The sequence below is a fragment of the Podarcis bocagei genome (assembly GCF_964188305.1).
Source record: "Podarcis bocagei genome assembly, chromosome: 1".
Lineage (NCBI taxonomy): Eukaryota > Metazoa > Chordata > Lepidosauria > Squamata > Lacertidae > Podarcis > Podarcis bocagei.
The window spans coordinates 85503306-85574537 of record NC_138125.1 but is presented as its reverse complement, the minus strand read 5'-3'; the positions used below and the strand labels follow the sequence as shown (position 1 = coordinate 85574537).

The 71232-nt window shown below is 43.1% G+C and overlaps 10 protein-coding genes across 12 annotated transcripts in view; 5 read left to right on the top strand and 5 right to left on the bottom strand.

The window, feature by feature from the left end:
• Positions 1-90, top strand: part of LOC308576308 (olfactory receptor 9G19-like) — a gene marked incomplete at both ends in the record, with an annotated part of 936 nt that extends 846 nt beyond the window's left edge. Inside the window, one exon of the mRNA XM_081175519.1 lies at positions 1-90. This exon is cut by the window's left edge and continues 846 nt beyond it. Within this exon, the coding sequence (XP_081031645.1) occupies positions 1-90 (90 nt within the window).
• Positions 91-2820: 2730 nt separating this feature from the next.
• LOC308573060 (olfactory receptor 5AR1-like) lies at positions 2821-3765 on the top strand (the record flags this gene model as incomplete). The annotated part of the gene is made up of 1 exon (XM_081169753.1): positions 2821-3765. The coding sequence occupies exon 1, from the start codon at positions 2827-2829 to the stop codon at positions 3763-3765; it is 939 nt and encodes a 312-aa protein (XP_081025879.1). The 5' UTR covers positions 2821-2826.
• Positions 3766-11598: 7833 nt separating this feature from the next.
• On the top strand, positions 11599-12971 carry LOC308573054 (olfactory receptor 5AR1-like; the record flags this gene model as incomplete). Its single annotated transcript, XM_081169738.1, has 1 exon — positions 11599-12971. The coding sequence occupies exon 1, from the start codon at positions 12033-12035 to the stop codon at positions 12969-12971; it is 939 nt and encodes a 312-aa protein (XP_081025864.1). The 5' UTR covers positions 11599-12032.
• Positions 12972-19042: 6071 nt separating this feature from the next.
• On the bottom strand, positions 19043-19969 carry LOC308573204 (olfactory receptor 5AP2-like; the record flags this gene model as incomplete). The annotated part of the gene is made up of 1 exon (XM_081169925.1): positions 19043-19969. The coding sequence occupies one exon, from the start codon at positions 19967-19969 to the stop codon at positions 19043-19045; it is 927 nt and encodes a 308-aa protein (XP_081026051.1).
• Positions 19970-25775: 5806 nt separating this feature from the next.
• Positions 25776-26699, bottom strand: LOC308573211 (olfactory receptor 5AP2-like; the record flags this gene model as incomplete). The annotated part of the gene is made up of 1 exon (XM_081169938.1): positions 25776-26699. One exon carries the CDS (start codon positions 26697-26699, stop codon positions 25776-25778), a length of 924 nt encoding a protein of 307 aa, XP_081026064.1.
• Positions 26700-33850: 7151 nt separating this feature from the next.
• On the bottom strand, positions 33851-34777 carry LOC308592759 (olfactory receptor 5AP2-like; the record flags this gene model as incomplete). The annotated part of the gene is made up of 1 exon (XM_081204503.1): positions 33851-34777. The coding sequence occupies one exon, from the start codon at positions 34775-34777 to the stop codon at positions 33851-33853; it is 927 nt and encodes a 308-aa protein (XP_081060629.1).
• A 6604-nt stretch (positions 34778-41381) lies between these two features.
• On the bottom strand, positions 41382-42338 carry LOC308576305 (olfactory receptor 5J3-like; the record flags this gene model as incomplete). Its single annotated transcript, XM_081175506.1, has 1 exon — positions 41382-42338. One exon carries the CDS (start codon positions 42336-42338, stop codon positions 41382-41384), a length of 957 nt encoding a protein of 318 aa, XP_081031632.1.
• Positions 42339-48231: 5893 nt separating this feature from the next.
• LOC308572862 (olfactory receptor 5J3-like) lies at positions 48232-54998 on the bottom strand (the record flags this gene model as incomplete). Of its 3 annotated transcripts, none has more annotated exons than XM_081169292.1 (2): positions 54869-54998; positions 48232-49581 (listed from the first exon to the last, which is right to left on the bottom strand). In XM_081169292.1, exon 2 carries the CDS (start codon positions 49569-49571, stop codon positions 48615-48617), a length of 957 nt encoding a protein of 318 aa, XP_081025418.1. In that variant the 5' UTR covers positions 49572-49581; positions 54869-54998. The 3 variants fall into 3 exon arrangements, 2 of the variants coding, with proteins under 2 accessions (XP_081025418.1, XP_081025417.1); XM_081169291.1 differs by lacking the exon at positions 48232-49581 and adding an exon at positions 51887-52886; XR_014001895.1 differs by lacking the exon at positions 48232-49581 and adding an exon at positions 53247-53300.
• A 6865-nt stretch (positions 54999-61863) lies between these two features.
• On the top strand, positions 61864-62973 carry LOC308572989 (olfactory receptor 5AP2-like; the record flags this gene model as incomplete). Its single annotated transcript, XM_081169611.1, has 1 exon — positions 61864-62973. One exon carries the CDS (start codon positions 61864-61866, stop codon positions 62809-62811), a length of 948 nt encoding a protein of 315 aa, XP_081025737.1. The 3' UTR covers positions 62812-62973.
• A 6744-nt stretch (positions 62974-69717) lies between these two features.
• On the top strand, positions 69718-70692 carry LOC308576295 (olfactory receptor 5G9-like; the record flags this gene model as incomplete). The annotated part of the gene is made up of 1 exon (XM_081175495.1): positions 69718-70692. The coding sequence occupies one exon, from the start codon at positions 69718-69720 to the stop codon at positions 70690-70692; it is 975 nt and encodes a 324-aa protein (XP_081031621.1).
• Between the last annotated feature and the right edge of the window lie 540 nt (positions 70693-71232).

Here is a 71232-nt window from a genome sequence, read left to right as displayed (position 1 = left end):
CCTATGCTTAATCCCCTCATCTACAGCCTCAGGAACAAGGATGTAAAACATGCTCTGAAGAAACTAGCAATGAAATGGAGGACAGCATGAATGAATATAACTGGAAGCATGCAGTTTTGTTTCTAGTAGCTTAGCATTATTATTCATTAGTAAGATCTTTTGTCATGTGTTTTTATGTAGATGTGTCCTCAGAACCTCATTTGTATAGTGCATTATTTGTGAGACACTATTTTTCATACTCATAAGACCCATTCATGTTGGACTAATTCCTTTTCTCCCTCTGCCCATTTTGAGGCTGACTATTGCTGCAGATAACAATTATTTTAGATCATTTCCCCCGATAAAGTATCTGAACCCTAGGCTGCCATCCTATACCCACTTACTGGGGCATCTCATTTAACTAAGGATGTATAAATCTGTCATTTTAAATGTGCCAGTTTTTTGGTTTACCAAACTTAGGTTCAGTTCTGCACTTAAGTCCTCACAAAAATTCATCAGCACTTTAGTGCCCATTTCCCCAAATACAATGCATTTTTACACATAATTTAGTTGGGGAACTGCATCACAAAATTCAGAGAAGTGCCGATTTCAAAGGATGGCTGCCTTTGGGCTTCTGGAAGAAAAAATTAGAGGCAGTTTCTCATTAATATGTTTATTGAACTTACCTCTGCATTTAACTCAATGAGACTTACTTTTGATAGAATCATAGAATCATAGAGTTGGAATGGACCACAAGGGCCATCAAGTCCAACCCCCTGCCAAGCAGGAAACACCATCAGAGCACTCCAGACATATGATTGTCAAGCCTCTGCTTAAAGACCTCCAAAGAAGGAGACTCCACCACACTCCTTGGCAGCAAATTCCACTGTCGAACAGCTCTTACTGTCAGGAAGTTCTTCCTAATGTTTAGGTGGAATCTTCTTTCTTGTAGTTTGGATCCATTGCTCCGTGTCCGCTTCTCTGGAGCAGCAGAAAACAACCTTTCTCCCTCCTCTATATGACATCCTTTTATATATTTGAACATGGCTATCATATCACCCCTTAACCTCCTCTGATAAGGCATGCTACATAGGATTGCAATATTAGCCACTTGTGTATATCCTAGATCAATATATTGCTCTCATAGAGAACATCTATGAACATAACAAAGTTCACTCCTCACTTATTTAGTTGAGATGCTATAATATAATTTGAAAATAAATATAAAGATAACAATTTCTTTTAAAATTGTATGTTTCCTGTTTAATAAAACAATGATAATAAATTAGAAAGTATATGATAAAACTGGCCTCTGTTATTGCAAAGGGTTATTTGTTCTGGGTGTTGGTGGCTATTACATCAGTGCTGTTGTGTGAAGAAACAGTAATTCAAAATCCAGTGGCCCTCTAGAGGTAGTTGGACTCCAGCCAAGATGATCAATGTGCAGGGACTATGGGAATTGTAGTCCAATAACATCCAGAGGGCCACAGGTTCCTCATCCCCATTCTAGATTAAAAAAATTCATTGCATGACACAATTGTTCCACAGAAGTGTGTGTGAGGAGAAGAGGAGGAGGAGGAGGAGTTTGGATTTGATATCCCGCTTTATCCAAAGGAGTCTCAAAGTGGCTAACATTCTCCTTTCCCTACCTCCCCCACAACAAACACTCTGTGAGGTGAGTGGGGCTGAGAGACTTCAGAGAAGTGTGACAAGCCCAAGGTCACCCAGCAGCTGCATATGGAGGAGCGGAGATGCGAACCCAGGTCCCCAGATTACGAGACTACCACTCTTAGCCACTACACCACACCCAAGGGAGCCAGCAACCATGAGTCAGGGACTTATGGAGCAGTTGCAGCAACAGGGAAACTCCCGCCTCCACCAGCTTATAGGTCCTCCCCTGATGGGTTGTGCTCCTGCAACCTGAGAATTCTAGCGACACAGAAGGTGCTGATTCTCTTCCCACTACAAGACCCTCCTGGTTCTAGGAGACAGCAGGCAGGGGAAGGTGGAAAGTCTACTGATCCATATGTTAGTTGAACTGCCTCTTCTTCTGCTGCCCCATCTGGTGTGCCTTCCTCCATCCCACTCTGTCCTGACTCTCCCCTGGCTCCTGCCTTGTAGGCAGTGTCAGGACCCATAAATCAATGGTCCCCTTGCCTGGGTAACTCCCCTAGCCCCCTGCCTTCGCTGCACACTCTTCAGAGTCCTGCCAGTCCTTGAGAGCGTTGGTGATGTCAGGTGCAGGAAGGAAAATGAGGGCCCCTGACAAATCACAATTAGTCCCATTGCCTGAGGAAACCCTGCCAGAAAGCAAGAGAAATGGGTGCCATGTATTTTCTTTTGCAAGAGGGGAGGGGAAATGACAGGGAACACAATGAGAAAGCAAATTGCATGGGATGCCTATACCCTTGACACCACCACAAAGATATGTCTCCTGATGAGGGAATCAGAGATCAGAAATCTTCTGGGGACAGAGCTCCCGGCCTCCGCCATTCCTACTTTAATTACCGCATCATTTTTCAGAGGAAGGAAATGCAATGCACAATAAATAGACACCCAGGAGTTTACAGGGTTCAGTAGGATGCTGACTTAACCAATGATCAAAACGTCAGAGTTCATCTCTCCCACCCGTAGAAAGGTTCAAGGAAAAGACAAAGGGGAGCATCACTCAGGAACTCTGGATCTTCTAGAAGAAGCCTTGGTGAGACGCAGCTATGTAATCATCAGCCTCGCAGAGCAACTGGGACCCAAGAAAACTTTGATATCTCATAGACTAATTAATATTTAAAACAACCCTGCCATCCACATTTCCTACATTTCTCCAGACCACTGTATCTTTTCCTTAAAATGGTGAATGAAAACAGTACCACCATCACCGAGTTCATTCTCCAGGGCATCTCAAATGATCCAGGTATGAAAATCTTATTATTTGTGGTATTCCTGATCATCTATCTGGTCAATGTTGTGGGAAACCTGGGCATGATCATCTTGATCACACTTGATTCCCACCTTCACAATCCTATGTACTACTTCCTCTGGCACCTGTCCTTCTGTGACATCTGCTACTCATCTACTATTGCCCCCAGAATGCTGTCTGACTTGTTATCTGAGAGCAGGAACATCTCCTTCCCTGAATGCACTGCCCAGTTCTACTTCTTTGCTGCCTTTGTGGGTGCCGAGTGCTACATTTTAGCAGTGATGGCCTATGACCGCTATGTGGCCATCTGCAACCCATTGCTCTATTCCACTGCCATGTCCAAGTCCCTCTGCATCTGGCTCCTACTTGGCTCATACATTGCTGGCACAACTAGTGCCATAATACACACAACAGCCACCTTCAGCCTGCAGTTCTGCAGTTCCAACCTCATCAACCATTTCTTCTGTGATGTCCCTCCATTGCTGGCAATCGCTTGTTCTGACACCCACATTAATGAGATTTTGCTTTTTGCATTTGCTGGATTTCTTGAGATGAGCTCCCTCTCCATCATCCTACTCTCTTACATCTTCATTTTAGCAGTTGTCCTGAGAATGCCCTCAGGGAGGCTCAAAGCCTTCTCCACCTGTGGGTCCCACTTCACAGGGGTCACTTTATTTTATGGGACTGTGATTTTCATGTATCTCCGGCCCACTTCTGTCTATGCCTTGGAACAAGACAAATGGGCTTCTGTGTTCTACACTGTAGTGATCCCCATGCTCAATCCTCTGATCTACAGCTTGAGGAACAAAAATGTTAAGGAAGCTTTCAGAAAACTCATTAACAAGAAGCTGAACTCTGTCATAAACTAAAATGCAATATTATTATGAATGGGGTTTTCTTTGTGAACTGGTTCCATAGGAACTTGACTTGTAGGTTTCAGAATGATTTCCTTTCCCTTATAGCTGATCATCAATTTCCAGAGAACCAAAAAACGAAGGAATTCAACCACAGAGTTGCTGTCTGACATTCATTGAGCTATGTCATTTGTACAAGTACAAGTTTATTAAATTTGTGAGGTCCATGCCTTTACACAAAATACCATAAAACATTATTAAAAGATAAACAATAAAATTATAAAAGTAAGCTAAAATTCATGCCATGCTGTCCCAGCAAGGAAACTACCCAATAAACCCCACCATTCAGGGAAGAAGATACAGCAACAGGTTAGGAGAGCAATGGGGGGGACCTCACCGTTTCATCCAGGAACCATACCCTAGTTTTCATAGCCTTCACCACAAAGACTGCTACCACGTGAGAAATCCGTGGATCAGCGTCCACCAGTAAAAACTTTACTTGGTCCTCAGAGTTGACTATTGATTTGGGAATAGTTTGTAACATCGCATCCCAGAAAGCCGAATAGATGGGACAATACAACATGTAATGTATGAGATCCTCTTTGGTTCTCATATAACAAGGACATATACGCTGCTCTACTGGGATTTTTGCATATCTGCCTGACAGATAGGCCGTAGGAATGGTTTGAAAACGGGCCATAGTAAAGGCTCTCCGAAGAGTGGGATTGATGATATTCGCCAAATAATTGGCGCAGATTTTGACTGCTTTCAGTCGGGGAAACCAGTGGGAGGACCCTAGGATCTGTATTTTTGTGATATCTAACAAAGCGTCTCTCTCCAGGATCCATTTCCGGACTTTGTCCGGGTTCCACAGTTTAAGGATATTAAACTCCGGTAGGGTGTATCTAACCAGGATCTCAGATAAGTTTTGGCGCCAAGTGGTGTTCTTTTGAAAAGATACAAAGGCTTGTTTGGCCAATAAGGTGTTTGAAGCGTTTGCAAGGTTGATGTAAAATCGTAGGAATCTTAAGTGGGCCCTGGCAGATACAGAGGGTAATCCAACCTCCACCCTCAAGAAAGCTGCTGGGGTTCCTTGAGGAAGGCCTAGAATCCTCTTGAGATAATAATTTTGCAAAATTTCAAGCTGTTCCAACAGCCTCTGGTTCCACCCCCAGAGTTCTATCCCATATAACATCTGGGGGATAGCTTTCCCAACAAAAGCTCTTAATGCCGGGATCACCAGTTGTCCCCCCCTGGAATGGAAGAAACTAAGCAAAACACCAATTGTTCTTCATGTTAGAATGGTTACAGCCTTAAAGTGGGCTAGCCAACTAGATGTAGCCTGGAATGTAACACCCAGATATTTTAAAAAAGGACACTGTTCAATCACATGTTCATCTAAAGACCATCTAAAGATGTGGCGAGCTCTAGTGAACACCACAATTTTTGTTTTGTCATAGTTTATCTTTAGTGAGTTATGGGAACAGTAGGCTGTGATCCCCTCCAGCATGCTGCGTAAGCCTCTTCGGGTGAGTGCCATTAAAGCCATGTCATCGGCATATATCAATATATTCAGGCGTTTACCTTCAAGGGCTGGAGCCGATGACTTGTACTTTGCCATGTACTGAACAATGTAATGTCATTTGTAATTTAAAAATCATTTGTTCTGAATGAGGTTGGCTGAAACTTCATGTGGACTCTGCAATTTAACAAGTGTGAAGGGTCACCTGAAAGCAGGCATTCCATCAGACCACCTCAGTGGGGGAGATGGGAAGTGTTGTGTTGGGATATAAGGAAGATATCAGAAGGAAGTGTCCTTTTATTTCTACAAGACAAGACTAAAATAAGAAATTCCCCTTGGAGTACTTAACCATGAAAAGCACAGGAGCTCAAGGGTCCAAAAAGCATTACATTCAAATACAGCACCTCCTAGCATACATAACAGGAAGATTCCACCATCTTCTTTAAAAATGTGTCATCATGACAACAGCTGGTTTGCTATTTTATAACACTAATTCTCATCATCAGGTTATATACAACTAGCTTATACCCAGAGTAGACCCACTGGAATTTAACACTTACAGCAGCTTTAACACTTACCCAGCTCCTCGGCCATGTCCTTGAAGGCCTGTAGCAAGACCAAGCAGTCATTTGCATTACTTGCCACCAAAATAAAGTCATCCAGGTAATGTCCCACCCCCTTGGAACCCGTTTTTAATTTCAGCGGCCATTCAATGAAGGTGCTGAAGGTTTCGAAAGCGGCACAGGCAATGGAGCACCCCATAGGCTTGGCCTTATCAATGAAATAAGCGCCCTGGAATTTAAAACCTAACCAGCGAAAGTCCTGTGGGTGAACTGGGAGAAGGCAAAATGCTGATTCAATGTCGCATTTTGCCAGAAAAGCGCCCCTACCATATCCTCGAACCAACTTCACCGCTTGATCAAAGGATGCATACTTCACTGTGCATAGCTCTTGGGGTATGGCGTCATTAACTGAGGCACCCTTAGGGTAGGAGAGGTTGTGTATCATCCTGAATTCCCCAGGGGCCTTTTTGGGGACAATGCCGAAGGGTGAAATGTGCAGCTGCTCAATGGGGGGTTCCGCAAATGGACCAGCCACCCTCCCAGCCAATATTTCTTTCTGAATCTTTTTCATAGTGATGTCCGGTCTCTCTAAAACTGACTTTTGGTTTAGGGGCAATTGGAATTGGGGGTGAAGGCAACTGGAATTCTGAATCCTTGGGGAAAGCCTTCCTCTAGCAGAAGGGCGGCTTGCTTGTTGGGATATAGTTTGAACAAAGATCTTAGGGGTTGGAGTTTAACAGGAGAGCGAGCTAGGTTGAGGGAAAAATTAGTAGCGATTCCCCGCTGCACTGCGGGAGGGTCCTGATGCGCCTGCGGGGGCACCCTGGTTTCCCTGATGTGGGTGACCCCTGCCGCTCTGAAAGGGCTGCTGCTTGTTCTTAAAGCAGGTCGTCGCCGGGTGACTGCCTAGACGCTTATCGCATTCGTGCAAGTACTTACAAGAGGTGCACTGGCAGCTCCCTCTATTGAAGTCCCAGCATTGCTTACGACGTTTTGTGTCTACCTTACCAGGTTTTGCTTGATCATGTGTTTTCTTTTCGATGTTAGGCCCCACGTGATCCATCCAGTAATTATTGTCCCTCTGATCCCAGTGCGTGGAGGACAAGAGCGAGGCGTTCCTACGGAAATCCTCGTCGTATGATATGGCAGCCACGTCTCCTGCTAATTCACGAGCCTTTCTCACGTGCACCAGATAAGATGCAAGGTGCAACCCACGTTTTGGATAACCCCCTAAGACTATCCCCATAAATACCTGGTAACCACTGAGCCAATTCTCAAATGTACGCTCCGCCTGTGGGGACCTGTATCTTTTCTTGCCATAATACCTCCTTTTCTCCCCTTTGCCTTTTATTTGCGTGGGCGGTAGCAAGGTGAACATATCTACGTAGTCCCCATTCAATATCTTATCCCTTTTCCTCTTAGAGAGGTGATTACCCAGAATAAAATCAGTCGATGAGTGAGTTGAGACTTTAACGTCTTCCACCAGCACCCCATCTTTCCACTCAAGAGTACCGTTAAATGTTTTCCTGTGTGAATTGGCCCGCCTCTCATAGACCCACAAGGGGACACCAGTCTCCTCCCCTTCTCCCCGGTATGTATCCATGGGTGCATCACTATCACCCTCAGAAGAAGAAGTACCTGTCTCATCCTCGGAGTCAGACGTGTCCCTTCTCTTGCTCTTCTTGGACACGTGCTTCCTCTTCGCTTTCCTTTTTCCTCCACGGGGGCCACTGTCCTGTGGTGGTGGGTCGACGGACGTTGAAGGTGCCTGCTGGGGAGGCAACTCCTCGTCGGAAGATGAGCCCTCGGAAGGACTGCGCTGAGCCGGAGCGTCCTGAAAAACACTAGGGACCCCAATTGTCTCCTGGCTTGCATTAAGGGGAGCAGACCGAGATGGTTTGGCCCTCTGCGCACCAGCCTTTGACTTCTTTGGACCAGGCTTGGGGTTCTGGGCACTAGACTTAGACTTCTGAGCACGTGTGGTTTGCAAACGTGTTTGGGGCCGATTGGGCGGTCCCATGCCATGCTGCGTTGCGCTAGACGTAGATGAAGAGGGTCCTGCTAGGCCCTGTTGGCTGGGGTGTGTGTCAGGAATACAACCTTGAGATAGTTCTACTATGGTAGAAGTCGAGGCAGCTGGAGGCCCACATTGCGCGTAAAAGTTTTGGATAGCTGAAAAGAGTTCAGCTAACGCTTCAGGGTTACCATGCGCAACGGGCGCTAGGGCACCACCCGACTGGGGTGTTTGAGCGTTGCCGCTGTTTGCCATTTTGACCACCCAAATACGAGTGAGTGTCTATATGTGTGAAGAGGATATATATAAAAAAATTATTTGTTTGTTTGTTTGTTTGTTTATTATCTGTTTGTTTATTTATTTATCTATCTATCTATCTATATATCTATTATTATTATTATTATTATTAATTATTATTAATTATTATTAATTATTGTTATTATTATTATTTTAAGTTATTTATTTATTTATTTATTTATTTATTGTGGGTATAATATTTTTATTTATTATTTATTATTTATTATTTATTATTTATTATTTATTATTTATTATTATTATTTATTATTTATTATTATTATTTATTTATTATTATTATTATATTATTATTATTATATTTACTTATTTATTTATGTAATTTGAATTTATCTATTTGTTTGTTTGTTTTCTTATTGTTATTATTTATTAATATACCTAATATTTATTCGTTCCCTTGATAAATGGTAATTTGGTAGTTAACCACCAAATCTACCAATCTCCCCGCTGTACTTGAGAGCAGTCACCGACACTGGTGTGCAAGTGACAAGCGGTTCAAAGTAAGGCACTGAGATGCGAGCAAGCCTTTTAAGACCTTGCAAGGACTTCCACCCTATAAACTTAAAAGCAATAGATAATGCTGGAATAAAATAAGAGACTTATAATGAACTAATCAACACGCGAATGCGGCTCCTTCTAAAATGAGCAATTGGACTAATGATATCAGGCAGCAAAATGAATTACTTGTGCCTGGCAGCGCAAATAATGAATTAAATTATTAGGCAGCGAAAGGATTAAATGCAGCTAGCAGGCCACCCCAATGAGCTAAAGTATATTCCGGAAAGCCAGGCTTGCTTGTGACCAACAAGTCCACTAAACCACCAGGAACTGCTGAAAACTGCAAGCTACAGAGCCACAATGTAACCTTCACTAGCGGGGAAATGAAGATATTAAGGGTGCAACTGTAACTCCTTTTGTAGGCTGCAAGTAAGCTGGCGGTAGGCCAGGGTATGCCTCACCCAAAATGGCTGCCGATGTGACCACGTGGTCCACACAAGATGGCACCTGCCTGCAGCCGGGTGGGTGCCTCACCTAAAATGGCCACCGCCCCGTGACCATGTAGTCCGAATCAAATGGCGACCGCCTCCCGTGCGTAGTCGGGGCAACCGCGGACGCTCTGCTAGTTTAAAGGGGTTCAGCGATAAGGCCACCCGTACTCAACCCACCCATGCTAAATAATCAGGAATTACGGAAATCCCCATTCTCAGTGTGCGCAGAGGGAAGCGGCTCCGCAGCGCCCAGGATCGCTTGATAATGAGCACAGAATACGCGGCAAACCCTCGCGCTCGCCGGTACAACTCCCACTAAACTAAAGCTAAGCTACAGGCAATCAAAGTGAGATGGAAAGCCTGCAATGCATGAAAGGCACTTCCTTCCTCTCCCCCACTGGGAGCTGTTTGGCCTCGGATGAATCCACACGCATTCCCCCCCTTCCCGAGAGGGACTCACAAAGGGATTCAAAGAAAAACCTCTGTGAGCGCTGAGGCAGCTCACGCCTGCGATCTGCCTCTGGGTTCCCGGCTGATGAACCGAAGACGCTCCTAGCAGATGAACCGGGAGCGTTCCTGTAGCGACCGTCACAGGGAGGAGGCGCACAATCCACGGAAGTTACTGCTTGTCAGCCGACTGCGCCTTGCCGTCCCCGAGGAAATCAGCGTGACACTGCTTGCAAATATAGCCTGAGGAGCAGGGTCCTGGGGTTGTGCCTAGATCCGCGAAAACAAATGTGGGGGGGGGGACGGCTGGAGGCGGCACAGCACAATCGCAAAGGCAGCTTTTGTGTTCCCGCCAGAGGAAGGGATAAACTCAAGAGAAACTGGAGAATAAGGATAGGTAAGCGATGAGAAAAATCAAAACGCAGCACCGTAAAAGGTAAGGAAGCAAACCACTGCTGCTGCAGAGAAGGAAAAGGGGCGAGCCAGGGCTGCCCCGACCTTAAGTGCACCTAGGTAAACCTGCCCCTACCGGCAGCTGATTGGCTGGCTCGGGGGCGATGAATATGGATGAGAGTGGGGAATCCCTGACTCCCGCGGTGCTGACGCCAGCCCCGCGAGATTGTAGACGGGGTCATGAGCCCGCAACACCCCCCCTCCTTATGTCGGGAGTGGCTTAGTATTTACACAATAGTTTCAGTCCGAGCACACCGCTCAGTCTTCCGCACTCAATGAGTCAGTTGCACCCACTGAAGGGTGGACTCTGCTAACAGGCTATCCTCCATCGGCTACCCCCTCCTACTGTTGGCCTGACGCCAAGCCTGGACTCTACCCTTCCTCCTAGTAACAGGAGACTATGGAGCCGCTTTCCCAGTTTGCCCCTCCTCCCCTGAGAATGTGTCTGAGATCTGCAGCTCCTCTACCTGCCTCACGCTGTCTTGGGACTTTACGACACGCATTCCAGGAAGGGAGGGACTCACCTCACCCCCCGTATGGGAAGAAGGCAAGCCTCTATCTCTTTCTGCCTGCCACCCCCCCCCTCGTCATCGGAGCCCCGCTGTTGCTCCTGGACGGAGCGTTCCTGACAGAACAGGAGTTGCAGAATTCTGCTGATCAGTTGCTTGCTGGTGCCTTCAAACCCTGTATCCTTTGCCCACAGGCTATGAAATCAAATGAAAGGGATCGGAGGGTTGCAAGCACTGCCAATCACCTGGTTGGCAGCATCTGCAAATTCTGTTTTCAACAGGAAGCTGCATATTTACCTGTCCCATAGCTGACATCACGGCCCATCCCAGATAAAGAAGACGCACATCTGATAGTTAATTCTTTATCGGCAAGATAAACACTTACAGCAGCTTCCACAGTGCTCTAGATACACAAACAAATATACTCCTCTAGCCTATAGGAACCTAAAGGTCTGGAGCCTATGGAGCAGTTGCAGCAACAATTAAATTCCACCTCTCCACTTGCTTATATGTCCTCCCCTGGTGGGTTGTGCTCCAGCAACCAGAGACCTCAACCGGTATGGAAGGTGCCACTGCCCTTCCCACTTCAAGCCCCTCCTGGATTTAGGAGACAGCGGGCAGAGGAAGGTGGGAAGTCTATTGAACCATCTGCCGACTGAATAGCCTCTGCTGCTGCTGCCCCGTCTGGTGTGCCTTCCTCCATCCCACTCTGACCTGACACTCGTCCCTTGGCTCCTGCCTTGTAGGCAGTGTCAGGACCCATAATTCAATGGTCTCCTTGCCTGGATAACTCCCCTGGTCCCTTGCCTCCGCTGAACATCCTTCAGAGTCCTGCCAGCCCTTGAGAGCATTGGTGATGTCAGGTCCAGGAAGGAAAATGAGGGCCCCTGACAAACCACAATTAGTCCCATTGCCTGAGAAACCCTGCCAGAAAGCAAGAGAAATGGGTGCCATGTATTTTATTGTGCAGGAGGGGAGGGGAAATGACAGGGAACACAATGAGAAAGCAAATTGCATGGGATGCCTATACCCTTGACACCTCCACAAAGATATGTCTCCTGATGAGGGAATCAGAGATCAGAAATCCTCTGGGGACAGAGCTCCCGGCTTCCGCCATTCCTACTCTTTAATTACCACATCGTTTTTCAGAGGAAGGAAACGCAATGCACAATAAATAGACATCCAGGAGTTTACAGGGATCAGTAAGATGCTGACTTAACCAATGATCAGAACCTCAGAGTTCATCTCTCCCACCCATAGAAAGGTTCAAGGAAAAGACAAAGGGGAGCATCACTCAGGAACTCTGGATCTTCTAGAAGAAGCCTTGGTGAGACGCAGCTATGTAATCATCAGCCTCGCAGAGCAACTGGGACCCAAGAAAACTTTGACATCTCATAGACTAATTAATATTTAAAACAACCCTGCCATCCACATTTCCTACATTTCTCCAGACCACTGTATCTTTTCCTTAAAATGGTGAATGAAAACAGTACCACCATCACCGAGTTCATTCTCCAGGGCATCTCAAACGATCCAGGTATGAAAATCTTATTATTTGTGGTATTCCTGTTCATCTATCTGGTCAATGTTGTGGGAAATCTGGGCATGATCTTCTTGATCACACTTGATTCCCACCTTCACAATCCTATGTACTTCTTCCTCTGGCACCTGTCCTTCTGTGACATCTGCTACTCATCTGCCATTGCCCCCAGAATGCTGTCTGACTTGTTATCTGAGAGCAGGACCATCTCCTTCCTTGAATGTACTGCCCAGTTCTACTTCACTGCTGCCTTTGGGGATGCCGAGTGCTACATTTTAGCAGTGATGGCCTATGACCGCTATGTGGCCATCTGCAACCCATTGCTCTATTCCACTGCCATGTCCAAGTCCCTCTGCATCAGGCTCCTACTTGGCTCATACATTGCTGGCACAACTAGTGCCATCATACACACAACAGCCACCTTCAGCCTGCAGTTCTGCAGTTCCAACCTCATCAACCATTTCTTCTGTGATGTCCCTCCACTGCTGGCAATCACTTGTTCTGACACCCACATTAATGAGATTTTGCTTTTTGCATTTGCTGGCTTTGTTGCGATGAGCTCCCTCTCCATCATCCTTCTCTCTTACATCTTCATTTTAGCAGCTGTCCTGAGAATGCCCTCAGGGAGTCTCAAAGCCTTCTCCACCTGTGGGTCCCACTTCACAGGGGTCGCTTTATTTTATGGGACTGTGATTTTCATGTATCTCCGGCCCACCTCTGTGTATGCCTTGGATCAAGACAAATGGGCTTCTGTGTTCTACACAGTAGTGATCCCCATGCTCAATCCTCTGATCTACAGCTTGAGGAACAAAGATGTTAAGGAAGCTTTCAGAAAACTCATTAACAAGAAGCTGAACTCTGTCTTAAACTAAAATGCAGTATTATTACTGATTATTATTTTTTTGTGAACTGGTTCCATAGGAACTTGACTTGTAGGTTTCAGAACGATTTCCTTTCCCTTATAGCTGATCAACAATATCCTACTAGCTAGAGAACCAGAAAGCAAAGGAATTCAACCACAGGGTTATTGTCTGACATTCATTGAGCAATGTCATTTGCAATTTCAAAATCATTTGTGCTGAATGAGGTTGACTGAAACTTCTTGTGGACTCTACAATTTAACAAGTTTGAGGGGTCACCTGAAAGCAGGCATTCCATCAGACCACCTCAATGGGAGAGATGGGAAGTGTTGTGTTGGGATATAAGGAAGATATCAGAAGGAAGTGTCCCTTTCTTTCTACAAGACAAGAGTAAAAGAAGAAATTCCCCCTTCGAGTACTGCACCATGAAAAGCACAGGAGCTCAAGGGTCCAAAAAGCATTACATTCAAATACAGCACCTCCTAGCATACATAACAGGAAGATTCCACCATCTTCTTTAAAAATGTGTCATCATGAAAACAGCTCTGATCTACAGCTTGAGGAACAAAGATGTTAAGGAAGCTTTCAGAAAACTCATCAACAAGAAGCTAAGTCCTGTCTTAAACTGAAATGCTATGTTATTACTGAATGGTTTTTTTCCCTTTCACTTATAGCTGATTCTCAATTTCCTACTAGCTAGAGAATCAGAAATATGCAGAATGAGGTTGGCTGAAACTCCTGGAATGACTCAATAGTAAGCGGTTGGAAAATTACAGCCTATCAGGTTCATTTCAAATAAATCCCTTTACAAAATGGCACAAGTCACAGCTCATACTACATGCAGTATTGATGCAGATACGTCCTCACATATGTATTAATAACAAGAAAACAGACCAGTTATCATCTACATTGCATCACTGTGCACATTTATTTACATGCAACATGCCACATGTGCAAAAACACTTTTGTTAAGCAATTATGTCATGAGTGGCAACCTGTTGCCCTATAAATTTTGCTGGATTCCAGTTTCCATCAGCCTCAACTGATATGGCCAAGGTCACAAATGACGGCAGTATCTAGAAGGACTACAGCAGTATCTAGAGGGCCACAGGTCCCCCAACCCCTGAATTATGTGATTCCTTTTTGCAATAATAATGTAATCTACTCACATTTGGGGCAGGGTAATAAAATCAATAACTATCAAATATATTGATTGGTTTGTGTCATCTGGTGTCTGGTGACTGAGGATGCTTTTCTATATATGAGGAAATGGGACCTGTGGCCTTCCAGGTGTCATTTATTCCAGCTCCAATCAGCCCCAGTCAAGGCTAATGGTCAGAGATTATGGGAATGTCATCCAACAACATCTAGAGGACAATAGGTTTCCCAGTTTTGCTGTATGCCTTAATTGGAGTAGAGACCCATTGACCTCAGTAGGACTTACTTCTGAGATGATATGTATAGGATTGCACTGTAAAGCTTGTTAACTTTACTTGAATGATTCATATATTGTATTTCTGCTTTCTGCTCTCTCTCTCTCTCTCTCTCTCTCTCTCTCTCTCTCTCTCTCTCTCTCTCTGTGTGTGTGTGTGTGTGTGTGTGTGTGTGTGAAAGTTCAGTCTTGCACTGGGCTTATTTTTGTAAAATATTTGTTCTCCATTTTATTCATTTGAAAGAAATGAGCTCAAGTCCACACATAAATATGTTACAGTACATTTTCTATCACTAAAACAGCACAACTTGGCAACTCCTCTAGAATATTATCCTTAAAGATTGTCTTTGATTTGATTTACTATACTTCTATGCTGCTTTTCCTTAAAATGAATCCCAAAGCAGCTTCTGAACAATAAATATTAACATGATAGAGCATAATAGAGTTTCACAAATACAGTATAAATTATGAAGAATGTAATTGTTTCACTGGTTATTTATCAATCAATCAATCAATCAATCTATAAAATACTATTAACAAAGCAACAAAGCAACAACTATAAAATAATCATTACAATCAAAAAAATCATATTATATGATTAAAAAACCAATACATCATTTATAATCTATAAATCAATCTTAACAACATTAACAAAGTAGCAAGCCAAAACAACAACTCAGCACTGTTATGTTATCTGATGGACAGGCATAAACATGACAGAGATTGTGCTGATGGGGTATCTTATTTTTTGCATGCCACAGAAACTTTTGTTGTTGTTGTAAAACAACACAGCTTTTTCTCTGATAAATGAATTGTGCCTCAAAGTGGACCCATTGAAATAAATGGGCCTAAGTAACTCATTACTAGCTAAAGTCCATTGATGTCAATTGGTTTACTCTGTGTTTTAGTCATACCATCCTATAAAACCATTGGGAACAGTGTAAAGAAAAGGAACAAATTGTCCCATCCCAGTATTCTGTGGGTATGGCTTCTAGAAGAGACATGACCAGGGGTCATGGGCAGAATAAACATTCTGTGAAATTCTGGCAGTGGACAAAGCTGCATTGTAACTTTTGAATAAATGTTTGGTTTTAAATAAATGAATGAATGAATGTTGAATAAACATATAGCCATATATCTATTTAGTTTCCAATTCATATTCTTCTCCAGTATTTTGGGGTTTCAAACACAGTGGGGTTTCAAAAAAACAAGGAAATATAAGTAACAATATTGCCTCTGTAAGTTGGCCAGTGTCTATTAGGATTCTTGCTCCATGTTTGCAGTCATGGGATTGTTGTTCTATCACATGACGGTGTATGTTTTCATTCCACAGTGTGGGAAGTGATGGAGACAGGATGTTTGTGTTACTGTGTTCTGGAAGTGGGACTATTCTCCTTTGTTCTTTGTTCTGAGAAAGAGGAAGGAGCTAAGTCAGAATGCTCCAAGTGTATTATATGTAACTAAACGTAGATTAGCCAAAATGCTGTGCTACTGAGTTCTGTTACACGAACTGCAAATACTCTGCAGGATCCCTAAGTGTGCTGATGCTTCTTGGTATCAGTCGCTGTGATGTTCAGGCTGGAGAAAGCTTTTGAAGCTCCTGAATGACCGACCTGGAGGGAGACAATGTGCCAGTTGGGCATGTGTCTCTGCCAGGGTCCTACACGCGAGTAGGATGATCCTAATAGTGTCACAATAATCATGTGTGTCCTGTTGTGGTTCCTGGCATGTGCTCTCCTCCTCCCCACCCCATGCCCAAGCACAGTACCACCTCATCCTGGCACTCCTTCAGAGAGCAATACAACAGAGTGATTTCAAAATGACAACAAAATACAAGCAACCAGAGTGTAGGAGGACTAGAGACAGGTGCGCTGTAGGGATAGACTAGTCATTGAGAGGAGTCAAAGTACTCTGATGCTGTTGAGGTTGTTCCAATTTAATAATCTGCCTTGGGTCTAGTTAAATGTAGTGGTTCCATGAGACCAATATGTCAACATTCTGCCCCCTCTTATTGTAGACAAATTCATTAAAGTCTAATTAGGACTCTGTGAGAAGATGAACACTTTCAAGAAACTATCCCAGTGAAAAACATCAGTCTGTCAAAATGGAGCAAGGTCCTGAACCCTGGCAAATGAGTAGCTCCATACTGAAACACCCTGGAGTTTGTAGCTTTTAAAATGTGTGGTGCTTGTATACACAAATAATGACCTGAGGCACATAAAGCCAACATTACTGCTTTCTTATAACAAATTTTTGGATGAGATGCCACTCCTATCCAAAAATCTGTCGTCATGAAACAACTGAATTTCTGTTTTAAGATGCTAATTGGTAATATAACAACAACCATGATGATGTTATCAGATCTTTGATTTGAAATCACCACCAGAATGCAATTTGTATGGTATGTTGTCAGTGATGCGAGGACTCTGCTCTCAAAAACTCAAAATCCTATTCGAAAGTAATCCAGATTCCACACCAAGAGAGCCAAGATTCTGTAGCCTGTGTGAATTAAGTTAGAATATACATGTTGTTTTGGTTTTAGTTTTGCTTTTTTGCGTAACTTACTCTGGTTTTTCTAGTCATTTACAGTAGAAAGGAACTATGCACAATACCTGAGCTATTTCTTATCACTAATGGACCTTCTCCAAAGCGTTGTTCTGGCTTTTGCAATTTCACAAGTGTGAGGAGTTACCTGAAAGCAGGCATTCCATCAGACCGCCTCATTGGGAGAGATGGGAAGTGTTGTGTTGGGGTATCAGGAAAGCATGTCAGAAGGAAGCAGGCCTCTCAAAGAACAAATGTCCTTTATTACTATAAGGCAAGACTAAAAGAAGAAACTCACCCTGGAGACTACAGGGGCTCAAGGGTCCAAAAAGCATTACATTCATACAGCACCCCCAGGCTTACATAGCAGGAAGCAGGGCTCACTTGCAGGCAGGAAGTGTCGTGTTTAAATGATTGTATGTAAGCCACTCTGGTAACCATTTTGGCTGAAGAGCAGGGTATGGGTAACAACAACAACAACACAGGCTGTACAGTGGGTGTTTTAAAGGTCAATCAATGCTATAACTTCATTCATTAGCTAAAAACACTGAAAGGTGGGGAAATGCTAGCTTCTTTAAAAAAACAAATGAGAATAGAGCCTGAACATTTTGCCTCGTATTTTTGGATCTAAAAATGTTTGTACAATTTCTTTTGAACAGGTTATACCTCAATTTCTACATTCCAGTAAAGAGTCCCATCCCACAAGTTTCAGTAATACCCATAAGGTTCCAATTCATCTTGCTTGTTACCCATACTCTGTGCAATCGTATGGAGACAACAGAAACCATGAGTCATTCCCTCCAGCTGCTTCCTTCTTGTAGTTGCTTGCTCTTTACCAAGTTTCTGTAGCACCACTTCAGTTTTCTGTGCAGCAAATGAAGCTATTATCCCCAGTACCAGGTGTTCACCTGTCATCTGTAATACTGTCTCCCTTCTCCTTAGGATTTAGTTTAAAGCACTCCTGATCAGGTTCAGGAGACTCTTAGCAAACATATTGTTGCCAACCACTGTGTGAGGTGCAACCCATCTCCTGCTAGAAGTCCTTCCTCAAGCAAATAACACCTGTGTTCAGAGATCTGCACTTGTTGCCAATCTGTGACAGGACCAGGTTCAAGGTGTTACTGTTAGTATTTAAACCCCTTAACAACCAGTCTACCTACGATATCGCCTTACCCCATGTATGTACACAATCGACAGAATTTGCATGTTTACAAATCAACAAAATACCTGCACCACATCTGTAAGAACATATCATTTGGTGTGCCAGCACTGACACTTTAGAACTCCCTGATTTTTTATATCGGACAGGTGCCTTCGCTGTATTCCTTGCTGTACCTGTTAAAGGCATTCTTATTCAGATAAACCTACCCATATGTTTAGAAATTTTGCAGGAGTTTTAATTGTTTTAGTCTATTTTACTGCTGTTGTAACATTCGGCATATTTTAAATTACAGTTGCAAAACTTTTTAGTGATACAGTGGTACCTCGGGTTATAGACACTTCAGGGTTCAGACACTTCCGGTTACAGACTCCGCTAACCCAGAAATAGTATCTCAGGTTAAGAACTTTGCTTCAGGATGAGAACAGAAATCGTGCTCCAGCGGCGTAGCGGCATCAGGAGGCCCTATTAGCTAAAGTGGTACCTCAGGCTAAGAACAATTTCAGGTTAAGAACAGACCTCCAGAATGAATTAAGTTCTTAACCTGAGGTACCACTGTACTGCTTTTCAACAAGTGTATAATCAAGAAGTTAATATATCTTTTCTTCTCTTCTTCAAAGAGGATATTTCTTGAGACTTGTAGACTTCACTGGACAGATGCTATCAATTACTCTTGGCTCTTTCAGAGGAATTGGCTATTGAAGATATCATGCAAGAGAGGAATCCTGGATATATTTCCGCAGTAGTCCAGTTTCTGACCCATTGCAAAATTTTCTTTCTTTCTTTCTTTGTTTCTTTCTTTCTTTCTTTCTTTCTTTTTTTTCTTATTTCCTCTCTCTCTTACTTTTTTATCTTCCAGTTAAACATCAGCCAAATGTCAGAGACACAGAGACAGAGATCTAGCAGTCTGTACCAAAAGTCCTATATCAATTATAAGCTTTAACATTGTCAGGCAACATACTTCTCCATCACATGTCTCAAAGCACTCTTCACTTCCTTATTCCTCAAGCTGTAGATGAGGGGGTTTAGCATGGGTATTACCACCGCATACAACAAAGAGGCCACTTTGCCTCCATTTCTTGATGTATTAGGTTGGAGATACATAAAGATAAAGCTTCCATAAAGGATAATAACAGCCATCAGGTGGGAAGAGCAGGTGGAGAAGGCTTTATGCCTGCCCTCAACTGAGCGGATTCTCAAAATAGTGGCAACAATGTAAGAGTAAGAGATAAGGACTGTCAAATGGGTGCTTATCAGGTTAAAGCTAGCAAATGAAAACATGACAAAGATATTGAGGCTTGTATCAGAACAGGAAAGTTGAAAGAGTGGGGGACCTTCACAGTAAAAATGATCAATGACATTAGGACCACAAAATGATAAACGAGTCATGCAACCTGTGTGTATCACAGCATTGACAGTTCCAGCAATGTATGAACCAGCCACCAGAAAAGCACAAACCTTCTGAGACATGGTGATTGTGTAGGTGAGTGGGTTGCAGATGGCCATGTACCGGTCATATGCCATAGCAGCCAGGAGGTAACACTCAGTGGTGGCAAAAGTTACATAAAAATAGAACTGAACTATACACTCATTGAAAGTAATCACTTTCTTTTCCCTTAGGAGGTCTTTCAGCAGCCTGGGACTGATGGTAGTTGAGTAGCAAATGTCTAAGAAGGACAAATTACTAAGGAAGAAATACATGGGGGTGTGAAATCGAGCATCAGCCCTGATTAACATAAGCATCCCAAGATTCCCTACAATTGTGATGAGATAATTGACTAGAAACAATGCAAACAAGATGGCAGCCAACTCTGGACTGTCAGTGAATCCCGTGAACACAAACTCCTTCACTCTACTGCTGTTCCTGTCAGGCATTTTTTCCCCCTGATGGAATCAAAGAGAAACAAAATGGTGGTGGGTGAGGAGTGGGAAGATTTGGAAATCAGTCACCATCAGAAATGAGGTAATCAGTCTTCACCGCTATATGTGCTTTTTTAAATAGAGAAATTGAGGTTTAAACCCCTGAATTATGGCTGGAATATAAAATTTAAAGGATCACCATTGGTGGAGAAAACCTTTAACATGTGAGGATGGTGTTTCCATATCTCCTCCTTCAGAATTTAAAGCAGTGGCACTCTATTACCTTGAAATAAGGCAGTATACATAGCTTGACACAGCATAAAGAGAGGGTGATGTAGTAGGGTGGCCATATGTCCAGAACTTCCCGGACATATACGGAATACTGCAGTCGTAAGCAGTGTCCAGCTATAAATCGACAAAAATGTATGGGACAATCCAGACACATGGCAATCCATGTTGGCAGTGTCATTTTGGGGTGATTCCAATAAAAAAGCTAAACAGCTTTAGGCAAAACTAAAAAAGGTAAACGACTTTGGCAAAAAACCCAAAAACCTTTTGTGTCCAGATTTTCACTTTTTGAAATACGGCAACCATATGATATAGGGAGGGCAGAGGGGGACTGAGCCCACATTCCGACATGTGAAGATTCCCCAGAAACACCTCTGTCTGCGGCCAACTTGCTGGTATTGAACACTAAGTGATTATTATCAGCAGTGAACTAGGCCTGTCTACAAAGGGTGACCAATATATGTGCACATCTCATTCTGTTAAAGAAAACACATTGAAAACATATGCTCTTAAATTACACTGCATTTTGCAGTTTAATTCTGAGACTATTTCAGCGGAGCCCTTTCACAAACATGCATGCGGAAACATTGAAATCTCCTTGCTTGCAGTATTTACGACACCATCTTCCTGTAATGTTTGTGTATGTGTGTGCGCTTTGCAAAAGTTACATGCATTTAAGAGAAAAATAGTTAATTGATTCTATTCAAAGTGTCCAAACACAAAATATTGGCACTATTATTTCATATCCTCCAACATTTCTATGATGAAAATAGGGACGTTCCATTCCATAATGATGATTTTACTATTTATACCCCACACATCTTACTGGGTCACCCTAGCCCAGGGGTCTGCAACCTTTAAGACAAAAAGAGCCACTTGGACCCGTTTCTGAAGAAAAAAACAACTGGGAGCCGCAAAACCGGGAAGGTGACGTCGGGACGGTGCATGACTAACGCACGCACTGCCCCATGCGACGTCACAGCCAGTACAGCGCCTGCCACAGTGGGGAGTGTCGGGGCGCACAATGCGCCTCCTCCCCTCACTAGTATCCGCCCCGGAGCCGCGGCAAAGGTGTAAAAGAGCCACATGCGGCTCCGGAGCCGCGGGTTGCAGACCCCTGCCCTAGCCACTCTGGGCAGCTTCCAACATATATAAAAACATAATAAAACATTAAACATTTTTTTAAAAAAACCTTCCCTGTACAGGATTGTCTTCAGGCGGCTTGGGGATCGAATAACTCCATACCCTCCAACATTTAACCAATGAAAATAGGGACATCCTTAGGGAAAGTGGGACATTCTGGGATCAAACCAGAAACTGGGATGACTTATCTAAATCAGGGACATCCCTGGAAAATAGGGACACTTGGAGTGTCTGTTATTTGCTAACAGCAATCATAAGTTAAATGTGCAGTTTAATTTTTTTCAAGAGAAGGGATTCAATTGGAACTTCTTTTTAACCCACTGTAGATATGAGGCTATCTCACATGTTTTGACCTTTAGAACTGTAATCTCCAGGTTGAAATTCCTGAATCAGGCCATATTTAAAGCAGTCAATAGCCTTTTGATGAACTTCAAATTCTTGGGCTCCAAGACTCCTCAGATCTTTGGCTCCTCGCATCATTTAGGCTGCACTCTCTTCTCTGCCCTCCTATCAGACCAGACAGGCTTTGCCCACCAGCTCCTTTCACCTTCCTCAATAAGGGGTGTCTGCCTTCTTTGACCCTCTCTTTTTCCATGACTTACTATAGTGCTTATAAGCCATCAGGAGGAGTCTGGAGGCTTGGAAATTCTTATCCTCACCTTTACCCACCTGTAACCTATCGTGGTCAGCATGGTTAGGAGCAATGGGCTGGTCTAGCAGCTTCTATCCTACCATCAGGAAGTTACCTGGGATATCATTCTTTCCTTTCCTTGTGTCCTCCAGTGGAAGCAGCTACTGGATCATTTGCTCTTTCATAGATCCAAGAGTGGAATCTGTATTCCTCCAAGGTCCTCTAAGATTCAAACAACTGTTTGATAGGCAAGCATACTCTTGACTAAGATTGCTACAGATATTAGTGAAAGGCCTGCAGTTGCTGCATTGATTGAAAAAGTTCAGCATGTGCAACATAACATAGACCATAAAACTCTACAGTAGGGGTAGTCAACCTTTTTATACCTACCACCCACTAATGCATCTTTCTTGATGGTAACATTTCCTTACAGCTCACCAGTGCTCTACGGAAGGAGGATTCAGCTTGTGCAGTACAATCCCCTACCACCCACCTAGAATCCTGAAACGCCCACTAGTGGGTGGTAGGAACCAGGTTGACAACCCCTGCTCTACAGCATCAAATAGTTAATGGTCTCTTGTTTACTGCTCTAAGGTTGTTGACTTCCAGTTTAATAATCTGCCTTGCATCAAAGTTAAATGCAGTGGCACCATGAGACCAACATGCCAACAATAGCCCCACCCCCCTTGTGTACCAACTCCTTATGGGTTAATTAGTGCACTGTTCCTGTAAAAATAGCCGACCTTTCAAAATGGAGCAAGGCCCTCAACTCAGGCAGTTGCGTAACTCCATACACACAATGAACATCCTGGAGTTCATAGGCTTCTGAATGTGTGGTGCTTGTTACGTGCATGTATATACAAATGCACACCTGAGATACATGAAGCCAAAGTCACTGCTTTCATGTGACAATTTTTTAAATAAGATTCCACCAACTTATTAAAAAATGTGTCATCATGAAAACAGCTGGTTTGCTGTTTTATAACACTATTTGCCATTATCGGGTTTTATCCAATTTATATACAGAGTTGACCCACTGAAATTTATCAGCTATGTTAGTCATATCCGTTGATATTCTGAGCAGAATTAGTTCCCCATGGTTTTTATTGTTGTGTTGTAGTTTAATGAATTGTTTGTGTGCTGCCTGGGTACCTTTGGGTTGAAGGGTGGATTATAAATACAACAACAATAAGGAGAAGCATGATGATGTTATCAGATCTTTTTAATGGAAATCTCCACTAGAAAGCAATCTGCATGGTACATTGTCAGTGTTGTTAGGACTCTGCTCTCAAAAAAACAAAATATTATACTAAGTAACCCAAGAGAACCAGGGTTATGTGGCCTCCTCCAAAACTTCCCTGCAGCTTCAACAGTTTCACAAGTATGAGGCACCAACTAGGCTACCACTGACTTCTGCTCTGTACTCTGGGCAGCCCAACCGGAAGTAAACACAAGTATATGGAGGTTACCAGATGGGCAAAAGCTGCTCGACTCTAACTTTCCCTTCCTCCAGCAAAATGATTTTAACAACAATGGGTATAATGATGGACTTTATCTGATTGGTATTAGAAGAGTGCATTTTTTTATGTTTACATACCCAGTAGGGTAGGAATCACCTTTTTAATGTATGAAAGAAGACCTAAATTAGAAAGCTCATGAACTCCAGTCATTGTAGCTACCTGTTGTTCTTAAGTTGGCACACAGTATACCATCTCCAATCCCAGCTACAATAAAATTTTAAAAACCAGTTTGTTTGTTTTCTGTGGAGCATCAACTACTTCTCCAACAAAGAAGACCAGAAGAAAGGCTTAATAAAAACAAAACAAGAAGTTCCTTCTCTAGAGTCTAGACAATGGGTCCTTAAAAGGTGAAGCAATGCTATAACCTCATTCCTTGGCTACTGAAAGGTGGCAGCAAGACAAAAGAAATGAGAGTAGTGTCTAGAAACTGGGATGTTGCAGACGCTAGAAACTGGGACATTGCAGACTAATGCTCATCCAGGGGAGGAGCAACTGCTACTTTTGCAACCCTTCCCCATGGAATCCCATGTCTTTTATACAGCGTCCACTAGAACACCCTGACTCTGTAATCACAACATTACAAAACCCTCAGCAGTATGGACTGATGTAATACTAATAGCAGACTGTGTGGCCTTCATCAATCCATGCTCAATCAGCCTCAATGCGACTATTTAAAACATTATTTAAGTGCCTTGTTGAATCAGTTGAAGGCTCATCTAGCTCACCATCTTGTCACCAACATGAGCCAGTCAGAAGCTTCTGCATGCAGGGAGTTTTGGTGCTGACCATCTTCCTGTTGCTTGTCCCAGATATATGCTTCTTTTATCCAAAGAGGTTTCCATTAGCAATTCTGACTAGAAGCCATTGAGGTATCTATCCAATATAAATATGCCTAATAAGATAATTCTCCATGAAATCACACTTCAAAACGACCTTGACAGATTAGAGAACTGGGCCAAAACAAACAAGATGAACTTTAACAGGGAGAAATGTAAAGTATTGCACTTGGGCAAAAAAAATGAGAGGCACAAATACAAGATGGGTGACACGTGGCTTGAGAGCAGTACATGTGAAAAGGATCTAGGAGTCTTGGTTGACCACAAACTTGACATGAGCCAACAGTGTGACGCGGCAGCTAAAAAAGCCAATGCAATTCTGGGCTGCATCAATAGGAGTATAGCATCTAGATCAAGGGAAGCAATAGTGCCACTGTATTCTGCTCTGGTCAGACCTCACCTGGAGTACTGTGTCCAGTTCTGGGCACCACAGTTCAAGAAGGACACTGACAAACTGGAACGTGTCCAGAGGAGGGCAACCAAAATGGTCAAAGGCCTGGAAACGATGCCTTATGAGGAACGGCTAAGGGAGCTGGGCATGTTTAGCCTGGAGAAGAGGAGGTTAAGGGGTGATATGATAGCCATGTTCAAATATATAAAAAGATGTCATATAGAGGAGGGAGAAAGGTTGTTTTCTGCTGCTCCAGAGAAGCGGACACGGAGCTATGGATCCAAGCTACAAGAAAGGAGATTCCACCTAAACAGTAGGAAGAACTTCCTGACAGTAAGAGCTGTTCGACAGTGGAATTTGCTGCCAAGGAGTGTGGTGGAGTCTCCTACTTTGGAGGTCTTTAAGCAGAGGCTTGACAACCATATGTCAGGAGTGCTCTGATGGAGTTTCCTGCTTGGCAGGGGGTTCGACTCGATGGCCCTTGTGGTCTCTTCCAACTCTATGATTCTATGATTCTATGATTCTAAGGACTATAATATGAGCTTACCTTACAGGGGTTTGGTAAGATGCCAGAGAGAATGTATGTAAAGTGCTTCAAACATTTAGTTATTTGCTTTTATTTGATCAGAATATGTATCTATATACATAGCTTTTCAACATCTGGACTCAAAGTAGTTCATACAGTAAAGCTGAGCAACAACTTGAAACACCATAAAGTATATTTCACTTCTATCTTCTGCTCTCTTAGTCAAAAAGGATATTCATTGAGTCTTCAAGGCTTCACTGGGAAGTTGCTATCAACTTCTTTTGGTTCTCTAAGAGAGGCAGCTATTGGAGAAGTCCTATTGGAAAATAGTCCTTGAAATATTTCCACAAGGCCCAGTTTCTGCCACAAAATTACTTATTCTTTTTAAATATTCCAGTCAAATATCAGCCAAATCCCAAATAAACAGCTGCTATCCTCCAGCAGTCTTCACAGAGCATTCCATATCAACACTAAACCTTAACATTGTCAGGCAATACGCTTCTCTATCACCCGTGTCAAAGCACTCTTGACTTCCTTGTTCCTCAAGCTGTAAATGAGAGGGTTTAGCATGGGAATTACCACCGCATACAACAAAGAGGTCACTTTGCCTCCATTTGTTGAATTAGGTTGGAGGTAGATAAAGATCAAGCTTCCATAAAGGATGATGACAGCCAGCAGGTGAGAGGAGCAGGTGGAGAAGGCTTTGTGCCTGCCCTCAGCTGAGCGAATTCTCAAAATAGTGACAAAGATGTAAGTGTAAGAGATAAGGACGGTGAAATGGGTGCTTATCAGGTTAAAGCCAGCAAAAGCAAACATCACATACAAATTGATGCTGGTATCAGAACATGAAAGTTGAAAGAGTGGAGGACCTTCACAAAAAAAATGATCAATGACATTAGGACCACAAAAGGATAAATGAGTCAAACATCCTGTGTGTATCATAGAATTGACTGTTCCAGCAATATATGAACCAGCCACCAGACAAACACAAACTTTCTGAGACATGGTGATTGTGTAGGTGAGTGGGTTGCAGATGGCCATGTACCGATCATATGCCATAGCAGCCAGGAGGTAACACTCAGTGGTGGCAAAAGTTACATAGAAATAGAATTGAACTAGACACTCATTGAAAGTAATCACTTTCTTTTCCCTTAAAAGGTCCATCAGCAGCCTTGGACTGATGGTGGTTGAATAGCAAATATCTAAGAAGGACAAATTACTAAGGAAGAAATACATGGGGGTGTGAAGTCGAGCATCAACCCTGATTAACATAAGAATCCCAAAATTCCCCACAATTGTGATGAGATAATTGACTAGAAACAATGCAAACAAGATGGCAGCCAACTCTGGACTGTCAGTGAATCCCAGGAAGACAAACTCCTTCACTCTACTGCTGTTCCTGTCAGGCATTTTTCCCCCTGATGGAATCGAAGAGAAACAAAATGGGAAAACTGCTTAGTAGTTTTCTGTCTGAAATGAGGTAAGAAATCTCCACAGTTATATGGGTTTTTAATCCCTAGAAGACGACAGCATTGTCATTAAAGGATGGTAATCGGTGGAGAACAGAACTTCATGTAGATGAGTAGTGTAGAATTTCCATCTCTCAGCTTCAGAAATAAAACAGAGTCACTACAATACTTGACATAGCATTGCAATAAATAGCCTTACACAACATAAAAGCTTGTAACTTTAGGAAGGGCAAAGTGGGACTCAGCCACAACCACACCCTAACCCACGTGTAGCCAACTTGGCTGATGACTGATCAACCTGCTTCTGAGCAAAAGGTTGCTCTAGCAGCTTCTACCCAGCCATCAAGAAATTACCTGGGATATCGTTATTTTCTTTCTCCAGTGGAAGTTTCTACTGGTGCAACTGCCTCACTTAGGTTCAAGAGTGGACTCTGTATTCCTCCAAGAACCTATAAAATGCATCTTACACTGTTTGATAAGGAGCTTGAATTGCTACAAAGTGGAAGACCTGAAGTTGCTGCACTGACAGAAAAAGTTCAGCATGTACAGCATGACATAGTCCATACAGCTCAACATCATCCAATACAAAATGGTCTAAGATGGTTAACTTCCAGTGTAATAATTTGCATTGGGTCTAGTTATATACGATGGTGCCATGAGACCAAGATGCCAACAACTGTTTCCCCTTCAGGTAAACAACCCCCTTAAGGGCTAATTAGGATTAGGCAAGAAGAGGAAAACTCTCAAGGTCTTGCACCTGGTAAAAATATCAGGCCTATCAAGTTGGAACAAGGCACTCAAGTGAGGACCCTGACCTCCCTGCCAATTTGGATACAATAACAGAACTGGAGGCCCCTCGACTGTCCTTGGGTCCAGTATTGGGCCACTTTGGCCGGATATCCCCAGCCGATGTAGACAGAGTCCTCTGAGCTGGAAAGCCCACCATCTACCCTCTGGACCCATGCCCATCCTGGCTGATTAGAGCATGTCCAGACAAGGTGCGGGGGCCCCTCAGTGAGATCATCAATTTGTCCCTTGGCACCGGGACATTCCCAGGGGAATTGAAGGAGGCAGTGGTGCACCCGCTCTTAAAGAAAACATCATTAGATCCTTTAGATCTATCCAATTACCACCCGGTTTCGAATCTTTTGTTCCCGGGTAAGGTGATTGAGAGTGCGGTTGCTGAACAGATTGGTGGGTTTCTGGATGAAACATCGGCTCTGGATCCATTCCAATCCATCTTCCAGTTTGGACCGCCTCTCCTGGTATGTCCCACGGAGGACCTTATGGAGGACAATATAAGAGTAAGAGATAAGGACTGTCAAATGAGTGACCACCAGGTTAAAGCCCACAAATGCAAACATTGCATACAAATTTACACTTGTATCAGAACAGGAAAATTCAAAAACCGGGGGACCTTCACACAAAAAATGATCAATGACATTAGGACCACAAAAGGATAAACGAGTCAAACATCCTGTGTGTATCATAGCATTCAGTGATCCAGCAATGTATGAACCAGCCACCAGAAAAGCACAAACCTTCTGAGACATGGTGATTGTATAGGTGAGTGGGTTGCAGATGGCCATGTACCGATCATATGCCATAGCAGCCAGGAGGTAACACTCAGTGGTGGCAAAAGTTCCATAGAAATAGAATTGAACTAGACACGCAGGATACGTAATCACTTTCCTTTCCCTTAAGAGGTCAGTCAGCAGCCTGGGACTGATGGTGGTTGAATAGCAAATGTCTAAGAAGGACAAATTACTAAGGAAGAAATACATGGGGGTGTGAAGGCAAGCATCGGCCCTAATTAACAAAAGCATCCCGAGATTCCCCACAATTGTAATGCAATAGTTCATGAGAAACAATGCAAACAAGGTAGCAGCCAACTCTGGACGATCAGTGAATCCCGTGAACACAAACTCCTTGACTCTACTGCCATTCCTGTCAGCCATCTTCCCCCCCCCCCGACAGAATCAAAGAGAAACAAATGAGGATGACTGAGGAATGGGACAATTCTTAATAGTTTGTTATCAGAAATAAGAGAGAGGGGGGGAGAGAGAGAGAGAGAGAGAGAGAGAGAGAGAGAGAGAGAGAGAGAGGGGAAGAGGAGACTTTAACCCATGGAAGATGTCTATGAGACTATGAGATTTAATGGATTGCCATTGGTGGTGAACAGAACTTAATGAATTATAGGAGGGTGGTATTGAATTTCCATCTTTCCAGCTTCAGAATTCAAAGCACTGCCACTACATTACTTAACAGAGTGTTGTAATACACAACATTAAAAGGTGGTTGATGGAGGGAGTGCAGAGGTTTCCTCAGAAACACCTGTATCTGTGGACAACTTGTTGGTTTACCAACCCTGAGTCATTATTACACACAACAAACTAAACCCGTCTATAAGGTGTGGTCACCATAGGTGCAGATCTTATTCCTTTAAAAATAGCTTCTGTTCGAAATATATTGATAGCACTTTATTTTTGAGAATAGGTAAGTCCAAGCATTTGCATGCACATTCATGAGCACACACTGAAATGTCTTTGCTGACACATTCCCAATATGCAGGTCTGAGCATGATGTTGTCCTACAATGTATTTCTGTTTTGTAAATAGGTGTGTGTATCTACAGAAAAAACATTCTGATTGTTTTGGTTATAGTGGCTAGACAGAAAATATTACCACTATTAATTGCCAATTGTAAGTTAAGTTTGAGCTTTCTGCCCTTAATCAAGAAGGAGAATAAATTATCAGCTTCTTTTTAGCACACTGTAGGTATGAGTATGTTGTATGTCTTGTGACCTTTGGGGTATACAGTGGTACCTCTAGTTGCGGACTTAATCCGTTTTGGGGTGCCATTCGCACCCCAAAAAGTCTGCAACTAGAGCGCCTCTCCTGCGCATGTGCATGGCGCGATTGAGCGCTTCTGCGCATGCATGGGCGGCGAACCTAGAAGTAAACACTTCTGAGTTTGCCGAGTTCATAAGCTGAAAGTCCATAACAAGAGTGGAACGCAACATGAGGTATGACTGTACTGTTCTGTGAGAACTCCTAGATGGAGAGCCATTTGGTGAGCTTTAGAGACCTGGGATCCCAGAACCTACAGACCTTAGGGTAGCTGCCCCATGCAACCTTTAGACTGCACTCCATTCTTTGTCCTTCTATCAGACGGGAGCAGCCCTGCTCATCATGAGGAAAAGTAGATAACCCAGCCCACCACCTCAACTTCAAACCCAAACCCCACTGGCCCCTTTCTCCTCTATCAAGAAATGGCCACAGTCTTCTTCCACACTCTCTTTTTCCCTGACTTCCATTCAGGCTTCGAAGCCATTGGGAGAAGACTGAAAGTTTAGAGACTCTTAGCCCCAGACCCACCTTACCCAACTGCAGCCCATATTGACTGATTACTAGTCAAGCTACTCGTGTACAAGTTGCCAGTCTAGAATCTTCTACTCAGCAATTAAGTTACCTGTCATATCATTTTTCCTTTACTTGTAGCATCCAGTAGAAGTGCCTACTGGTGAATCTGCTGGGGTTTTTTGGTTCAAGAGTCTTCCTCCAAGGTCCTCTAAAATGCACCTTGCACTGTTTTATATCCAAGCACACTGTTAGCTCAAATAGCTGCACACAAAGTGAAACATCTGCAGTTGTTGCATCAGTGGAATTAGTTCCATAGGCACAGCATGGCATAGTGCATAGAGCTCTACATCATCCAATAAGAAATGGTCTCTTGTGTACTTCTGGTGCCTTATATCTCTGAGATCTGTCTGCTGACATCTCGAGAGACCACCAGGTAGGCTATAAACAATTACATGGGTGGCAATAACTACACAGTTTTCTATGATAAACATGTTTTCCTTAAAACAGAAGTAACAACCTAGTCCCAGAGGATCAATCCATATCTGCCCACACTTCTTAGCTACATGCAACAATCTAGCATACCCTTTGGTTGGTTACACTATCAGATCATAAACATGTTTGTTGAGAAATAGGACTTAGAATGCACATTCTGCTTCCACCTCCTCTGGATGCCATTATGTCGGAGGAGAACATGAGAATTTATTTACCCTCTAGCCTGTAGTCTAGTCTTTTACAGACTCTGTCCCATAGCTTCCAGCCTGTAAAGAAGTTGTGGAATTGTTTACACAACACGTGAGTCAATGGTGTGTCTTTGGACAGAGAGATGGTCACCCTTGGATCTGGACCACTGGACCAAAGTGGTTCCCCATCCTTTTCTTAAAGTACAACATTTGGAGAAGTTATATGAATAGCAGGTGTTTTGGAAGCAGGTGCCTTTATCTGTTTCAAAAACAGCTTTTGTAAAACACAATATTTATTTATTCCCAGAAGGCACTTTTGACCTCCTGGTTCTTCAGGCCTATAAAAGTGAAGCAAGTTCTTCAACTGACACAACTTACTAGCTCCACACTGGAGTTTGTAGCTTTCTGAATGTGTGAGGCTTCATACATGCATGCATATACAAATGCTCACCTGAGGCATAGGAGGCCAAAGCCGCTGATTTCTTGTGACAATTTTTTGGATGCCACCATGTTATCCTAAAATGTGTCCGAATAAAAACAGCTGGATTACTGTTTTATAATGTTAATTGCTATTATGGGGTTGTTTCCAACTATCCTATACCCAGAGTAGATCCACTGAAATGTATGGGCCTAAGTTAGTCATGCCCATTGATTTCAATGGGTTTGCTTTGAGTTGGCCTGACATGGGATACAGCCCCTGGTTTTTATGTCATTTTCTTAGTTATATTTTTATGATTTTTGTGTATTGCCCTGGGTTCCTTTGCATTGAAGGGTGGGTCATAAACACAACAACTATGATGACGTTTTTCTATTGTTATGAGTTGGGGGGATGTGTTGCGTAGTATGCCTGACTCCGCTTCTAATTCCTGGATGGATTCAATTTCTGGAATAGCCAGGTTAACTTTCTGGAAAGGTAATTGCCCACTAGGTATGGACCATTAAGGTAACAAAGGAAGTGGTTTTGTGCCAGACAGAAAATGGGTGGGGCCCCCTCCCTCAATGGTTGGGTGTGTGAGTTAGAAGGTAGAAGCTGGCAGGCTGGGCAGCTGGGAGACAGAACCATGCCTGATTTCTGCTGGAGTTCAAGGCTCTGGCTATGGAAGAAGCAAGACCATCTTGGGGTGTTAATGCTGTGTACCCCTCCATCATAGGTTCAGATTGTGTGTGTATACACACACACACACATATATATATATACACACCATATATCATAAAGACACTACAGTCCCCAATGTCGATCATTCTGAAGGAAACCAAACACTGAGTAAGTGCCTGGAGGCCCTGGAATCAGAGATTGGGGTGGCATGAAACAGTATCTTTTATTGGAAATCACCATAACAATGCAATTTCCAGGACATATTGTCAGTGTTGTGCAGACTCTGCTGTCAAAAGCATCGAAAGCCTATCCCAAAGTAACTCAGTTTCCATACCAAGAGAATAAGGATTCTGCAGCCTCCTCCAATTCTCTCCAGTGGCGTTTGTAATTTCACAAGACTAAGGGGTTAAGCTAAGTTGGCACTGATATCTGCTGTGAACTGTGGCCAGAACAACTGGATGTAAACATAGGAAAGGGTGGACACTGAGTTATGTAGTGGCGGCTGGCTCTCTCACCCCACAGCTAAAGAAGCTTAAAGACTCTCCTCCCTGCAAGAGAGGGGAGTGGTTGTGGGCGGGAGCCCGGACTCCGCCCTGGCAGGGGCTTTAGCCCCTGCCCCTCCTTACCTTCTCCTCCCCCTCAGTCCTCATTGTCCTGCAGCGAGTGGTATTGGTGGGTAGGTTAGGCATTGGATTCATGTGTTGTGCTGTGTCAAGGGCTAGGTGTGGCCATCGCCTATGCTATCTACCGTGGGTTATTCCATTAAAGGAATCTGGCGGTCGTGTATTCTGTCCGATGCCTGCTTGGCGGGAGGCCATGGCACGACCCTCGGTGACATCAGGGGGTGAGCCTATAGTTGGATGAGCATCAACAGGCTCCACCTACTGTTGAAAAAACCCACCACCTATAGTCATCCAATGCCTAAGCCAATACCTTTTCACTGCTGTAATCAATAAAGTTGTGGCCTTTTCTTGCCCATTAACCTTATACCACGTGTCCATGTGTATTTATTTCACTTAGCGGGGTCGGGGCCCTCGATCCACAATAAATTCTGCATTGGCATAAGGAGAGTAGTTTTATCACAGTTATCTATTAAGCCTTATTCCAGAGAAAAGTGAACCCTCCTTGCTCTCACCTAGCTGTTTCCTCCTCTTCCCCCAGCCTCCCACGCAGAGAGATCCTTTCTATGCTGCCTCTCACACAGCTTACTTCATCTTCCATAGTTTTTTTTCTTAATGTTTGCTAACCTGAAAGTGTGGAGTTGTCACCCTTTTCCTGTGTGAGAGAAGCCATGAACTAGAAAGCTCAAGAAGCTCAAGTCTTTGGTGCTTCCTTTAGTTCTTGAGTTGACGCACTCTACTCCCCACTCATGGCCCCAGGAAACGTCTTCTCCAAGATATCGACTGCTTTTGAACAAAGGGGTTTCATTTATGGTATTTTTCCGTGTATAAGGCTATGTTTCTTTCCTTAAAAATAATGTCAAAAATTAGGGGGCATCTTATACACAGATACATCTTCTCCATTTTCTTAAATCTGAGTCCCGCAAAATAGGGGGCATCTTATATATGGGGGAGTCTTATAGATGGAAAAATACGGTAGTTATCCTGGTAAAAAGTCACTGGCAGATCTGTCCAAGATAAATGTGCCCAATCAAATTTTCATCATGGATTTCTCCAGCGTTACTAGCTTACGTTACTAGCTTGTTGTATACCAGAGAGAATGTACGTGTAGTACTATGAGCATTTATTTAGAATATGTATATGTTTCTTTTCCATTATAAATGTACTCAAAGTAATTTACACAGTAAAATTGAACAAATGTTTTAAACATCTTAAAGCATTCTTCTCTACTATATTTGGTTCCCTTTCTCAACTAGAATGTTCCTTTCCTTCAGTCTTGTAGGCTTCTCTGGGTAGATGCAGGGAGTTTTATATAAATATTAAGTGTTAAATTGTTACGTAATATATTTCTCTATCACCCGTCTCAAAGCACTCTTCACTTCCTTATTCCTCAAGCTGTAGATGAGAGGATTTAGCATGGGGATTACCACCGCATACAACAAAGAGGCCACTTTGCCTCCGTTTGTTGATGTATTAGGTTGGAGATACATAAAAATCAAGCTGCCATAAAGGATGATGACAGCCAGTAGGTGAGAGGAGCAGGTGGAGAAGGTTTTGTGCCGGCCCTCAGATGAGCGGATTCTCAAAATAGTGGCAACAATATAAGAGTAAGAGATAAGAACTGTCAAATGGGTGCTTATCAAGTTAAAGCTAACAACTACAAACATCACAAAGATATTGAGGCTGGTATCAGAACAGGAAAGTTGAAAGATTGGTGGACCATCACAGTAAAAATGATCAATGACATTAGGACCACAGAATGATAAACGAGTCATACAACCTGTGTGTATCATAGCATTCAGTGATCCGGCAATGTATGAACCAACCACCAGACAAATACAAACCTTCTGAGACATGATAATTGTGTAGATGAGCGGGTTGCAGATGGCCATGTACCGATCATATGCCATAGCAGCCAGGAGGAAACACTCAGTGGTGGCAAAAGTTGCATAGAAATAGAATTGAACTAGACATTCAGTAAAAGAAATCACTTTCCTTTCCCTTAAGAGGTCTATCAGCAGCCTGGGACTGATGGTAGTTGAGTAGCAAATGTCCAAGAAAGACAAATTACTAAGGAAGAAATACATGGGGGTGTGAAGTCGAGCATCAAACCTGATTAGCATAAGAATCCCAAGATTCCCTACAATAGTGATGAGATAGTTCACTAGAAACCATACAAACAAGGGGGCAGCCAATTCTGGACGGTCAGTGAATCCCAAGAGCACAAATTCCTTCATTCTACTGCTGTTCCTGTCAGCCATCTTTTCTCTCCCTGATGGAATCAAAGAGAAACAAGATGGAGATGGGTGAGGAATAAGTAGGTTCTTAATAGTTTGCCAAAAGAAACCATAGAAATTTGGTAATCAGTCTTCACAGCTGTGTTTTAAAAAACAATAGATTTTAACCTCTTGAATATGGCAGGTCAGCGAGTTTTAAAAGATTTTTAAGAGGATGGTGTTGAATTTTCATCTCTTCAGCTTCAGAATTCAAAGCACTGTCACTTGCCATCATATTGTGATAAATAGCCTTCTGCAACATAAAAGGGGGGATCATGTAGTGGGAGCAGAGTGGGATTGGACCCCCATTCAGACCACACAAGAAGATTCCCAAGAAACACTTGCATCCATGACCTACTTGTTTGTATTCATCACTTGGTGATTATCAACAATAAACTACACTTGTCTGCAAGGTGTGTTCACCATAGGTGCATTTCTCATTCCATTAAAGTGGGTTCCGCTTGACATATAGTGATAGTATGACTAGGGATATTATGATATACAAAAGAATAGGGGGGAAACACCTGGACAACCTATGCTCATATATTACACTAATTTTTTTTAGTTCAATTTTGAGAATATTTCAATTCAGGCATTACCACACATATACATTCACAAACAATAAAAAAAATTCCTGACTCTTATTGAAATATGATACCCTGACCTGCAGTTCTGAGCAGAACATCTTCTTAAAATGTATATATGTGTTGTACTTAGTTGCATTTATTTAAAAAATATTACTAGTCATTAGGTTTAAAGTGTCCATACAGGAAATATTATGACAATTTATTGCTATTCATCATTGAAGGTTAAGTGTGGGCATCCTCTTCTTTTTCAAGCACACCTACATGACAGGGCAATCCGATCATATATGGTAGAAACTGCCCCACCAGTTGCAATTTCTCTTTTGATTGGTTTTAACAGGGGAGAAATGGAAAGTTATTCTGAGCATCATCTCTCTAATGTGAGGTGAAATTTCAACTTCTATTTAATGTACTGTAGGTATGAGTATGTTGCACATATTGTGACCTTTGGGCTATTCTGTTCTGTGATAACTCCTAGGCTGAGAATTCTCAAATTAGCCCATATTTAAAGCCCTGTATCAGCCTCACAGTCCTGGGACCTGAGAACCTTCAGAGCTTAGGGTAGATGTTCCTTGCTATCTTCTCCATCTTCCTGTTAGACCAAACAAGCCCTGATGATAGTGTTAGAAGGTAGATAACCCATCCCACCACCAGCAGTTCCTTTCTCTCCCCCCAATAAATGACCTCTGCCTTCTTCCAGCCACTCCTTTGCCATGACTTTCTTTGGGCTCATAAGCCATCAGGAGGAATCTGAAGTCTTGGAGACTCTTAGCAACCCCAGGCCCTCCTTACCTACCTGCATCCGCTCCTGACTGATTAATGGTCAGGCTACTTGTGAACATGTGGCCAGTCTAGCACATTCTACTCCACAATCAAGAAGTTACCTGGAATATCATTCTGTTCTTTACTTGTGCCCTCCCGTCCGTGTGTCCTCTGAGGCATCTGCTCTTTCTTAGGTTCAAGAGTGGAACCTGTATTTATTCAAGGTCCTCTACAATGCATCTTACACAGTTTGATAAGCAAACATACCATTAGCTTGAATAGCTACAGACGTAGTGAAAGATCTGCAGTTGCTTCATCAATGGAATTAGTTCAGCGTGTACAGCGTGACATAGTGCATAGAGCTCTACATTATCCAATAAGAAATGGTCTCTTGTGTACTTCTGGTGCCTTATATTTCTGATAATTCTCTGCTAACATCTCCAGAGACTGGCAGCAGACTATAAACAATTATACTTGTTGATTAATTACTTTGCAGTAACTGCAAAGCTTTCTATGAAAAGGGTTCCTTTTGCTCAAAACAACAGTAGCAGCCTTGTCCCAGAGGATCCTTGACTCAGAGGAGTCCATGCACTGCAGAAGCTTTTGATGCATTACTGTATTTTAATATTGTGTTGGAAGCCGCCCAGAGTGGCTGGGGAAACCCAGCCAGATGGGCGGGGTATAAATAATAAATTGTTGTTGTTGTTATTTTGAGGGAAACAACTGCTCACAATTCTTATCTACATGGATCCATCCACCTTTCTATTTAGGTGGCTTTACTGTCTGATTGAAAATGTGTTCGTTTAGTAGAATAAGCTGGAATGCAAATTGTGCTTGCCACCTCTTCTGGATGCCACTGTAAAGGAGAGGGATGAAAAATTACCCTCTAGCCTACAGCATTTCACAGACTGTGTCCCACAGCTTCCAGCCTATAAAGTGTGGGGTCACTAGCCCATATAACCAACATGCTTAACGCATGAATGGGGATAAAACCATAGAGTATGCTGTCTGCAAGACTTAGCTGACATTGGGAAGGACTAGGTATTCAAGCCTTTATTTCCCTCCAGTCTACCTCAGAAGCTCGACATGTGAAGTGACTCAGTTGGTTGCTACAGCTTAGCCTCCATAGCTCTAACAAGTCTCTCCTGAGTTCCTATACCATTAATTTAGAAATGTTCATCACTGTAACTAAACCAAATTTTACTACCTGCACAACTTTTTCTGAGTACTGTATGAAAAAGCACATGAATCTGACCTTTGGGAAGATTGTAAGTAAACCATTTTTAACTTACAAAACATGTGGTCTTCTTCTATGCTAGGGAAAGATGTACATTTTGGAACTCACGGGGGCATATTTTAAAGGTCTAACAACCTATATTTCTATTCTTTACTTAGCTGCATGTTTTGTTTTAATTCTTTGCTAGGGTTCTCTCACCAAAGCATACCTGCCCCCAACCTTGATATTGGTATCTTTCCTTGAAGCAACATAAAGAAGTTGTGGAATTCTTTAGAACAGTCCCAAAATAACCCAGGGAATATGAACCCTGCCAGTAGCACTCCTACAACACCTGTGGTCCCCTAATACTGAGGCAGGAGAAACACAGGCTGCTTCTGAACATCCTTGAGATTCACAGAGACTATAGACAAGCAGTCCACTCACTGTCTTTTGAGCCCCAAGCTCACAGGTTACTCAGCAATGTATGATCTAGCAGCTAAATGCCAGATATGCAGCCAAAGCTTATTGCAAGAAGCCATATCAGGATAAATGCAAATACTTTATTTTTTATTTTTTGTAATAATTTTAATTAAATTTTCTGTTTTACAATTTCAAATAAACATTTTACAAACTTTAGAATATCCAATGACTTCCGTTCTTCTCTTTCCATGGTTCATTTTACATATCATACATCTCTGCATATTTTACTATAACAATTCAAATCAATTTTCCACTTTTACATACATCAAAAATTATTTACTCTGTTGAATTTATCTTAATGCTGCCAGCATTTTCAGTTGTATAGAGTTTTTTGCAATCTTCTTTAAAAATATGTTCTTCTTGCCCCCTTTTCTATATGTTAAAGGTAAAGGGTAAAATCGGAAAGTTAAATCTGCAAGTTGTGCATATTCTGTCAACTTCAGTTGCCAATCCTCTTTAGTTGGGATCTCGCTCACTTTCCATTTTGAGGCTAACAAAACATGGACCGCAGTTGTTGCATACATAAATAACTTTTTCTGACACCTGGGAATTTCAGTCTGGGTTATCCCCAACAAAAAGGACCTGCTTTTTTTTGAAAAGTAGTTTTGAACATTTTTTCCAATTCATTATAAATCATTCCCCGATACTCTTTTTTTTAAAAAAAATGATATTTATTAAAAGTTTAACAATTACAGAAAAAAGAGAAAAAAGAAAACAACACAAAATTTAACAAGACATACATTACAATACATGAAAAGGAAACCATAAAAAACAATACAACAATATAACAAAAAAGAACAATAACACTAAAAATCCAATATTCCATATCTTTATCTTTCATTTACTTGTTTCATCGACCTCCTCACACCTCCCTTTTTGTATTCTAGTTCAATTAATTGTTTCAGCAAATTCTTTCCATCTTTCTCAATTTTTGTTCTATAATTTATCGTAACAGTCTAACCTATTTATTAACTCAGCAAATCCTTTCCATCTTTAACTGTATTCTGTCATTAAATTACCTTAATTTATTTTAACCTTATCTTACCATAAAAAGCCTTAAAACTTAAAACTTAATACTTATTTATATATAACTCCTTATATCATTCCTACTAAAGCCAAGTAGTTTCATTCTAACATTTTTCCTAACACTCATTAATTTTACACTAATTCTCAAAATGAATTTTAAAAAACTTTCTTCCAATCTTCATCCAACGTCTCTTCTTCCTGGTCTCGGGTTATGTCAGTCCTTTCTATCCATTCCATCTAGTCCATCAACCTGGTGATCTTCTGTCCGAGGCTCTTAAGTCTTTTCCATGTCCCTTCTGCAGATCTTCTTCTTGTTTATACCTGCACTTTACTTTGTCTTTTGCTGATCTTATTCTTAATTTCCTTCCTTTCTCATTGAGGAGTAGGTCTCGGGGAGACTCCAACCTAACCATGTCTCCATCCCCCCTCGGCAGGTCAGCCCATTCTCCACAGTCAGCACTGTAATCCAAAAAGTATTTATAGGCATGTTTCAAAGTCCCTCCAAAGTTAAGAACCCCCACAACTCCAGACTCCCCCTGGCCCAAAACCATATCCCAAAAGCCGAGACATCCATGCATAGGGGGGTCCATCCAACTTCCCATCTCCAAACCAAACAGTACTCCATCTCTCCAAATCTGACTTTCTCCAGATTCAGTCGTCAAAGACAGCAGCTTATGTTCTGACAAGGCCTCGGGTCTCTCCATTTGTGTTACTTGAGGTTCAACAACAACCTCCTCCATTATCTTCTGCACTTGCCCTGTCAAAGCAGATTCCTGGGTTGGTTCCTGAGTGGTTTCTATATGAGTATTCACTGTTTGTCCAAAATTACTGACTGCAACAGTCATCAAATCCATCTTCTCATGCAGCTGCTCCAACAAAGCACTTGTCTTGCAAAAAGCAAGCACCAAAACTTCTTCTAAGCACATTCTTATCCAAGGTCAAAGTCTGGTCTCACAATCCTTAATCTCCACAGCTGTGGAATTCCCCAGATCGACTCCAGCAACAGTTTAACAAGCTCCCTCTAGAGGAGACAATTTCTATTTGTATCCATCTTTTGAAAGCAGGTCCAGCAAGGGGGAAAAAATTACTTTCGTTTTTAAAATATTTTGTTTCTTTTAAATGCAAAAGGCAACATTGGAATCAATATGTTTCTCTTTTTTAACTATCTGTCAAAATACATTTCATTCACAGTCGATGAACTTCCCCAAAACGTCTGTCTCTGACACCCCGTTCCCAGGTTCGAGACGGTGGAAATTTATCTTTCTTTACTCTCTCTCCTGCAGGTTTAAACAATCTAAGATTCCCCCCCCCCTTCTCCTGCTTCCAAGAGGGGTTTTGGTAATTTTAACTGAGGGAAATTTAGTCCTTTATATACGACTTTCCAGACTTTAGCTTGCAAAATTTTTGCTTCAGTCTATTTACAAAAGCGGAAGGCGGACTTCCTGTTTAGAACCTTCCCACTTCGGTGCCAAATTAAAATGTTTCGTAGTCCAATTTTCTGTTCTACTCACGGGTAGTTGTTTAGAGTCCAATTGTCCACAGGAAAAAGTCAGCGCTCTCCGGCAATGGCTGTGCAGCTTCACTCCGTAAAAGTAGCAGTCGATTCAAAACACCACGCCACTCACCCCACTTCGCTTCGGATCCCCTAAAAAGGGTTTCCCCGCGAGTAGGGGAGGCGCTCTTGGTGTCAGCCGAATCCCACATTCCCAGGCTTCCTCCGCCTGGGATTTTTGAAGGGTCTCTGCCTTCGCCGCCGCGGCAAGACCCGATTTTCACGGAGCGGGTTCCTCTCGGTCAGAGGAACTCCGCCATTGCTGATGGCGCTAACCCGGAAGTCCCCCCAATACTCTCTTACCTTTCTTCATCTCCACCACATGTGGAAGAACGTTCCCTCCACTTTTTACACTTCCAACACTCAACTTGAATCTGTTTTATAAATCTTATCCAACCTACTCAGAGTTAAGTACCATCTATGAATCATTTTAAATAGTTCTCTTTCAATGAATAGCATGCTGTAAATTTCAGGTCGCTTTTCCTGAGTTTCTCCCAGAGGTTAAGATCTATATTGTGTGCTATATCTATTGCCCAGTGTGTCATTGAAGTTTTAAGAAGCTCATGTTTTGTTTCCCATTCTAATAGAAGATTATACATATTAGACAAAGGTTTATCCCTATTTTGCAATAGTTCTTTTTAAAAAGGTGAGCTTTAATCGAAAAATCCATTCTTTCTATCTAATTTAAACATAATGTTTAACCGATGATATTGCAACCAATCCACAAATTGGCTCCTTAGGTTTTCCATTAGTTTCAGTTTGGGTCCATCGTCCCACCGCCCCCGCCCCCCGCACCTGTGGAATCCATGAGTTCCCAGTAAGTCGCTTACTGTCTGTCCATATTAACTCTCTTAATTATAATTGCTTTGATGGGAGATAGCATATTCCGGCCGAAAGTGGCTCCCCATCCCTTTCTTAAGTTACAGGTGTTGTAAGGAAAGCAAAAGTCCTGGAAGCAGGTGGCAGAATCTATTTTATAAAAAAGCTTTTGTAAAATGTAAGATTTCTTCCCAGGACTTTTCGGAAGGCACTCCTGACTTCCTGGTTCCTCAGACTGTAGATCAAAGGGTTCAGCATGGGAGTCACCACTACATAGAACATGGAGGCTATTTTGTCAAGGTGGTGGGTTTGCCTAGAACTAGGTCTTATATACATGAGGCCACCAAATCCATAAAAAATAGTGACAACCATGAGGTGAGATGTGCAGGTGGAAAAGGCTTTCTTTCGGCTCCTAGCACAGTGGGTCTTTAAAACAGTGACCAGAACATAAGTGTAAGAAAAGAGAATAGTCGAAGTGGTTGCTATAATATTGAACCCAACAAAGACGAACATCAAAATTTCATTGAGACTAATGTCTGAGCAGGACAGCTGCAGAATGGGAGGAATTTCACAGTAAAAATTCTGAATGATGTTTGGACCACAAAAGGATAGTCTTGATGCAGCAACGGTGTGCACCAAAGCATTTATTGTTCCAGCTGCATAGGAAAGAGCAACTAACTCAATGCACTTTCTTTGGGACATGGTGATTAAGTAGAGCAGTGGGTTGCAGATAGCCACATAGCGGTCATAGGCCATCACTGCCAGCAGGTAACACTCAGTGGTGGCAAATACAGCATAAAAGAAAAGCTGAGTAAAACAATCAGCAAAAGAAATTTCTTTCTTCTCCTTTAAGAGATTGCTTAGGAACTTTGGGGTAACAGATGAGGAGTAACAGATGTCCAAGATAGACAGGTTGCCAAGTAAGAAGTACATTGGGGTGTGAAGTTGTGAGGTGGACCTGATTAAGAGAATCATGCCCAAATTCCCCACCAGGGTGGTGGCATAGACAGCACAGAAGATCACAAAGAGGGCAATTTCCACCTGAGGAAGGTCTGTTAGCCCTGTGAGTATGAAGCTGTCCACCAACGTGATGTTTACCGTTTGCATCACAGTGACGCTGTGGAGAGGGGAAGAACACAGAAGTCAGCATTGATTGTTCTTTTAGACTCCCATGGATTAAAAGACTGACACAAGCATAGTGGGGAAGGTGCCTCTTCTGGTGCTTTCTTAAAAAAGCAAAAGATATGAGAACAATGTTTTGAATGGGTTATGGTTTTCAGCCAAGTAAACTGAAGTGAAAAATAACTGAAGATAATTTTCAGCAAGGTTTTTATAGGCAGGTAGGAGTGTTATACAAAGCACAGTGATATACAATGAAGGACCCAATGTCTATATCATAGGTGTCTCAGAGCATATCAGTGGCTACCAGAATGGAGGCGTAGCAGAGCAGCCAACTTCCCCGAAGGAGACAAGTACCCAAGCATAATCTACACAAAGTCTTAAAGAAGAAACTCCAGGATTATGACACCTGTATTCTCCTGACTCTGACCATGTAATATAGAGCTCTCATAACCACATGCCTCCAAATATTGTTGGGCTACAGCTACAATTAGTTTCAGCCATTGTGTTCGATTATCAGGGATGATGGGAGCTGTACTCTTAAGACAGTGGATGAGTAGCAACTTGGGGAAAACTGCCCTATAACTTTCTTTTGTTGAGAATTAATTCCAGGTGCTTTTCTACACCATCATGCATGTTGTATCTGCAGAGGGTACATCAATTAATGCTTCTCTAAGGATCCAATTGGTTCACCCTTTCTTATTTCCCCAAACACAAAACTTGTTGCTAGTGAAACATTTTGTATGGCTAAAGCATATTCCAGCAATACTAATATGCAGTGGCAGCAAAACAGTTGTGCTAGTGTCACAATGGCCTCTCACAGGACTGAAAAAATACGTCTGAACTTACTGTCTTCCTCAAAGTTCAGTTTTGTCATCAATAGCTTGAAGCTTTCTGACTCTTTCAAGCTGAGTCTTCGGTGCCGGTGAACCTCTGACTTGTGAAACCAATAGCAAAATGCTTCTAGTGATGTGAACAAAGCCAGATCTATTTGTGTTCTATATGACTCTAGGGCTTTTTATTGTCACAGCAAACAATGATGTTGCCTTCGCTTTCTTTGGGATCATTGGGGAAATCTTAATGCTCCCTGAAGTACCTCACGTCCCAACAACATACAAGAAAATATCTAAAATTGACCTCATAGTCATGTAGTGAAACTAATGGGAGCCAATATAAAATCCCTCACACATTTTAAAGACCGTTTGAGAAATTGTCCATTTTGATATGTAAGGTTATAATAATTCATATAGCACTAGGTCCCTCACCCAATCTAATTCTCAAAGGTGGTGGGAAGTCTGTTTAAGAATGGTCTGAATACCTCCTTCCTTTCATCCTGGGCAAGCTGGCCTCCATCTCCCAAAGTAGGGGATGAGAGACAAAATTATCCATCCCCTGCTAGAGGAAGGGGAGTAGGAATACCCATCCTTTGTTGTGATGGCTTGGGAATCTGATTCAGAGGCTGAACCTGAGGAATCCCAGCCTGCACAGGAGTCCCCACCTCCAGGGCCGGCTGAGCCAGGGCAGGGGCTTGAACCGGAAGGACCCTCACCTGTGCCGGATCCTCAGGAGCAGACACCAGCTGAATCTACTCTGGCTCCGGAGGTGATCGAGGACCCATTGCCTGCAGGTGCTCCTCTCCCAGCCCTGTCAGGGGAAGGTGAGGTTGCCTCTGGGTCCAGTAACCCTCCAGCCTCTCCTGAGCTGCAGAGGCTCAGGGCAGAGAGGCGGAGGGAACTAAGTTCTCGCAGGAGGAGTGCTCACCTCCAGGCCAGGAGAGGCGAGTCACCTGTGGACCAGGGCCACCCTATGCCTCAGAGGAAATAAAGGCCAGCCCGCCCAGTCCCAGGTTGTGGGAGCAACATCGTTGGTAACCTGTTCCTGCTGGCACCCTGACCTGCTCTCCTGCCAGAGTTCCTGACCATGCCCGACTCCTCGCTTTGGACCTCACTTCGCCCCTGATGGACAGCCTCCATACCCTCGACCTAGGACCGGACTTAGACCACGCAGCACGGTAACACACACCCCACCCCCGGACCAGCACAGTTTGCTCCCATCACACCCGCACTCCCCCTTCGTTGGGGTGCATTTGGGATGAACTAGAAGCCATGGCTGACCAGGCGGCTGCGCTGTGGGCATTGGCCAAGGAAAACCAGGCCTTGTCCCACACTGTGCAGCAGCTTAGCAACGCAGTTACGGCGCTTCAGCAGCGTTTGGATGCCTTACCAGCTCCTGCTGCCGAGGCCCCAGTTTCTGGCAAGTACCCAGTAGCGCTGCCAGAGAAATTTGATGGGTCCCCGACCAGCTTTCCCATGTTCCTTGCCCAGGCCAAGCTGTACATTCTGGGGTGAGCCCGGAATTTTCCTGACAATCGCACCAAGGTGCACTTCTTGATCAGCTTGCTGAAGGACCAGGCGGCCAAGTGGGCTTTGCCGCTGCTCCGGCAAGACTCTCCTTTGCTGACTCACTATGTGGGGTTTTGTAACCACTTGGAGACTGTGTTTGGCAACCCTCTGAAGGGGAGGCAAGCCAATCGGGCAATTCGTCAGTTGAAACAGGACAAGTCCACAGCTGCCGCCTACACCACAGAATTTCGGCTGTTGGCGCAGGACTTGTCCTGGAATGACGCTGCACTTTGGGACCAGTATCTCGAGGGGCTTTCGGACAAGATACTGGACCACCTGGCCACGATGGATCGTCCCACCACTCTGGACACCCTCATTCAGCAGAGCCTGCAGATAGACGATCGGTTGGAGGACCATCGCCAGGCCCGGGACCGGCAGAACTCCCGGCTTCTGGCTCCAGTCCTTCCCAGCAGGTCCACGGCCACAGCCAAGTTGCCGGACGAGCCAACGCAGCTCGGGGCAGCACGGCCTCACCTCTCCCCCTCGGACAAGACGCGGCATCAGGAGGGGAACCTGTGTCAACTGGGGTGGAAGTGGACATTATACCCGATCCTGTCCCGAGAAGATGCCGGCTGCAGGGAAACCGCCAACCCGGTAGCCGAAGGCCCTGGCCACTTGGTGTCCCAAACCATGCAAAGGGGGTCCTCAGCAGTGGAATTGTGACACCTCATTGTTCTGGTGCTCCTATACCCCCCTGGCGGGCCCTGGATTCTCACCCATGCTCTGGTGGATTCAGGGGCAAACTGCTTGTATATGGACTCTGCCTTTGCCGCCCATCATCAGGTGCCACTCCAGGATAAGTCGGAACTGGTACAGGTGGAGGCAATTGACAGAAGGCTCCTGCGCTCGGGCGCCGTTACTCAGGAGACCCAGTCCTTGGTTCTGTGTCACCAGCAGCACCGGGAGGTGCGAACTTTGGACATTGCTACCATGCCCCGGTTTCCCCTGGTGCTCAGGATGGACTGGCTGAGTCTCACAGTGTTCAGATCGACTGGATCAGTCAGACTGTGCACTTCCCAGACCCGTGTCCCCATGTTCGGTCCGAGATACTAGCGCGCCCCCCCAGGGAGGCTGCGTCAATGCTCCCTGCTGTTTACTAGGACTACCAAGATGTGTTTGAGGAATGGGAGGCAGACCAGCTGCCACCCCATCAGTCTTTCGACTGCAGCATAGACCTCCAGCCCGGGGCGCCCCTGCCTGTGAGTCGCCTATACTCTTACAAAGCGGGAGCATGAAACTTTGCAGAACTTCCTTCGCAAGAACCTGGAGCATCAACCACGTGTTCCAGGACTTGCTAGACAAATTCGTGGTGGTGTACCTAGATGACATTCTGATTTTCTCCTGCGACCCGGCTCGCCATGAGGGGCATGTCTCGACAGTGCTGCAGCGCTTGCGGGAGCACCACCTGTATGCTAAGCTTAGCAAGTGCGAGTTCCATCAGTGGTCGGTAGACTTCCTTGGTCACCGACTCTCTCCAGATGGGGTGCAAATGGATCCTGGGAAGGTGGCTGCAGTTCAGGAGTGGGCGGCACCCCGGAACCGCAAGGACCTACAGCAGTTCCTGGGGTTCACCAACTATTACCGGACCTTCATTGCAGGCTATACTCATCGCACCACCCCGTTGACTCGACTGCTGTCGCCCAAGACGCCATTTTCCTGGGACAAGGAGTCTGAGGAGGCGTTTCAGGGGTTGAAAGCCTGTTTCCAGAGGGCGCCAATTCTGCAGCATCCTGATCCCTCTCGACCCTTCATGGTGGAGACCGACACCTCCAGCACAGCACTTGGTGCCGTCTTGTCCCAGCAGCACGGACCGGATGCACCACTGTTACCATGCACCTACTATTCCCGCCAGCTCCTTCCGGTGGAACGTAACTATACCATGTGGGAGCGGGAACTACTGACCATCAAGGTGGCCTTTGACGTCTGGCACCATCATCTTGAGGGGGCATGACATCTGGTGGAAGTGAGAACCGACTACCAGAACCTGGAGTACCTGCAAACCACCCGCAAGTTGAGTCAAAGGCAGATCCGGTGGGCGCTGTTCTTCTCTTGGTTCCAGTTCCGGATCTGCTACATCCCTAGCTCCCAAAACCAGAAGGCAGATACCCTGTCCTGGAAACCCGAAGATGTCGCAGACATGGTACAGTAAGCAGTTCCAACCACGTTTTACCACCGGCCGCGTTCCTGGCCACTCAGGAGGCTGAGCCACTGTGGGCTCAGGTGCGGGAACAGCAACGGGTCGACACTTGGGCTCAAAAACGACTACGGGAACTGGCCGAAGGGTCATGCCCTCAGTATCTGGGGCTGGTTGTGCACCACGGTCGCCTGTACATCTCACCAGGACCACTGCGGGCTGAGGTTCTCCAGATGACCCATGACGCCCCAGCAGCGGGGCACTTCGGGCGGTATCGGACCACCCATCTGGTAAGCCGGGGGTTTTGGTGGTGGGAACACCATTATCTGATTATAATGCACAGAAAGGCCATTTGGGTGAGATTTCTAAATCACAGGATTCACTGAAATTGTATTTACATCGTAGAAGTTGAAATGTATCGGAATTCATATATATGGTTCTAATAAATAAAGGGTGATATATATTTATTTCATTTTAAAGTTCATATTCCACCTTAAATTTCACAAATGGCACCTCAATCTTGCAATGTACAATATGAAACACCAAACAAGGCACACATAACAACCAATCATCATCATCATCATCATCATCCCATAGCTGCAGCATTGTAAGATCATCCTGAGGCAGCACAGGCCTACCTCAAAACAATCCGGGGGTGTAAGATGGTGAAGATGAGGAACAGGAGGAGCTATCACAGGTTGCCTATATGTGTCTCCTTCTACCTTGACTGCATGTTTAATTGCTGCTTAAAACCCTGTGGTTGGGAGCAGGGCAGAGGGACTGAGCTCACATGGGGAAAATCTGACTTCACAACAGAGCTTTGGGGACTATTATGAAAACACAATAAAGTAGTCTCTGCACACCACTTAGATTTACACAGCAGGGGGTTTAGCGAGCCCTACAGCTTCTTGGCTGTTCTCCTCCTCAAAGAAGATGCCCCTTGAGTCTTGTAGGTTTCACTGAGCAGATGCTAAACTCTGCTCTTGGTTCTTTCAGATGAGGTGGTTATGGAACATGTTATATTGGAATGTAGTCCTGGAAATATCTGTTCATGGCCTTGCTTCTGACTCACTGTGATGTGCTTCCACCATGACCTCCCCCCACATGTTAGTGTTCCAGTCAAACATCAGCCAGCTACACAGCGGCAATCACACAGCAGTCCATAAACAAAGTTTTATCTAAATACGAATCATTGACATCTTTAGGAAATACACGTCTCAAAGCAATCTTCACTTCCTTATTCCTCAAGCTGTAGATGAGAAAGTTTAGCATGGGGATTACCACAGCATACAGCAGAGAGGCCGCTTTGTTTCCCTTTGTTGATGTATTAGGTTGGAGATACATAAGGTTCAAGCTGCCATAAAGGATGGTGACAGCCAGTAGATGAGAGGAGCAGGTGGAAAAGGCTTTCTGCCTTTCCTCTCAGCTGAGCGGATTCTCAAAATAGTGATAATGGGAGAAGCATAAGAGGTAAGGGCTGTCAAATGGGTGCTTATCGGGTTTAAGCGAACAAATGCAAACCCAACACACTTATTGACACTTTTACAGGAACAGAAAAGTTGTAAGAGTGGCGTACCTTCCAAGTTAAAATGACCAATAACATTAGGGCCACAGAAAGATAAATGAGTCAAACAACCAGGCCCAAAGTTCTTGCCCGCCCCTTTCTTAAATTACAACATGTAGAGATGTTGTAAGGAAAGCAAAAGTCCTGGAAGTAGGGGCCACCATCTATTTTATAAAAAACCTTTGGTAAAACACAAATTTCCTTCCCAAAGTTTTTCGGAAGGCACTTCTGACCTCTTGGTTCCTCAGACTGTAGATCAAAGGGTTCAGCATGGGAGTCACCACTACATAGAACACAGAGGCTATTTTGTCAAGGTGGTGGTTCTGCCTAGAACTGGGTCTTGCATACATGAGGCTACCAAATCCATAAAAAATGGTGACAACCATGAGGTGAGATGTGCAGGTGGAAAAGGCTTTCTTTCGGCTCCTAGCACAGTGGGTCTTTAAAATAGTGACCAGAACATAAGTGTAAGAGGAGAGAATAGTCGAAGTGGTTGCCATAATATTGAACCCAACAAAGACGAACATCAAAATTTCATTGAGACTAATGTCTGAGCAGGACAGCTGCAGAATGGGAGGAACTTCACAGTAAAAATTATGAATGATGTTTGGACCACAAAAGGATAGCCTTGATGCAGCAACAGTGTGCACCAAAGCATTTACTGCCCCTGCCACATAGGAAAGAGCAACTAGCTCAATGCACTTTTTTTGGGACATGGTGATTAAGTAGAGCAGTGGGTTGCAGATAGCCACATAGCGGTCATAGGCCATCACTGCCAGCAGGTAACACTCAGTGGTGGCAAATGCACCATAAAAGAAAAGCTGAGTAAAACAATCAGCAAAAGAAATTTCTTTCTTCTCCTTTAAGAGATTGCTTAGGAACTTTGGGGTGACGGATGAGGAGTAACAGATGTCCAAGAAAGACAGGTTGCCAAGTAAGAAGTACATTGGGGTTTGCAGTTGTGGGCTGGACCTGATTAAGAGAATCATGCCCAAATTTCCCACCAGGGTGGTGGCATAGACAGCACAGAAGATCACAAAGAGGGCAATTTCCACCTGAGGAAGGTCTGTTAGCCCTGTGAGTAGGAAGCTGTCCACCAACGTGTTGTTTCCTGTTTGCATCACGGTGACGCTGTGGAGAGGGGAAGAACACAGAAGTCAATATTGCTTGTTCTTTTAGAATTCCAAGAACTAAAATACTGAAAAAGGCCCAAATTCCTCTCTGATGTTGTATCAAAGTGTTGGAGAATGGGAGAGATGGGACTATTCCTCAAAAATAGCTTTTGTTCTGATAGATGCGCCCACACAGTGAAAAACATCCTGTATGATTGTACAGCATTAACACATCAATATAATTTCCTAAATATACTGGACATACATTGATGGTGAACAGTGTTTGAATGGGCTTTGGTTATAAGCAAGATAAGCTGCAATGAAATATAATAACAGGTTGTTGTCTACTAGGTTTTTGTAGGAATGTTAGACATTGCAGAGTCATGTGTTATTATACAACCAAAATACAAGTACTGTATATGCAAAGTCTCAAAGAGGAAGAAACAGCCAAGAAGCCAGTTGACTGCAGACTTCGACCATGTACATAGAGCCCTCGTAACCAAAGTGTGCCTTCCATTTCAATGCAGATGTACATAGATCCTCACAGACCATCAAAATGAAAAGGCATTTTGACCAGTAAGAAGACTGAATACTATTGCTTAGAGCAGCCTTTCCAAACCTGAGGCCCTCCAGATATTCTTCAACTGTCATCATTTGCAGCCTACATGTTCAATGATCAGGGATGGTGAGAGTTGCAATCTAAAATTCTGATGGGCACCACCTTGAGTTAGGCTGCCCTAAATCTTTCCTGTTTTGAGAATTAATTGCTGGTGCTATGCTGTATCTGCAGAGATTTCACCAGTGAATGCTTCTTTCAAGTTCCCAACCGTTCTCCTTTTTCCTTATTTGCCAAAATGGGGGGGAAAAACCTTGTTAAGATCTGCGGTTGGCATGATGTGTGTGTGTTTGTGTCTAAAACATAATCAGGCAACAACAGCACAAAGCAGCAGATAGTTGCATTAGTAACCACAATCCTTTTTCCACATAAACTGAGAAAATGCTCCTGAACTTACTCTCTTTCTTGAAACTTCATTGTGCCTTCAATAGTTCGAAGCATTCTGTTTCTTTCAAGACGATTTCTCACCTGAATGCAAGTGAACCTGAATCCTTGTGAAACCAATAGCAAAATCCATCTAGTGGTTTGAAGGAAGTCAGATATACTCCAACGCTTCGTGGCTCTAGGGCTTTTTTTTTTTACCATAATGACAAACAATTATGTTAACTTGGCTTTCAATATGACTAGTGGGGAAATCTTGATGCTCCCTGAAGTACCTCAGATCGCAAGCACATGCTTACAAGACAATATGAAACATTTGTCTAATATTTACCCAGTGAAGTCAATGGAGGCCAAATTGCAGTTGCCCCCATACCCAGAAAGAACATTTGAGAAACATAACTTTTTGTATATCAAGTTACATTTAATGAAGCATCAGGATCTTTATTCAATGCACCTAACTTTCATAGTGCAGGCAGGCAGAGTCTGAGTAAGGAAGGTATGGCTGTTTCCTTCCTTTTGCCCAGAACAGGATCACTCTAGTGGTGGCATGTAGGTGTGTGTGGATAATTGTTCAAAAAGTACATATCTTAAGGGTGTGCATGTGTATTACTTGGTGGAAAATGTGTGAGGACTATAAAGATGGAAATATATCCTCTCTCTCACTCACACACAAGCATTTCAGTGGATACTCACTGAAATCGCCCACCCTCTGCCATCCAAAATATTTACACTCTCTCTAGACCCCATCTCTGGGGTTGCCTTCACAGTTTAATGTTAAAGTACCACTTGCTATACTTATGACTAAAGCTCCATTTCTGGCAAAGTGGTGTTCTCACTTCTGTTGCTCTCTGTGTACCTTACGAGGACACTCCGCTGGCGAGACCAAATGAACAGATGTTAGTATTGCTGTGTCCCTGAGTATTGTGAACAGCATGCTAGTTTGGGGCTAGCTCTCCCAGGCAGACAGCAGTCTGTCCTCTGGAAGGATAGAGCAAGGGTCACCATGGGAAACCCTGACCTTGGCATAATTAAAGTTCTCATAGTCGCTCATGTTCTGGATGAGCTTATTCCTGGAACATGGAGAAGTAATCTACAAGTGTGTATCGAGACACTTGCCCCAAGAAAATCTTGCAGCTTTGAATGTTGCTATACCATGATGTAGCAATATTCCAAAGGCATTGTCGAAGAAGAGGAGGATTTGCTGGCATGCTGGTAGAGCAGCAGCTACACGTGCTTAACTGTAAGTGTTGGAATAAACGAACAGCAGAGCAGTTTTATTTGCATGTTATGAGACAAAATGTTGTGGACCATCCTTTTACGTGCAGTGCTATCTCCTGCAATCTGGAGAAGGTCTAACTTGTATGGAAGGTATCATCCTAGACTGAGAAGCAGCTTTTCTTCCCAGGATTTTGCGGAAGGCACTCCTGACTTCCTGGTTCCTCAGGCTGTAGATCAAGGGGTTCAGCATGGGAGTCACCACTACATAGAAGACAGAAGCCATTTTGTCAAGGTGGTGATTTTGCCTAGAACTGGGACGTGCATACATGAAGCTAGCACTGCCAAAAAAGATGGTGATGACCATGAGGTGAGATGTGCAGGTGGAAAAGGCTTTCCGTTGGCTCTTAGTGGACTTTATCTTTAAAATAGTGACCAGGATGTAGGTGTAAGAGGTGAGAACAATTGTTATGGTTATTGTTATATTGAACCCAACAAAGATAAAGAGCAAGATTTCATTGAGACTGATGTCTGAGCAGGCCAGCTCCAGTAGGGGAGGAATTTCACAGTAAAAATTATTAATGATGTTTGGTCCACAGAAGGATAATCTTGATGCAGCAACAGTGTGCACCAAAGCATTTACTGTACCAGCTGCATAGGAAAGAGCAACTAGCTCAATGCACTTTCTTTGAGACATGGTGATTATGTAGAGCAATGGGTTGCAGATAGCCACATAGCGGTCATAGGCCATCACTGCCAGCAGGTAACACTCAGTGGTGGCAAATACACCATAAAAGAAAAGCTGAGTAAAACAATCAGCAAAAGAAATTACTTTCTTTTCCTTTAAAAGATTGCTTAGGAACTTTGGGGTGACGGATGAGGAGTAACAGATGTCTAAGAAAGACAGGTTGCCAAGTAAGAAGTACATTGGGGTTTGCAGTTGTGGGCTGGACCTGATTAAGAGAATCATGCCCAAATTTCCCACCAGGGTGGTGGCATAGACAACACAGAAGATCACAAAGAGGGCAATTTCCACCTGAGGAAGGTCTGTTAGCCCTGTGAGTAGGAAGCTGTCCACCAACGTGATGTTTACCGTTTGCATCATGGTGACGCTGTGGAGGTGGGAAGAACACAGAAGTCAATATTGTTTCTCCTTTTAACATCTCAAGATAGGCATACTGGAGAAAGTCCCTTTCTGGTGTGGTATCAGAATATTGGGGAGAGGAGAAGTAGGTTTTGTTCTGCTGAAAGTCAGTCAAACCCCATCAATATTAAATCAGTCACCAGTGTGCTGTTTTCCTTTTACACTACTGTGACCCTATGGAGAGCAGATGAACATTAACAATCAGTGTTTCTTCTCCTTTACAAAACTCAGATATTTGTATCTAGATGATGATGGGGTTCCCTCTAACTTTCTGTCAAAGGAAAATGAAGAAGCAGATTTCTTCAGATGTAGCTGAAGTGGTAGCATAATGCTCTGTCTGCATTAAGAAACTTTCAGGCTGCTTCAGCATCACCTATGATACCTAGATAAAAATATTTTGGTATAGTATGAGAATCACATAGTTTACAGTGAATAACCTAGAGTTATGAATTGTAGACTTGATTGGGGTTCTAGACAAAGGTAAAACATGGAGTCATGCCAAGGCAGTCAATTGTCTAGGACACATTGGGCATGAGATCTCAGCTCACACTGGTTCATGAATAAGCTTCTCTAATTTACTGCTTAAGAGTTGTGGACGGAGGTGAGAGAACTATCATCACTACCATGTAGCTCACAAAACCTCAGAATAGACAGGTGATTTGTTCTGAACCTGAATACACATCAAATAAGGGCAAAATTAGCTGTGTTTGGAATTGTCTTTTCCCAGGACAGTTTCAGGACTTCTTTTTTAGTAATATCCTTTAGTCCAGAAATATTTCATAGAATCATAGAGTTGGAAGAGACCACAAGGGCCATCGAGTCCAACCCCCTGCCAAGCAGGAAACAATTCATGATTTACTCTTTGTCAAGGGATGTAGTACTTACATTTAAAATATGATTGCTGATCTGCTTACCCTTGCAATTCTGATGGACAGAAGCTCCAGCAGTAATCCTGCTTAAACTCATGATCATTGTGGTTTTTAAGGCACTTTGTGCTACAGAACATAATGTGTACATGCCAACCAGAAGCAAGAGACAGACTTTTTACAGGTGAGCAAGTGCAGTTCTTTGCTAGAATTCAAGCCCAGCTGTGCTCATCACTAGGCACTCAGCCTCTGCTAGTATATATCTTTCGGACAGTAAGAGCTGTTTTACAGTGGAATGGACTATCTCAGAAAGAGGTGGATTCTGCTTCATTTGAGGTTTTTAAACAGAGGTTGGATGGCCATCTATTAGGGATTGTTTTAGCTGTGACTCCTGCATTGCAGGAGGTTGGACTAGATGACCCTTGGGGTCCCTTCAATTCTATAATATGGAAGTCAAAATAGCCTGAGGTTTGAAAAGTTCTATATACATGAAACATTTTTTTCAAAAAAATCCTGGTCTGAACAGAATGAAGTCCCTCAATACTTCAGCCACTTAAACTCATCCTGAGTTGGACACCCCACATTTACTCTCATTTCACTAATTTTAATAATGCTGTATACCTTACTCTTTTGAAACTAATTAAAATACCTCTTCAGCAAAGAAACCACCCCCCCAAAAAAAATAGTTTAATTCCTAAAACTGAAATCTTGAGACTATTTCTTCTGAGGTTCCACTGATGTAAATAAGACTTACTTCCAAGTAAACATGGTTTATTTTCTACCTGGTGATCTTTGCATTTTCATATCAGTTTGCCACCTTACCTAACACTGCCTAAGTAGATAATTTGTTTCCTTTCATCTCAATATTCTAGCTGCATCTTCGTGTAGATGAGTGGTTTTTCAGTTATATTCCATAGAATCCTGGCATTTCTCCGTTAACAACAAGCAATGACATACAAGCTTCTTTCCAAGGCGGCTTTTCCACCATTACATACCTTCCCAGTGAGCTCCAGCCAAGTACCCTTGGGTACATTTCAAAGCTGCATTTTCAGTTAATTTGGAAAAGCAGTACAGCCCAACTCACCTGGTCCCTGAATGAATTTTGTGTGGATTCCTCTGCAATGTTTCCTTGGTACAAATGCACACGTGGGGTCAGCAACAAAGTGTTGCAGTCTGCAGTGTTCCTGATCAGCATTCCATCACCCAGTTTCCTTCCCCACCTCACCCACCCGGTCTTTTGTCTCCCCCTCCTAACAGTCAGTCAGCATTCCATGTCCACCATGCATGCCTATGTCATAGAGTTGTTTGGGAGGGCTCTGTCCCCTTTAGTTAAGGATGTTTGCTAAATACCGTATTTTTCGCTCTATAGGGCGCACCTGACCATAGGGCGCACCTAGTTTTCAGAGGGGGAAATCAAGGGGGAAAATGTGATTCACCCCCCCCCCCCGCGCGCTCTAAGAGCAGCGGACAGGCTGCACGCAGCCTGTGCGCTTCTCCCAGACTTTCTCCCTGCTATTGCGGGAGGTGGGGGAATTCCCCCATCTCCCGCAAAAGCCCACAGGAGGGAGAAGGGACTGACTCGGTCAGTACTGACTCCCTCCAGCGTCGCGCACCTTCCCGCTGCCCCCCGAACCTGTGGGGCTGGCGGTGGGGGGAAGCGCTGCTTTTCCCCACCGCCAGCCTCAAAGATCAGACTCTCCTGGCTTCAGTGAAAGCGCAAGCTTCGGAGGCTTCGCGTTGCTATTGCTGAAGCCAGGGAGCCTGCATTAACTCCATAGGACGCATACACATTTCCCCTTAATTTTTGGAGGGGAAAAAGTGCGTCCTATAGAGCGAAAAATACGGTATTATTTGTCCTTCAGAAAACTTTGGGGTTTCCTCAAGTCTGCCAGTACCTCCCTCATGTTTCATGTGGTTCTGTTTTGGATACCAAAAGATCCACACTCTGGGAATGAGCTCTCTATAGGATGACGATTCATCATCAGACAAGCAGTGCAGGAAATTTCAAAACTACTGTGTAGGTCCTATATCTTCCCCTTAACAGCTATTTATTTAAACTGGTCTTGTGAGTATCACTCATGCTATTTCTGCAGACTTTTGTTCAGTACTTCTCTAAATATCCAATCAGTTCATTTTAGTTCATTTAAAAAAAAAATATGCTTCTCTCACAGCTGCTTCTGGAGGGATATTGATAACAAAAGCATATTGCAGCAAGCAAAAACACAGAGCTGCTTAAAAATTAGACTGCTAGTAACCACACTGTGCTTCTTAGACTTAGAAATGCACCTGAACGTACTTGCTTTCTTTCCGTTCAGTTGCATCTTCAGCATTTTGTCATTCTGTTTCTTTCCAGTTTAATGCTGATTGCTTGATGGGTTTCTCTGTGTGGAGCGCACAGCAAAATGCTTCTGCCAGAGTAAGAAAATTAAAAAACCTCAAAATAATATTGAAGCTTCCCATAATCACAGCAAAATGATGTTGTTTCTTTTGCTCTCTTTGGGACTAAAAAAGAGAAGACGATCCCATCGAGGAAAGTCTTGGCTTTGGGACCTTATCCCTAAAGGACTTCAGACCCATATGAACATTGATTCCTACCAATTACATGGTGAAGACAAATGCGAGCCAAATTACAACTATCTGAAAGATTTGCCACTGGGGAATGTGAAGCACAACTGGGATGATTTTGTGACACTCCCCCAATATTTATTTATTTATTTATTTATTTTGGGTTGTATACAACTAACCTGTCCCGTCAGTGCAAGGATTTCTGCTCATGCAGCTGGACTTCCCTTGCTCTTCTTCCTGTCTCTTATATGCCATTTGCCCTCCCCCAACCTGCTCTGGAGGGTTAGGGGAACCCCCCAAACAATTTGGGAGGGAACGGGGGGAGAAGAGGGGGGTAAAGTTTCGTTGCACAATCAGAAATCCTTGCACTAATAGAAAGTTTATTTAGAATGTTGGACTCCACCCATTACGTTGATCCTATACCTTCAACACGATAATGCTTCCCACGTGTTTGACACTGCCAGGGCAGCTAATGAAAATGTAATAAAAACAATGTATGGTAATATAATATTGCATTCTACACAGGGATTTTTTTTCCAGCCATTAATCGCTGGAACTCAGTTCTGGCACCTCTCAGGGGGGTGCCATTGCCATTATAAGAGAACAAGCTTTTTTTATATAGAAAAATAACACTGCACAAAGCCAAGGATTCTTGACAGGGGCCTTGTTCACATTTTAAACTATGGAAGATGGGAGGGGCATGTGTTGGAACAACTGTCATAGGCGCCGACTCCATGGGGCTTGAGGGGGCCCGAGCCCCCTCAAAAATTCGTTTGGGGGGGCTCCGCCCCCCCAATAATCTCCGGCGCCCCTCCAGCAGAGCGCCATCGCCGCCCCTCCCCCAGCCCAAAATGCACAGGATCGGGCTGCATGCCTCCTGCCCTCCCTCCCGAGCAAAAGCTCCCCCCAATTTCCGCTCCGGAGCTGATTAATAGGCGCTATTCGCTCACAAGGAGGCGGCGCCACTTTATTTGCATATTCATGAGCTTATTTATTATTCATGAGCTTTCCCGGGCCCCCCCAATATTTTTTATAAGTCCGCGTCCGTGACAACTGTTTGTTGTTCAACAAATAATGAGCAGGACCCAGTATCCCCGAAGGAGCGTTTCCACCCCCATTGTTCAGCCCAGACACTGAGGTCCAGCTCCAAGGGCCTTCTGGCAGTTCCCTCACTGCGAGAAGTGAGGTTACAGGGAACCAGGCAGAGGGCCTTCTCAGTAATGGCACCCGCCCTGTAGAATGCCCTCCTATCAGTTGGCGGTTTGAATCCGCACAATGGGGTGAGAACCCATTGCTCTGTCCCAACTCCTGCAAACCTAGCAGTTCGAAAGCATGCCAGTGCAAGTAGATAAATAGGTACCGCTGCAGCAGGAAGGTAAACAGCGTTTCTGTGTGCTCTGGTTTCCATCACGGTGTCCCATTGTGCCAGAAGTGGTTTAGTCATGAGGCCACATGACCTGGAAAGCTGTCTGTGGACAAATGCTGACTCCCTCGGCCTGAAGGCAAGATGAGTGCCACAACCCCATAGTCGCCTTTGACTGGACTTAATCGTCCAGGGGTCCTTTACCTTTACTTATGCTTTTTAAAAAAAAATATGTAGAAATTAGATGGAAAACAGAAAGAGATTGAAAGTAGACTGATTCATTCATCCCGAGTCTATATTTACATGGTACACTCTCTCTTAATGGTGGAATGTTCTCAAATTCCTATTTATAAGTAGCATCACAATGCATTAGGAACACACACACTGGTTTTGCAAGTGATCACTGATCTAAATAGTTTTTAGTACCTAACAGCACATTGAGGGCAGCAGTTCAATATAATATCACCAATACAGTAGCAGTACCTCTAAAACAGGCAAACCTGTGACCTTCCAGATAGAACAGGACTACATCTCCCATCATCCCTAACCATGACAATGCTGACTGGGGCTGATGAGAGTGGTGGTTCCACAACAACCGAAAGGCCAAAGATTCACTACCTCTTTTCTAAATTAGATACTTTAATTGGCTACTTTCTGTTAAACATCCTTTATTCATTGCTTTGTATTTATCAATTTTAATTGCTCTGTATCTTATAAGTTGCTAGGAAATGTGTTCACTTCTTTAAAAACAGCCTTACTGAAACTTTTTATACACTTGGTTAGGTTTTTTTGTATCATTTGGTATAGTACTGCCACACAGTGGTTGCTGGTTATATTATTGTTGTCATGCTGAAATGTTTATCATATTTGTTATTAACTGATTATTTCTTTTATGATGACTTCAGAAATAAAGTGTTCCTAGTACTTAAACTGAGCTATTTGTTAGCTTGCTGTTATGCTTTGAAATGATTTTGTATTTGCTTTGCATTGTAGTGATGTAATGATTTGCATTTTTGTTGTTCTGTTGTGAACCCCCCTGGGCAAATTTATATGAAGCAGCGGCATACAAATTTAAATAATAAATGCCCATCCAAGATAGGCTAGAACAATAAAATTTTCAACCATCCCTCCCCACAAGATAACAGCCAATAAAAAATTTCAGTCAGTCAATTAAAACATCTTGTAGAGCAATAACAAGCCACAATCCAGAGCATTAAACATCAATCATAAATATGTCATGTCATGGTCTTCTGAAAGGCTTGTAGCATGGGAGCCTGTCCACTGACAGGGAGTTTGAAAGTCATGAGGCCACCACAAAAAAGGCCCTTTTCCTTGTAGATCAGCCTCACTGATCTAGGTAGTGGGCACACAAGGAAGGTCTCTGTTGTAGATCTCAGTGTGCAAGCAGGCTGATATGGGTGCAGGAAGACCATGAAATAGCTTGGGCACAAACCATTTTAAAATGTGAAGATAAAAACCAGCACTTTGAATTGGGCTTGGAATTAAAGCATCAACCAGTACAGTCATGGTGTTAACAGAATCTAAGCACCTCAGTCCCCTCAGAGTTCTGGCAGCTGCAGTCTGAACTAGCTGAAGTTTCCAAAATCAAACCTGGACATTTAATTTGTTTTCCTTTCATCTCCATATAAGCAGACTAATCACTGACTGTCACTCCGACAGTTTTGCCCCTGTGTGCTTCTAAGACCAGAAAATCCTCAGGGAACAGGTCCCCAAGCTGCAAATTCTCAATATAAAGGCTCCTGTCTATGGGATGCAATGCCATATGTAGGAAGCAGCTTGCTTTGCATGCAGAGATTTCAGAAATTTATGACTGGGTAGAGGTAGAAAAGCATGGAGCGAAGGGAGAATTTCTTTCCATAGAAGAGACAAAGATGCTACGCCCAGAACTAGAACCCAAAATCAGTGCAGGAATAACCAAAACACTCAGCCCATAAGGGAAGATCTCAGAACCAGACAAGAACACAACCTGGTAAGTTTAAATATCTCTGATACTGGCTCTAGAATAACAACCTAAAGAGGTAATGTAGTTTGAAAATATTTCTTTAGCAAGACCAAAGAAAACAGCAATTTGCCCTTACACAATCTGCCAGGTGATGGAGGCAGAAATCTGAGGAAAGTTAGAGCACCAATTCTAGTCAGATTAGTGAGTGACTCTGTTTTGTTATATCTAAGTATCTTCCTTAGAAAGCAAAGTTGTAGATTTTGGGTAGAACATTGCACTAACTTGATTTTCTGATCAGTGCAAGCCCTTCTGCTTGTCCAAAGGAATGTTCCCCCCTTTCCCCCCATACACTGTTCTGAGTGTTCTCTCAACCCTGCAAGGCAAATTAGAGGACACCCATGTGGGAAGGATAGGGGGACTAGCTTCCATTAGCACATCAGCCTATTACAGTGGTACCTCGGGTTACAGATGCTTCAGGTTACAGACTCCGCTAACCCAGAAATAGTACCTTGGGTTAAGAACTTTGCTTCAGGATGAGAACAGAAATCGTGTGACAGCGGCACAGAGGCAGCAGGAGGCCGCATTAGCTAAAGTGGTACCTCAGGTGAAGAACAGTTTCAGGTTAAGAATGGACCTCCAGAATGCATTAAGTTCTTAACCCAAAGTACCACTGTAACTCATTCAGCAGTTAAAATGGACTCCAGGGTTGAATTTCCTCACTGGCACACTGCAAAGTCATATGCATGCATTTGTTTCCTTTGCTCAGACTGGAAACTGTATGGTATAACAGGGAGAATTGAGTTCCCAAATGTAGAGGAGGATTTGTTCCCTTAAGAGCAGAAGTATGTTTCCTAGGTTCTGAGTAACAGATTCTTACAAAGGGAAGGTAAGAACTGAAGGGGAGGAAAGAAGTTGTAAAACAGGGTTGAGGAACTGGATCTGGCCAACAAATTTTAGTGTCAGTGTTTTTATTATATATAGATATCATTGCAAACTGCTTTGAATTAAATAATATAGCAGCACATATATATATATTTAATAAATAAATAAAACAAGCCAGAACTGAATCTCCCCCACCCGCATGAGCCACATTCGACCCACATGCTTTGAAAGTAAGCCTTGCAGGTGCAGACATGCCTTGTGCAGTACTTTGAAGCCCCCATGATCAGATGATAACCAGGACTCCAAAGCTCAGCACAGAGCCCTGTGTGGTGCTTTGAAGCCCCGACGACCAGGTGGTTGTTGGGGTTTCAAAGCACAGCACTCAGCTCTAGGCAAGGGCTGAGCTTTGTGCAGATGCCTGCAAACCCCATTTTTTGTCCAGCCACCTCTTTCCTAGCTCCATGCTCAGTTTCACATATGACATCAGACAAAGACCAGGTAAGCATGGGTTGGCAAAAATTACCTTGCAAACCAAATGGTGTAAACATGTTAAATTTGCATACTGATACTGAATATTATTGCCTTAACAATGTTTTAAAAGATCAAAGGTAGCATCCAACTTTAATCAGAGAGCAGATGACCTATGGAAATCTATGGCCCCGGTAGCTTAGCTGGATAAAATCCTGAAGATTTAAATGCCTGATCAAGCTAGAATTGAGTCCTTTGGTCTTTCACACTCAGGAAGTGTATCTTTATGATCCTGATACTTCTTAGTGCTTTATGATTGTGTGTGTTAAGGTATATTTTGCTCTTGCTAGTTCTAGTTAGTTGTGTTATTTTTTTGTACTGTAGTTTTATTCTGTTTTCTTTTAGAGTTTCTTGTTGGTCATTGTTAACTTTTATTGTTAACCATCCAGAGGACATTGCTAACTGGCTGGTATGCAAATGATGTAAAATAAATAAATGAATGCACACACAAGCTTAGCATTTTGTTTCCTGCCTAGGGAAATGACAGGCACCTGCCAACATTTATGCATCACTTATCCAACGTTCATCTAAACTGATGTAAAATGCTCAAGAAATACATTATATCCACATTACTTTTTATTTTTCAGTAAAGAATATATACATTTTTAAAATCCCTAAATTTGCATATCCATTTCCCACATTTTCCATCATACAGGATGATTAGGAGGATGACAGGTATGGTCTGTAGCAGCAATAGTTAAGTTAGTGTTAGTTTTCAACCAAGTTTAAGACATCACCATTGTTTCTCTCCACTGTTTTACAGGTTTTGTGTTCTGTTATGATGGCCCAATGGAATCAAACCACAGTTTCAGAATTCATTCTTGCGGGATTCACAAACAACCCAGTGCTCCGCATTTCCCTCTTTGCAGTGTTTCTGACCATCTACGCGATCACTCTTCTGGGAAATCTCGGGATGATAGCACTGATTCACCTTGACCGCCACCTTCAAACACCCATGTACTTCTTCCTCAGCAACCTGTCCTTCTCAGATCTCTGTTACTCCACTGTCATCGTCCCCAAAACACTGGCAGATTTCTTGGCTGAGAAGAAAGCCATTTCGTTCGCTGGCTGTGCTGCCCAGTTTTATTTCTATGCTGTCTTTGCCACTGTAGAGTGTCTCTTGCTAGCAGCCATGGCCTATGACCGTTATGTAGCAATCTGCAACCCGTTGCTTTACCCAGTTGTCATGTCTAGGAAGGTCTGCATTTGGCTTGTACTGGCTTCATACCTGGCGGGGTGTGCCAATGGCATGATACACACAAACACCACCTTCCGCCTTCCTTTCTGCGGCTCTAATGTCATTAACCACTTCTTTTGTGATGTACCCTTAATACTGAAGCTTGCTTGCTCCAACACAATGCTCAACCACATCCTGCTATTTGTGATCTCTTCCCTGATAGGTCTCTGTTCATTCCTCACCATCCTCATCTCTTACATCTACATCCTCATCACCATCCGTCGGATCAGCTCATCTGAGGGACGCAAGAAAACCTTATCTACCTGTGGCTCCCATATGATGGCTGTCACCTTGTTCTATACCACTATCCTTTTCATCTATCTGAAGCCTACCTCAAGTGACGCTGATGCCCAAGACCAAGTTGCTGCTGTCTTTTATACAGTGGTGATCCCCATGGTGAACCCTTTGATCTACAGCCTGAGGAATAAGGAGGTGAAGGCGGCTCTGAAAAGGATCGTGAGGAAGAAAGGTATTTCCGCTGAGGCATAAATTATGCACTTTGGGTGCTTCCAGGTGGGTGATAATTGTGAGATCAGTGCTCCTCTTACATGCAAGTCTTTGGCAGGGCTAGCATGACATCATTGTCATCAAAACAGCAAGCACTAAGATCCTCCATCTGAGAACTTCTGTTGGTTCCCCATATCCCTGAGGTTTGGTTGGTTGGTCACCACTAGGGATAGAGATTTTAATGTGGCAGGCCCTGACCCATGGTATTACCATACTTGCCTGCAGAGATTCAACGGAATTCCTCCCTTCCTTCATTCAGATGTCTCTTGAAGTCTTCCTTGTTGGGAACATTAATTTCCTTTATAATCCGATCAGTATTTATTGATGTTTTAAATGGATATCTTTGTTAACCTTGCTTTTGCATGTTGTATTCCACCTTGTTATGTTGTTTTATGAATGTGTGGCCTATAAATTCATGAATTAAATAAATAAACTCACTGCCTCACTTCTTCATAGATGATGAAGTGCCTACTTCCCTTGAGCTCTGTGATATATTCTTGAGGGATCTGCAGAAGGGCCTATGGGGTATTATAGGGATGCTTGGCTAGGTTAGCTTCCTCTTGTGGGAAGAAAAGTGCAGGATACAGTGGTTAGCACCCTGTGGCATCAGATTATGAAGAGATTCTTACCCAATCCTGCCCCTTGTAGCTTTCCAGTATGAGATGTACTTGCCTAGACCTTTCAGCTGGTTCATCTGTGTGGGATCATTTCCTGCTTGCATGGTTTCCAGTCAGTCCCTTGTAATACTACCCCTGATCATCAGCACAGTTTCCACCTATCACATGCAGCACCCTGGTTTGCAAGAAGAATCAGCTCAAAAACAGCCAGCAAGGTCAGGTTATCAGTTCCCTTAGGGAGTCACCATGGCTTCAAACAAATAAATGACACTTGCTTCTCTTGAGTGGATGTGCAACCCCAACCCAAGGGAGAGGACTTGTGCTTTCAGAAAGTCATCCAACAATATATCACAATATCCTCTTCGTCCCACAATATATCACAACAGCATGGTAGCACATTGTAAGGAATAAGCACACTTCAGGGGAATTTGTAAAGTCATGCTTGTGAGCAAGCAAGTTCCCTCCTAGAACCCCTTCTGTTCACATAGTGAGACCTCAAAATATACTCAAGCATTTTCAATGGCAAGTTAGCAACATAACATCTTACTGCATCTTTACACAACATAAAACTCTAACCAGTTTTCTCAGTTGGCATCTCCATGCAGCACAGACCAGGAGAAGGTGAGACACCTCTATTGTTGAACCAAAATGCAAGGGTATAGATAGAAGAAGGAGAGGGCTTAATCCACATAACAAGGCACAGAAACATAATCCTGACTTTGTGTCTTGATTGTCTTCTGGAAAGGTATAAATCTTTGCCCCGTCTCTATTTCCTGTTGATCTTCAACACTTTCCTTTTGCATACCTTTAGGATTTCTTTATTCTTTGGAATAGAGTGTGTGAATGTATTGATGACAGTAATTCACTGTTTAAAAGCTATGTACTGTCTGTCTTTTTCTTGAATTAAATTGATCTTTTCAGAGTTTCTTATTGTGGAAAATTATTTATCAGGAATAAAGGTGAAGGGTATACACACATTTAAACAAATGCACCTCTGTCTGTGTGCTGAAGGTTTCGTTCATCTCATAGAAGTGCATGTTGGAGGTCACATGAGCAGTAACACACATGTGGATTCAGACATAAACATGCAAAACCACTGCAGTCATTGATCCCAAAGGATTATAGCTTTCCTTCTTTGCACTTGCTTAAGTGGACTGTAATTATGAGCCATAATCAGTTTAAGGTCAAATTCAAGGTTGTGAGCCAGGATGGGGTCAACTAAAGAAAGCAAACAGCAGGAGCGATCACCTAGTTCTAACCTTGAACTATAAGGCTTTGAAGAAGGCAGTTAAATTATCTATTTTTTTTTTAGATCTAATAAGTTAATAAAGATGTGAACCTTATTTCCATTTTTAAGTCAGGTCTCCCCATGCTGAACCCTTTGATCTACAGCTTGAGGAACAAAGAGGTGGAAGATGCTGTGAGGCAGCTGATCAAGGGGAAGGGCTTTCTATAGAACGGGGGGGGGACCCATAGATTCAGTTATGTAAAAGAAAGAATGAATCAGAGAGCCAACGTTGTGACCTCCTGTTGTTGCTGGTTTGCAGCTCCCATAACCCCTGACCATTGGCCAGGCCAGCCTGGCAGAATATGGCAAGAGTTGGAGCGAAGATAACTCAATTGATGACATGTATTCTGTTACTCTCTTCAATTAAATTTATTAGGTAAAAGGAAGAGTGGAAGGTTTTTAGGAATGTAAACAAAGCCCAGGAGCTTTTGAGGTGCTAAAACACTGATTTTCAAGGTTCCTCATCTAGGGCTTGCAATTAGATAAGAGATAAACCAGAATTTATAGCAGGAAGGTAGCATGTTACATGTGGTTAATAGGTTAATCAGGATGAGGAAATGAGTCTGTTATAATGTTATGGGGCTAAAATCTGGTTTAAACATTCAAGAAGTGGTGATTTAAGATTAGAACAAGCTTTGGGGAGATTGATTTACATGGCACTGAAAGAATTTGAAAGGCATTGAGAGTTTCATGAAAAACTGTTGGCTAGAAACCAGGACGCCTAAGGAAAAAGGCAGTTTAGGAAGCTGGCTTGTGTTCCTAAATCAGGGGTGGGGAACATTTTTCAGCTCAACAACTACATTTCCCTGTGGGCAACCTTCTGGGGTCCATCTGCCAATGGTGGGCAGGGCTTAAAGGAAAAGTAGACAGGATGACCTTTATATAGTGAGCTGTATTATCCAGCCATGCAAAAGTCAGAGATTTCTACAACACCGTGCATATCTCTCTATACATTATCCAGGCAAGCAAGAGGCATTATCATACTTCAAGGATGCATTCCACCAAGACAAAAGCATGTGGAACAGGGTGAAGCCCAGGGGAGAAAAGGTGCATCCTGGAGAGAGTCTCATGAGCCAGACTGAAAGAATTAGAGGTCTACCTTTGGTCTCTGGGCTAACTTCACAAATGTTTAGAGCAGATTGGCAGTTACAGTAACCTCCTTTGAACATTAACAGATGCCAGTCACCTGACAACCCAGCCATCTGGGTCCACAGGGTTGAGGGGATGAGGGATCCAACCTGCTGACTCGATCTAGTTCCCCATCCATGGTTTATATGAAACCCCCAGTTCTGCTAAAGTTTGTCACAACTTGGTCCCATCGCAATGGGTTTTGAGATCCTTGTGACTAACTTGGTCTAGTAGTTTCAAGGAACTGCTTGTGAACAACTTTAAATTTCATGTTCCTGTTCTTTCATACCACCTCATCAGTAGAACTCAAGATAGCATCCATATTCTACACAACGGGAATGTAGGCAGCTGACCAGAATATTTCTCCAAATGGTCCAAGACTATCTGCTTTAGCAGGCAGGGTCTCTCCAGGGTCTCATGCAGGTGAGAGATGGGGAGAGTCAATGTAATTGTGAGAGGGGTTAACAAACCAATTGCCCGAGAAATTTCCATGATTGGGCTGATTTTGTTGAGAGCACTTTTGAATATGTACATTTTAATGTTTGCTGAGTTTGGGGATTGTTTGTTTTATCTACACATTGCAGTTGAAATGCACTATGTTTTGAAAGTAATTGCTATTGAAATTGCTGGTATGTTTTTTTAAAAAAAAATATTAATTTTCCATTTAAACATATGTAATCACATCATTGTAATCCATTTTCCTTCTTTGGCTCTTTAGAGCCTGTCGACTTCCTTCCCTCCCACCTCTTGGCACTTTATATCACAGCACTTTATATATTTTCCAATTCAAATATAACTCATTACAAAATACCTCAAAGTTTAAATAAATGTAGAAAGGTAAAAAAAAATCTCATTACAAGTCCTCAGGTAACCCTACTAGTGTTGCTAATTACTTACAATGGTCTTTCAAATATTGTATAAATTTACTCCAGTCTTTTTGGAATACTTGATCATGCTGGTTTCATATTTTTCCCTTCAGCTTCGCCAGTACCGCAAAGTCCATCATTTTCATCTGCCACTCTTCTTTCGTTGGTACTTGTTGTTTCCATTTTTGGGCTAAAAGGATTCTTACTGCTGTTGTTGCATACATGAACAGTCTTTAATCTTTTCTTGGTATCTCTTCACCTACTATACCCAGTAAAAAGACTTCTGGTTTTTTTAGCAAAAGTGTTTTTAAACATTTTTCTTTAACTCATTATATATGGGAAATGAAATTGCTGATATGTTGTTACGAAATACTCATTGATATTTACATTATGTGTAACGTATTGTGGTTTCTGTTTTGTGCCTTTATTGTGGAAAAATTGGCATATACATTAAATTTTAATCTAACTTAAGTTTCTTCCCATATTTTCTTTGATAATCAAATACAGATGCAGAGGATTCAGTGGGCAGTGGAAGACAACTTTGGGGGGGGGGACTTGCCTAACCCTTTCACCTCTGACAGTTTTTCTGATAAAAATTTACCCCAACTATTTTTCCAAGGAGGTAAAGGGAATCTGGGTTTTTGCTTCTGCAGGGTGTAGAACATCTTCAGGGGATAACAGCTTTGGAGAGTGGCAGATGCTACAGCCACTGGATGACTTTGTCCCATACAGTGAAATGGACCTGTATCTGGAAACCTAGGTTGCAGCACCATTATCCAGCAATAGAAGTATAGAAGTCACACTTCTACTTACACAAGTAGAGAGATGGCTATAGACTCACGTCTTGCTTATGGGCTTTCCATAGCCCTCTGGTTGGCCACTGTGAGAACAGGATGCTGGACTGAGTGGACCTTTGGTCTGATCCAGCACAGACATCTTACATTCTTATTATATCACTGGGCTTAAGTGTACTATGCTCTCTACTGGATTGTAGTCTAGATCTGCTTTTTACACTACAGTGGTACCTTGGGTTACATACGCTTCAGGTTACATACGCTTCAGGTTACAGACTCCGCTAACCCAGAAATAGTACCTCAGGTTAAGAACTTTACTTCAGGATGAGAAAAGAAATCGTGCTCCGGCGGCGCAGCAGCAGCAGGAGGCTCCATTAGCTAAAGTGGTGCTTCAGGTTAAGAACAGTTTCAGGTTAAGTACGGACCTTCAGAACGAATTAAGTACTTAACCCGAGGTACCACTGTATTTGTGCTGGCACTGTGCGCTTAGAATGTAGGTATTGTTTTTGCTTTGTAAGGACATTTGCAGTGGAATTGACTTCTTCTACAGAGAGCCATTAAGATAATTGCAATTCCCACCTGATATCTGATCCTTCCGGAGGACAAAATCCCCAGTTTCAAACTCTCAGAATAGGAAGTCTCTTCTGAACAGCAGTTTCAGAAATACTAAGTTGCACACAACAAGCAGTCCTGTGATACATAAGAATTTGTAGGCATCATAATGATATTCAGCCATCTTTTCATCTCATCACTGAAAGCTGCTCCTGTGGTAGTGAGTGGAGTAAATAGTGGAGATTCAACTTGATGCACAGGACAAACCAGAGGCAAGAATTGCAAAAGGAAAAGTGTTTGAAGGTCATAAGAGGATGGGTAGGTTAAAAAGTATTTCTAGATTTTAGTTTTCAAATTAGGCTTTGGCCAGATTGCACTTCCTAAACTACAGACTTGCAATGTATCCACATACATCCATTGCCTGTTCCAGGCATCCTTTCATTCTTCGCCCTGACCTGCCAAGTCAGATGAGAAGAAAAGGGAAAGATCTTTTCACCCTTCTGGCCACTCCTTCCTCTCTGCTCTTCCCATTCGGTTAAGATGCCCCAGGTCAACCACATTAGAAACACAGGAGGGTAATTCTCTATGAGGATATAAACGCAAACTTCTTTCTCTGTCAAGCTTCCCTCTCTAGGAACCCAGCAGCTATCTATCAGACCATTTTTACACTCTCCCCAAAGAGTCATTGAAACAAACCATTTTTAAAATATTTTTTAGTAGCAGCCACTGATACTGAAAACATGATTCATGATGCTGAACCCTTGTCTACAACTAACTCAAACAAAAAGAAGTCCAGGGCTAATTTTGAGTTAACCAAGCAAATGGTTTATGAGTGAAAATGTTTTCTTCATAAACAGGCATAAGAAAGAGATCATTTGAAGAAGGGCAATGGAATTTTCTCCAACATATTAGTCATCCTCCAGCAGGGCTAATAGCAGCTTCATTGGGAGGGGTGGGAAGCTTGTCAAAGACTACAATGTGGGAAGAAAGGGGTAACTCTGCCACACACTGTGGTCTTCACCTTCCTCTCCTCCTCCCTTAGCTCTGCAGCTGCAATTTTGCCTTTAAAAATAATGCATGGAACATAGTGATACCTTTAGTATCACATCTAGTTGGGCCCTTAAGCAAAAGACTGCGCTGTTGTTCAAATATCAAGGAGGACATCACACTGCATATACCTATTAAGCAGTTCAAAATGCACATAGCTGTCCTAGCATGGAAAGCAGAATGATTCTGATGCATGTACTAGAAAGGTACTTTGAGGTGAAACTAACCCCTCAGCTTTAACATTTCCCCCAAAACTGCTGCCGGTGCCACTTTCTTTCTTTTTACACATGCACAAATACTTATCTTACACTAGTGTTAAAACCACCCTCCAAATGCAGCTCTAAAATCATGCCACTTGCATTGTTTGCAACAGGGATGTGCACAACTTTTGGCCCTCCAAATCTCCAGTCACCATAATCACCTCACCACTTGGCACACTGGCTGGGGCTGATAGAAGTTCAAGGAGCAATAGGTTTTCCTCCTCCAGTTAATAATAATAATAATAATAATAATAATAATAATAATAATAATAATAATAATAATTGAAAAGGGGAGTCATGCTATAATAGGAAGAGGGGAGAGATCCACATAATACAATGTTGTTGTTTTCCACCACAGTGCAGGAAGAAGTGGCTGTGGAAAATCATACTACAATACATGAATTCGTTTTCTCGGGATTCACGGACTCTTCAAAACTTCAGTTCCCTCTTTTCACTTTTTTTCTAGCAGTATACCTTATCACCCTACTTGGCAACCTTGGGATGATCATTTTAATCAGGATTAGCTTGCAACTCCACACCCCCATGTACTTTTTCCTTAGCAACTTATCCTTTGTAGACCTCTGCTACTCGACTGTTGTCACTCCCAAGATGCTGATGGATTTTGTCATGAAAAGGAAAGCTATCTCATTGACTGGCTGTGCTCTACAGATGTGGTTTTTTGGACTCTTTTTAGCCACTGAGTGTTTCCTCTTGGCAGCAATGGCATACGACCGATATATGGCCATTTCCAATCCACTTCTTTATACAGTAATCATGTCACGCAGAATTTGCACCCAGCTGATAATCGCCCCCTACCTTTTAGGAGTACTAAATGCCACAACACACACAACCTTAACTTTTCAACTCACCTTCTGTCACACCAATACGATCAACCATTTCTTCTGTGACATCCCTGCAGTCATATCCCTCTCCTGTTCAGATACCAGACTCAACAAGGGGGTGCTTTTTGGTCTATCTTGTACCTTTGGCATTGTGAGTACGTCAATTATCATTGTCTCCTATATCTACATCCTCGTGGCCATCCTGAGAATACGCTCCAACAAGGGCAGGCGCAAAGCTTTCTCCACCTGCTCAACCCATCTCACGGTAGTGTCTATCTTTTATGGGACACTCTTCTTTATATATGTGCGTCCCAGCTCTATGTCTTCAGCTGATGAGGACAAGATGGTCTCTATGTTCTACACAGTTATGATTCCCATGCTGAACCCTCTGATCTACAGCTTCAGAAACAAAGAAGTGAAAGATGCAGTGAGGCGACTGGCCAGAGGGAAAAATCTTCCTATGCAATAAAAAGGCATGCATTGTGTTGGATTTCTTTCCTTGATGGGTAATAAATCTCAAGTAACTAAAAGAATGGGTCCTTTCTGGATTTCACAGAGAATATTGTTTCCACACAGCACAATGTTTTAAGATTTTATCTTAAATAGACTCATTACAGCACTATGTTTTGTTATCTGGGCTATCTTTTAGAAGAGAAGATGCTAAAGTCTAGCATCTTCAGGAATACAGTGGTACCTCGGGTTAAGTACTTATTTCGTTCCAGAGGTCCGTTCTTAACCTGAAACTGTTCTTAACCTGAGGTACCACTTTAGCTAATGGGGCCTCCTGCTGCCGCCGTGCCGCCAGAGCCCGATTTCTGTTCTTATCCTGAAGCAAAGTTCTTAACCTGAAGCACTATTTCTGGGTTAGTGGAGTGTGTAACCTGAAGCATATGTAACCCGAGGTACCACTGTACTTGCTTTTTGTTCCTTAATTTATTTGGATAAAGATTATGATCACAGCTCAGTGGTAGAGCATGGTCCCATTTCAATCCCTGGCATTTCTAGGTAA